General features: G+C 50.3%; 2 protein-coding genes and 1 non-coding gene across 4 annotated transcripts; all 3 read left to right on the top strand.

Annotated features, from left to right (window-relative positions):
* The first annotated feature begins 4563 nt into the window (after positions 1 to 4563).
* On the top strand, positions 4564 to 29295 carry NT5C1A (5'-nucleotidase, cytosolic IA). Of its 2 annotated transcripts, XM_081492077.1 has the most exons (7): positions 4587 to 4793; positions 12752 to 12919; positions 13962 to 14091; positions 15523 to 15645; positions 18015 to 18199; positions 19852 to 20245; positions 21241 to 29295. In XM_081492077.1, exons 1-6 carry the CDS (start codon positions 4677 to 4679, stop codon positions 20215 to 20217), a joined length of 1089 nt encoding a protein of 362 aa, XP_081348203.1. In that variant the 5' UTR covers positions 4587 to 4676; the 3' UTR covers positions 20218 to 20245; positions 21241 to 29295. The 2 variants fall into 2 exon arrangements, with proteins under 2 accessions (XP_081348202.1, XP_081348203.1); XM_081492076.1 differs by having other exon boundaries at positions 4564 to 4793; positions 19852 to 26933.
* A 6161-nt stretch (positions 29296 to 35456) lies between these two features.
* Positions 35457 to 59601, top strand: HEYL (hes related family bHLH transcription factor with YRPW motif like). Its single transcript, XM_081492078.1, has 6 exons — positions 35457 to 35630; positions 43791 to 44350; positions 51600 to 51666; positions 52667 to 52750; positions 53970 to 54051; positions 56628 to 59601. The coding sequence occupies exons 1-6, from the start codon at positions 35520 to 35522 to the stop codon at positions 57299 to 57301; spliced, it is 1578 nt and encodes a 525-aa protein (XP_081348204.1). The 5' UTR covers positions 35457 to 35519; the 3' UTR covers positions 57302 to 59601.
* Positions 42262 to 42334, top strand: TRNAG-UCC (transfer RNA glycine (anticodon UCC)). The gene has a single exon. It is a non-coding gene; the product is annotated as a tRNA-Gly (tRNA).
* Positions 59602 to 70050: the final 10449 nt, after the last annotated feature.

The following is a 70050-nucleotide window of genomic DNA, read 5'->3' on the forward strand; positions in this document are numbered from 1 at the left end:
TTCTCCTTCTGTCCAATGGAAGACATGGGAAGAGCCCACATGAGTTAGTGGGCAGTTAGTGGCTAGAGGGCAGCGGGGAGAAAGGCAGAGAGTCAGGATTACAATTAGTCCACCTGGTGCTCTTTGCACATATTAGGAAAAGGTGCCCCTTTGAATGTAGCAATCCCATAATCATGCAGCTAGGCCAGTAGATGGCACATTTGAGCTAATGAGAACAATCTACCCCTTCCTGAATAAACAGCCTTGTCATGCCCCAGTTCACAGCTTGGCAAGGGGCACAAAGCCTGGATCTCAGCCCCTGCTTGCCCCCCCTAGTCAGGGGTGTTGTGTAGTGCAGACATTGTTCCACCATCTACAGGAGCCCAGAGCCCTGAGACCCACTTACGCTGACCCAAAGGTGGTGGGGTGGGGATGGGAGTTGGTGGCAAAGTGTTTTTCTCGGAACATGCCCCCCTCAATAGCCAGAGAAGCACTGTTCCCTGCAGGGAGTGGGGGCCAGTGAGGGGGGAGCGGTCAGCTGAAGGTGTCTGCTTCCTCCTGAAACGCTCAATTACTTTTACAAGGGTTTTCTCAAGGACGCTTGGAGGGGGCCAGCTCCCTTGACAGGAAGCAATTAGGACAGAGGAAGGAGGCTGACCTGGCCTCAGGGCAACAGAACCTAAGGAGGTCACTCAGAGGCCTGAGAATTGGGGGGGCTGCTGTTTCCAGCTGGAGCCACATCGGAGGGAGGGAGAGTCTTGTTCCTGCCTGGTTTGAGGGCACAGGTCAGTCCACCTCCTGCTTTCACATTTGCCTTCTGCGCCATCTGGCCCTGAAGATCCAGAGTGTTCCTCCTAAAGCATGGATCTGACCATGTCAGCTCTCCACGCCCCGCTTCTTCCTCCAGTATAATAAGCTCCTTCAAAGACCCTCTCCGCCCTGTCACCTGCTGACCTCAGAAGCCTGCTCTGCGACCCGCACCACCACCCCTCCTGCACATGAATCACTGTGAATTGCCTCCATTTCCCTAAGGGATCGCTTAGGCTTCTGCGCTTATGTACAAGCCACTGCTCCTCCCTGGGCCACCCATGCCCCTGTCTCAGTGATCTCCTCTGTGAAGCCCTCCCAGATCTCAACCAACTGGCCCCTCATGTCCACACAGGCCATCATAGTCACCAAACAGCTTTCCATGCGATTCCCTGCCAGCTGAGCTGAACGCACAGTTACGTCTCTGTTTTAAAAATCTTTTTAAAGGAAATGAAGGCTCAGAGAATGGATGGTAAGGCTGGGACTTGAACTCAGATCTCTTAACTTCAAGGCCACTGTTTATCATGCATTTTCATCCGTGGGGAGTGAATCCAAATCTGAATGTGAAAACGGAAGTAACAGACCTCAAGTTCCATGCTTCAGAGGAGGGAGAGTGTTGCCTGGCAGGCCAGGGGGTAGAGGAGGAGTAGGGGAGGAGGACCGGTGAAGGATGAAGCTCCTGTTCATCAAGAGAGCAGGAGGTGGTGTCCACCCCTGGCCTTACTGAAGACCAGCCCACAGCGGGAGCAGTTCAGGTGCTGGAATCCCGAGTCCTCTCTAGATGGGTTTTTCCTGTGCTTTCACCTGCCACAGGGAAAGATGGGTTCTCGGCTCACATTGTCCCAAATTAATAACCCTGGAGAAGACAGAGGCAAATCTCCCAGTGTCCCTATATAAGAGCATAGGAGAAGAGTGAGTGGCACAGCTGAGGTCATGTGCCAATCCTGGCTCAATCACTGGGTCCAGGGAAATAGGGTTCTACCATTGGGCAGGTCTATGTCACAGGCCTATTCCTGTGACCAGGGAGGCAGGGCCTGTTACTAGGAGAAGAGAGTGGGAAAGGATGCTAGTCAGCAAATCCAACAGCCACCAACGTCTGAGGAGCATTTGTAGAAGTGATGTGGAGAATCTCAGGAAATTTAGAGGTGGGCACCATAGCCAGGCTTCAAGCTAGGACTTGGGAAACTGTCAGGACTAGAAGTAGCTCCCGCTCAGGGCAGCATGGCTTCTCTTTCGTGGAGTCTCTGCTGCCTTCTGCACATTGCTTCCAGCTTTATATCCTGATGGGCTCAATCTGCTCATAGAGTTTTTGCCTCCTCTTCGCTTTATGTTGCAAATAACTACAGCTTGCTAAGGCCCATCTAGGCTTCTTAGAAGCCAACTATATTTTGTAGTATTCTTAGCTTCTGTTCCTATGGTTGACTATCCAGCCTCTGTTTCCCAGTTCCCAATTCCTGAGGAAGAGAAATCTTATTGGCCCAGATCTTTCTTTTCAACCCAGGCTGTACAGGTCAAAGGTCAGTAGACAGCAAGGGGATGGTTCACCTTTGCATCAGGTACTCACTGCCAGCCAAATAATGACTATACATTCTCCTCCTCCATGAGGCACCTGAGAATAATGGACCCCTTCCTAGAGTTTAATTATTTATTGCTGTGTAACAAGGCACCTCAAAACTTAATGCTTGAAACAACAAAAATGTATCATTTTTCATGATTCTGTGGGTTGGCTGGGTTCAGCTGGGAGGTTTTGTTGCTTCGCAAGCTGTTGGCTGTTACTCATCCCATGGCTGGGGTCATTCATCCCACGGTATCCCACTAGGAGCTGGGCTGCGACTGGAACAGTTAAGATCTCATTCATATGTCTGCAGCTGCCAGCTGCCAGAGAAACTACTGGCTTCTGATCCTCCAGGACCTCACTGCCTCTCCACGTGACCTTTCCAGATTTCTTTACATTGTAACAGGCTCCCAAGAGGGCATAAAAAAGATCTGCAAGGCCTCTTAAAGCTTAAGCTTAGAAACCACACATCACTGCTACAGCACTCTATTAGTCAAACCAAGACACTGGGTCAACTCAGATTCAGTGCCGCCTTGGAAGGGAGGAATGTTCAAGTTACACTGCCAAAGGGCAAGCAGGATGAGAGAGAGTTTGAGGCCATTTATGGAACCAATCTACCGTGAGTGGAGAAAGACAACGCTAAACATACTTTCCTCAGTCTTAAAGTGTTTTGTTATGATTACAGTAAGTCCCCTACATACAAGCCTTCAAGTTATGAACAAAGATGTGAACGTACAACCTGTCCAATCGTGTCAGTTAGTTCATGTGTCTGGTGTATATTGTCACATGGGTGCCTCCTATACAAGTGGTTGTGCTTTTGTATACTTTACAGCACTGTATAGAGCACAATAGTGCAGTATCTTTATTTCAAGCCCAGAATGTCCGGAAGCAAGCATAAAAACAGTGGTGATGTAGCTGGTACTGCTGTACCTTTCAAAGTACTGTATTGTAAGATTAAAAATATTTCTTTCATTTTTTGTGTTTGTTTTATATGTATTATTTATGTGAAATATGTTATAAACATATTATAGTACAGTGCTATATAGCCGATTGTGTTAGTTGGGTACCTAGGCTAACTTTGTTGGACTTACAAACAGATTGAACTTACAAATGTATTCTTGGAACGGAATTCGTTTGTATGCAGGGGACTTACTGTATTTCTCCCTTCCTTCCATGCAGTTTGATTGGTTCCTCCCAGGTCATGGTGGAGGCTGGGCAGACCCCTGCATTCTGTACCCCATCCCAGTCATACTTCCTCCAAGCTAAGCCAGTGTTTTTCTCCTGCTGCTCCCATCTACCTTTGCACTCCTTTAGACACACGCAGAGATGTCCCCTGCTCGCTTCCTAACCCGTGCCTTGGAATGAGTGGCATCAGCGTCTGCACCTCGGGCTCTGCACCAAGGAGGACAATGCTCTAGAACTCCAGGACAGTGGTCCAAGACTCTTGGATTCCTAGGCTTCTTTTCTATCCTCCTTCCATCTCACCACTTGAAGGCCTGTCACTAACCAAGCTCCGCCGGTGGGAACTGGGAGGGTGCGCCCCCTGCTGGCCACCGATGTGTCAGTAGGAACCAGGAGTGTCTGGTCCGGGTCCCCGGCTCCGCCAAGGGGAGCCCGGTGTTCCCACCGACTTTAAGGGTCCCTCCGCCTTGTTGGGGAGGACCTGACAGGCTGGGCCCTCCACTGTGGCCCCAGCTAGAAGCAGGTTCCTGCTCGTGGATGGAGCTGTCCATCCACCACCTCCTCCCCCTCCGCGAAGTTGACTAGGATCCGAGGAAACATCTCTCAGGGTTCCAGGGTCCGGGCATCAGAGGGGAAAGACGGTGGGGGCGGGGAGGGGGGAGGCGGGAATAGCTTTTTAATTTTTCGGGGGGGGGCTAGAATCTCATTTTCTCCTTTGTGGATCACCACCCTGGGTTTAAAAAAGAAAAAAATAGTAGTCAGGCTTCCCCTTCTTTCGGTGCCGTTGACCGCCTGCGAAGAACAGGATCCCCGCAATCCCGAAACCTCAGTAGCCTGAAGGCCTGGCTTCAGGCCCAGTCCTGCGAGCCGAAGGGTCTCACCCCTCATTAGGCGTGGGGCGGTCGGGGAAGGAGAGCTCAGTGTCCCGAGATATAACTCCACCAGCAACAGCAGCTACACACCGACTGCCTCCTGGTCGGGTTGAGCACCCGGCGCACTGCCCTCCCTCCCGCCGGCCCGCACGCGCACTCTCTCCGCCGCCGCCCGCCCCCTTCTCACGCCCGGGACGCGCCTCCCTCCCTCCCGCAGCCCAGTCCCGCCGGCTCAGCTCTCCGCAGCCGCCTGCTCCGGCCCGGCCGGGTCAGAGCTAAGCATGGAACCCGGGGAGCCCCGCGAGCCCGGGCTGGGAGCAGAGACCGCCGCGGCCCCGCGCTGGGAGGAAGCCAAGACTTTCTATGACAACCTCGCGCCCCAGAAGAAACCCAAGTCGGTAAGACCAGGGCATGGGTATGGGGCAGGGCAGAGTTAGGGTCACTCCCGGAGGGGTCGTCAGCCCTTCGGAGAGGGACCCGTGATGCCCCTCCGAGAAGGGACGCGGGTCCTCATCACCAGCATATGCCAGGCCGTTGGCACAGGCTCCGTTTTATTTTGGGAGCTCTGGTCGGGTGTTTTTTTATCTCGGGGTTCCGGTTCCACGCCAGGATCCTCCTCCCCCATGCTGTCATCAGGGCCCAACTCCGGGCCGCGGCCCAGCCTGGGGCACGGGGGCAGCACTTGTTGGCAAAGCCGGTCAGCGGCGCCTGCAGAAGCGCTGGGGCTCAGGTAACCGGACTCTGTAAACCTGGCTCTTTGCTGTGCGCTCCGGTTTCTGCCATCCTGCGCACAGGGCTCGGGCTCCGGCTCGGGGTGCGGGGCTCCCTGGGTTTTAAGAGAAGGGAGCTGCACTGGAATCTGCGCTCTGAGCTTAGGGCTCTGCGTGCCTGGCTCTGGGGTCCCAGCGCGGGACTGCGCCCCAGCTCCCGGCTCTACTCCCCTCACAGGTCAGCCCCCGCTGGCTGACCTAGGTGGTCGCCTCAGCCCTCTGGGACTCACACAGAGGAGGAGTCTCATCTCCCCATGGTCCTGGGCCTTGCTCACTCCAACTTCCCCGATCTCAGAGCTTGGGAAGGGGATGCAGGATGGAAGCTGGCTCAGAGCATCCTCCAAAGAACTCCAAACTGACCTTAAAGCACCCTGCTGCTTCCCTCCAAACACCCCTCCCATGAGGCCCACCTTGTCAACAGTCATTCCCTGCTGCACCTCCAGTCCTACTCAGCAGTGCGCGTTGAGAGATGAATTAGGCTGAGTCCCTGCCTCAGGAGCTCACAGAGACCCTAGATATGGTGAATGCCCAGGTGAAAACCTTAGCAGTGGGAGCATAAGGGAGGCAGTGACCGCCAACTCAGGAAGTCTTGTAGAGGTGGCTTGGTTTGAGCTTCTCTTAAAGCCTGAGTAGGTGGACCTTCCCAGACAGGGAAACAGGATGAGCAAAAGACGATGGTCGATGTCTTTGAAACTGAGAAAATAAAATGCAGGATCTTCAGGAGAGGAGTTGGGAAGATGCCAGAGATCCACAGAGGGCCTTGAGTGTCACATTAAAAAGTCCAGATCTTATCAGTGGGGTAAGAGGTCTTAAAATTAGGCTCCATGAAGACCCATTGGGAAGATGCCAGAGACCCACAGAGGGCCTTGAGTGCCGCATTAAAAAGTCCAGATCTTATTCAGTGGGGTTAGAGGTCTTAAAATTAGGCTCCATGAAGACCCATGTTTCAGGGTGTCTGCTCATAGGTGAAGTCAATTCATTTTCTTTCTTCCTCAAACTATGTTTTACAAAAGTAAAAATATGTGATAAAACTCAGCTCACTCAAATGTGTTATTGGACATTTTAGCACCTTGGAGACTGCCAGTGTGTTACCTTATGCTACAGGTCGATTATCTTTTTTAGCAAACCTCAGAATAAAGCTTTTATTGTAATCTGTTTTAACAGAAGAGTATCGTGAGATTGCTGACAATTGTGGTTGAGTTTCTTGAGGCTTGTAGTTTAAAATAGAACAAAACAAAAAAGCCTTTTTAGCATTCGCAGCCACTTATTGGTATGAATTAGGACTTTCTCAATGCTGTGCGAAAACCAGCAAATTGAAGCAGAAACAAACTGACTCGATGATGAAGTTTAAATCCTCACTGGTCTCCTGTATTAATTGGTGGACATTAAATATTAATATACTGTGAACATCTGAATACATAATACATTTGAATTCATGTGTGTGAAAGTGAAAGTCGCTCAGTCATGTCCGACTCTTTGTGACCCCATGAACTGTACCATGGAATTCTCCAGGCCAGAACACTGGAGTTGGTAGCCCTTCCCTCCTCCAGGGGATTTTCCCAACCCAGGGATCAAACCCAGGTCTCCAGCATTGCAGGCAGATTTTTTTACCAGCTAAGCCACAAGGGAAGCCCAAGAACACTGGAGTGGGTAGCCTATCCCTTTTCCAGGGGATCTTCTTAACCCAGGAATTGAACCGGGGTCTCCTGCATCGCGAGCGGATTCTTTACCAACTGAGCTATCAGGGAAACCCTATTGGATTCATGGTTTTCCCAGTGGTCATGTATGGATGTGAGAGTTGGACGGTGAAGAAAGCTGAGCGCCGCAGAATTGATGCTTTTGAACTATGGTGTTGGAGAAGACTCTTGAGAGTCCCTTGGACTGCAAGAAGATCCAATCAATCCATCCTAAAGGAGATCAATCCTGGGTGTTCATTGGAAGGACTGATGTTGAAGCTGAAACTCCGATATTTTGGCCACCTCATGCGAAGAGTTGACTCATTGGGAAAGACCCTAATGCTGGGTGGGATTGGGGGCAGGAGGAGAAGGGGACGACAGAGGATGAGATGGTTGGATGGCATCACTGACTCGATGGACATGAGTTTGGGTAAACTCCGGGAGTTGGTGATGGACAGGGAGGCCTGGCGTGCTGCAATTCATGGGGTCGCAAAGAGTCGGACACAACTGAGCGACTGAACTGAACTGAACTGATATGGTTTACATATTGGGGCTCCCCCCAAAAGTTTATTTGCATCAAATGTCAACCTACTTTTTAAACAAGTGTGAAAACCATTATGGAGCTATCACAGGACTTTTCAACAAGGGGATTAACTTGGTGTTTTCATTTTAGCAAGGTCACTTTGCTAAAGTGAGGCTGTGTTTGTGGATGGCTTGGAGAGGGTGTGCCTGGTAATAGACAGAGCAGTGAAGAGGCTGGTTCCTGCCTAGGGAGGAAGCTGGACTAATGTCACAGCCTGAGGGATGGAAAGAAGGGGATGGAGACTAGGGTGGTGAGTGGAGCACGCCAGTCCATTTCCTCCATTTCCTCCAGGAGCTCAGGCCCAGTTGACAGTTATGACCTCTTGTCCGTTATGAGTTCTCAGTCAGTCCCTGGGCCTTGTTGTTCTCTGGGAGGCAAGGAGACTGGCGGATTCCTGACCCCTACTCCTTCCTGTGGGAACCCCTCCCCCCATAGGCTATTTTGGGGGCTTTGGGCCTCCGGGCCCCATGCTGGTCTGGCCTAGGCTTATTCTCATCCCCCAGCTCCTGAGTGAAATAGTTAACCCTGAAGGTCTATATGAGGCCCTCACCTCAAGAGGTCAGAGGACTTCCTCAGTCCAGACCTGTCTTGTTCCCCTCTCCTCCAGCAGTCCTTCTGCCTCTAAGTCCTTCTAGAAACAGCAGCTTGTGGCCGTGTTCCTATCTTGGGCCCAACAGGCAAAATCCCAGGGCCTCAATGCAAGCTCCTCAGGCAGGCAGGTGGGGCCAGGTTGCCCTGCATGATGCCTCCATCCTTGTCCCTGATGCAGGAGTAACCAGGTCCCCCAACACCACTCCAGTGAAAGACAGAGAGAGCCCAGCGCTCCTAGACTGAGACCTTGGTCTGGCATAGAGGGTCTTTCTGACCCACAGTTCAGTCTGGCGTGTGGACTTCTTCCTGATTTCTGGAGGAACTAGGGTTCCTCTAACTAGGGTTAGGGTTAGGTGCACCTGACGGCACGTGACGGGGTGGCCTCCCTCCGCAGTGAGGTCCAAGGACATCTCTAGAGGCTTGGCTTCTCCCTGGCTCTGACCAGCCCCTTTCACCTGTTCTTTCAGCTCTGCCTGGAGCCCGGAGACGCTGTTCCTCTCTCCCAGCTGGGATCTGAATTTCCCACAGCCGCTAAGGCCCTCTAGGCCCTTGGACTCCTCCTCACCTGTACAGAGTCAGAGCAGGCTAAGCAGGAGAGCAGGGTCCCATCCTGGGACTCTCCATTTTGGGGTAAAGAGTCCCACCCTTAGCAACCTCCATCTAAAAGCATGGTGCCCCTCACCAGTTCCCCCAGATCTGAAAAGGGAGGGCAGGGCATCCAGGACACTGCTGAAGTAGCAGGCGTTGGGGGCTTCCAGAAGTGATTGAGGAGGGGAGTAGAGGGGGACGGTGCTGCTGTGTGGACAGAGGCCAGAGGCTTAGGATCTTTCCTGGCTCTGCCTTGTCTTTGCTGGATGACCTCGAGTAATACTCTGCCCATCTCTGGGCCTCTTTCCCCATCTGTCAAAGAAGGAAGTGGAGACTCCTGGGACTGAGGCAGCTGGGATCTTTTTCTTGCAATGGCCAGAGGTGGGATACAATGGGATCCGGGCAGGTCAGCCGGAGAAGACCCAGGACACAGCAGTCTGGCAGGGACTGTGGGACAGAAAGTGAGGAGCGAGACCTTGGCTGGCTGCCTGGGCTGGAGTGGCAGCTTGGGAACCTGCCTGAAGGGGCTGGGAGGGCAGCTGGTTCTCTGTCCTTGAAGGGGTGATGGACCTGTCCCTGAGGCAGTAACCCCAGGGGGCGAGGCAAGCTCAGCTCCTGCCTTGAAGGCCAGCAGACCTCCTGGGTTTATGAGAGGGGGTCTCCCCACTCCCCCAACTGTACCCTTACCATCCCTGGCCATCCCTCTATTAAGCCCTTTTGTTTAATTTTTACCTTCCTTCCTTGAAGGCTCACGGTGGCTGGGGGCGTTGAGAGGTACCCAGCCCAAGGATACACATAATGGAGATGGCTGGCAGCTGACGGAGTTACTGGGCTGAGCCCCAGAGGACGGTCACCTGTCCTGCCAATACCTTAGACTCGTCCTGCTGGCCCCACACACTGTCTTGACTGGGGTAAAAGTCAAATGCAAACTGAGGTCTGCCTCATGAGTCTGGGAACTCTGGTCTTCTGTTCCTACTTTGAAGTTCTAAAGCTTCATTAGCCACTATGGCTACTTAAGTTTAAATTGATTAAAATTACATACAATTAAAAATTCAGTTCCTCCTTCTCACTGGCCGCCATTTCAAGTGGCTCCCTAGCCACATACAGTCACGCAGACAGCACTGGACCTTTCCTTTCCATTTTCACAGAGAGGTCTATTGGACAGTGTTCCTCTAAAGGAGGCATGGACCTCTGCCTTGGGGATAGATCATAAGCTCCATGGGGGCAGGGATCACATCTGTATGGTTTCCTGCCAGGTCCCCCACACAATGCCTGTCACATAGTCATCACTCAGTGTTGTCAACTGATTGGGACCCAGGCTTGACTCCAGAGAGAAAAAAATGGGATTGACTGCGTAGCCAGCAGGGCTGTTAGGAGCAGGCCACAATGCAAGGTCCGTTTAGGAGTCTTGCCCCCAACTTAAGTCCCTGTTTCCTCATCTGTCAAATGGGAACCATGGTCCCAGGATTGCTCAAGTCACAGAGATGTGGTGGGACTCTCTGGATAACTGTGAGTCCCTTGGGGACCTGCATTCTCATCCTCCCCAGGGATTATGCAGGGTCCAGCTGCTGCCTGTGGTGGCATTCCCCTCTCCTTCTTCCGTGGGAGGTGCTGAAGGAGTTCTGAGACCCTCATGGGCCCCTGAAAGAAGACCTTCTGCCGTCTACCATCTGCCTACTCTTCTGGGCTCAGCTACACTCTGCCCCCATGCACAGGGCTCTGCTTACCTTTGTGAAGGCACAGCGTGTGTTCACACCTCCACATGCCTTCCTTCACCCCACTCCTCCTTCAAGGCTCTGCTAAGATGCCACCTCTCCCATAGCAGCTTCCTCTGAAATTTGCTTTCACCTGGTTCTAGCATTCATTTAATGCCCTTTTGCCCCTCTGTTTACCCATCTTTCTCCCCCACCAGCTTCTGACTCTCAGGGCAGGAGCCGAGTCTCTACCAGGACCATCCTCAGGCACAAAGAAACAATAAATGTTTGTCAAATCTGCATCAACTCAAACAGTATTCTCTGAGTACCTACTATATTTCAAGCAATTTGAACAGATAAGGGCACTGTAGTGGAGTTTCTGGTTCTTGTTAAATTTGTTATGGCAAATACTGTCTTTCATTAAAATAAACTGCTTAAAAGTTCAGAGACATTAAATATTTACTGAGCACCTACTGTATGCTAAGCATAGTTTGGAGGACTAGCGATACAATAAATGAACAAGATAACTCTGGTTCCTGCTCCCTCAGAACTTAAGCATGGTTCCTGTTTCTAGAACTCTGCCTAGAAATGGAAATAGTTAAATAAGCAATTGGGCTTCCCTGGTGGCTTAGTGGTAAAGAATCCACCTGCCAACGCAAGAGACTCAGGTTTGATCCCTGGGGTTGGGAAGAGGCCCTCGAGTAGGAAATGGTAACCCACTCTAGTATTCTTGCCTGGGAAATCCCATGGACACAGGAGTCTTGTGGGTTACAGTCCTTGGGGTCATAAAAGAGTCAGACACGACCTAATGACTACACAACAACAACAAATAAGCAATTATGTATATTAATATATATGCATATATATAGGTGCTGTTATCAGAGGTTTATTGAAAATATTACAGCAGGGCAGAAAGATTCCAACAGCTCCACATGGTGTTTTGAAATTCATCCCAACTGTAGGCTGAGTGACCAGCAGATTGGATAGACTACCAAAGTCCAAGAGATTCAGCATTTCCTCAGTGTCAGGATCTACTTCAATGAATTTTACTAAAAGGAAAAAATTTACTAAAAAGGAAATTGGTAGGAAAGGTAGCAAGCCCATTACTAGGGATAAGGAATGGTTTTGTAAAGATGACATGTAGTTTGAGACCTGAGGGTTGAGTAGAAGTTAGCTGGATGGGGAGTCGGGGAAACAGCAAATGAGGCAGAGGAAACATCCAGTGCAAAAGTTCAGAGAAGGGGCGGGGGAAGATGTGCTCAGACGTGAGAAAGGTCAGATAGAGCAAAGCAGGGTAATGAGAAGCTAGGAGGGGAGACAGAGGTAGGGGTCTGTCATGGAGGGCTTCCTACTCCATCCTCAAGGCTGCTGATCAGAGTGTGAGAAGAATTTGATGACAGTGTGTGTATGTATGCTAAGTCACTTCACATGTGTCTGACTCTTTGCAACCCTATGGACTGTAGCCCACCAGGCTTCTCTGTCCATGGGATTCTCCAGGCAAGAATAACTGGAGTGGGTTGCCATGCCCTCCTCCAGGGGACCTTCCCGACCCAGGGATTGAGCCTGCACCTCTTATGTCTCCCGCATTGGCAGGCAGGTTCTTTACCACACAGAGGGCACCACTGAAGGAGGTGGGCATGATCAGATCTGAATCTGAGAAAAACCCCTTGACAACAATATGGACCACGTATTGGAGGGAACAAGAGATGGTGATGGCTGGCCCATGGAAGGGAAGACAGGAAGAAGTGGATGGATTCTAGTAGAGTGGATAGGTTTTGACGACTGATTGATGGGGGAAGGGAGTGGAGGAAGAGGGAAGACTTGAGGTTGACTTCTGGGCTCTGGGCTGGGTGATGAGTGGTTGGTGGTGCAGAGCACTGAGATGAGGAAGACGACAGGGGATGAGGCTTGAGAGTGGACAGATTGCTGTCCTTGGGAATTCAGCCTTGGGCAGGATGAGTTTGAGTGTTTTTTAGTCAACTGGGCAGTTAGAAATAACAGTCTGGAGCTCAGGAGAAAGATCTAGGCTGGAGACAGATTTTCTTCTATAACTGGCATGCTTCTGGGTGCCATTTCTTCCCCAGGGCATGTAGCTCCCATTTTATAATGGAAACCTTCTGAAGACCATCTTGAGCATCATTCGTACTTGGGCTGCTTACCCTGGATTCATTTCTCTGTCATGTCAAGATGGCCAGCTAGCCTGCAAACTCCCCGAGGACATGTGCCTCCCACCAGATTGTCCTCCTCCGTGGGGAGCCATCGTCTCCCCCAGTCCCCAGCTAGATCCTTCATAGAGGGGATCCTGATTTAGGTCTGTCCCTGCCCAAGACTGAGCTCCTTAAGGCAGACGCCAGGCCTGGGGCCTCTCCCTGTCCCCAGTTCCCAGAAGGGCTGGTACATGAGACCTGCCTCAGGGAAGTCTGAGGGTCGACCCCTCCTCCTGCATCCCTGCAGCCCAAGCCTCAGAATGCCGTCACCATTGCTGTGTCCTCCCGAGCCCTGTTCCGCATGGACGAGGAGCAGCGGATCTACACGGAGCAGGGCGTGGAGGAATACGTGCGCTACCAGCTGGAACACGAGAACGAGCCCTTCAGCCCTGGACCAGCCTTCCCCTTCGTGAAGGTGAGGGGCAGTCCCACCACTGGCCATACAAAGCCTTCATGGGCATTAGCTAAAAGCCCTCCCATGGGAGTTTGGGGTTGGTAGATTACATTTAGGATGGATAAACAAGGTCCTACTATATAGCACAGGGAACTATATTCAATATCCTGTGATAAACCATAATAGAAAAAATATGAAAAAAGGAATGTATAAAAAAGTACATTCTGCTGCAAATCTTGTTATAATTACAGACATAATATTCATACAAGGAACACTGTTGTTGTTGTTGTTTTAATCTTTATTTATTTGGATACTCTGGGTCTTAACTGTGGCATGGAACTCTTACTTGTCACATGTGGGATCTAGTTTCCTGTCCAGAGATCAAATCTGGGCCCCCTGCATTGGAAGCCCAGAGTCTTAGCCACTGAACCACCAGGGAAGTCCCCCCAAAGAACACTATCTTTTATTACAGATTAACTACTTAGAGAGGAACATAATAATGTAACTGAAAAATACCTTGATCTAATACATTGAATTATTTTATATTTTGTATTTACTATTATCTACTGAATTTGCTTTCACTTATTTAAGGAAATCTTAATTACTTCTTATTTTTTAAAAAAGAAAAGCACTCCCATAGGGGTTTGAGTAAAGGAAAAGGGTCCCCTCTGGGTAGTGCTACCCCACAGAAGCATGACTTGGCAAGGGGACAGCCATTGTGGGGAGAAGAGTCCTCCCCATCCCCTGAACAAATACAGCCCTACTCCAGGTAACCAGCTTAGTGCGTGGAACCTGAGCTGAATTTCGACTTCCACTCACCCTTTTAGTGAGGCGTCAAAATCTAATAATTTACATTATTGTATGAGCAATAATCAACCCATACAAGGACAGAGATTAGGAGGTGATAGTCCATGTCCACTGATCTGACCTCAAGCCCAGCCCCTGACTTCCCCTCCCCTCCCAGCATTGGATCCCAGCCCACCCCACATCCCCAATCCTGGCTACTAACACTAGGCATCAGTCCCTGGGGGTTCTGAGCCCTAGGACCCATTTTCCCATGCAGGCTCTGGAGGCTGTGAACAGGCGGCTGCGGGAGCTGTACCCTGAGGGTGAGGACCTCTTCGACATCGTCCTGGTGACCAACAACCACGCTCAAGTGGGTGTCCGTCTCATCAACAGCATCAATCACTATGGTAAGCATGACAGCTTTGGCCATGACATGATCCGTAGCAGACACCCAGGGTTGGCATCAAACCTCTGCAGGGTATAGGTATACCCACTGGAATCTTAGGCCCAGTGGGGTTCTGGTAAATAGGCTCTTTCAAAAAACAAAACAATACCCCCACCGAAACTCTGATCATAGCATTGCCATTTTCAGGCTGTTAATACTCCCATCGTGGGTCATGTCAAGCTATCAATAACGGAACAATCTAACTGGCTCCAAAAGTCCCTGAATGTTTAACATTTGGGCCTTGCAAGCTGGTACAAGCCAGCTCCAGCACATCCTTGTACAGGCCCCACTCCCTTCTCGATCCGACAGGATACTTGCTGCCTCCGTGTCTCAGTTTCTCTTTGCAGTGAGGCTGACAGGTCTTACAGGGCTGCTGGGGGAGGCAGGTGCAGTTGTCAGAGTGAAGGGACGTTGTGTCTTAGCCCAAACTCTTGATTGAAAGTAATGGACCCTCTAGAGCCGGCGTTAGCTCAAGAGAATCATTTCTTACCAGGTTATTGGAGTGCCTCTTGGAACCACAGTAAAGGAAGTAAAATTGAGCCCAAAGGGCCTGAATCCAAGTACTGGTAATCTCTCCAAGGCTCTTTTTCTCTCTGGACCACAGGAGCCCTGATTTCTGCTTCTCTCAGAAAATCCATTCTTTTTTTCCTTATTGTCTCTTATTTTTCTTTCTCCAGACTATGTTTCTTTGCTTTTCTTGAATATGGCCCAAATTTACAAGTTTACGAGTCCTTGTTTTCAGCATTCAAGAGAGCCAGTTGGCATTGTTTTAATCCTAATTTCAAATTGTTGGAAGCAGGGGTGATATTCAAATGTTTACCTACTTTGTGACACAAGCACCGAGGAATCAGGACAGACACCACCTGTGGTACTGAGGCAGGGTCCTGAAGGAGCCCTGCTGTGCCCTTCCATGGTGGACCGTCCTGTGTGAGAGGCTGGGGCAATGATGGGGTAACTCCGTGGGTTTGGAGCAGCAGCTGTTGACTGACAAGCAAAGTTTTACAACCGGCACAGACATGGGTGCCAGGTGATTATCAGCACAGGCTGGAAGAGAATCTGACTGGCCCAGCTTAAGGCAGGTGCCCACCCCTATACAATCAACTATGATCAGGAAGGATTGACCACAGATCACATAGCTGGGGACCTGCCTTTGTAGTACTGTGGTTCCTTGAGCCAGGCAGCCCCTTCAGAGGTGTGGTCATCCCCATTTCGTGGACGAAGGATGGGGGGAGCTCAAGGAGGGGGAACGCTGGCGTAAAATTGCTTAGAGAATCACTCTGCTGCCCCACCACCACTCAGAACCAACATGGCGTCCACTGGACACGGAGGGACCATTCTGAGGTGCTGAGGGTTGACCCAGACATCACCTGGCTCCTCTCTACCTCCTCCCCAGACCTGTTCATCGAGAGGTTCTGCATGACAGGCGGCAACAGCCCCATCTGCTACCTCAAGGCCTATCACACCAACCTCTACCTGTCGGCTGATGCAGAAAAAGTGCAGGAAGCCATTGACGAAGGTGAGTCAAGCTGGAGAAGGAGAGTGTGGGGAGTCTGGCAAAGAGGAGTGTGGGGAGCCAGTCTCAGAGATGGGCAGCCTGGTCCTAAAGCTCTGAGCAGGCGCTAGGGGTTGCCATGGTAACTGGAAGGGCAGTACCTCCCTCAATTCCTATGGCCTGTCCTGTAAACCCTGAGAACAAGGCCCCATCTGTTTCACTCATTTCCCATCTAGTTCCCTCTCCCACCTCCTGCCCTACCATGTTAAGGATGCTTTTACTCATCTACATCACCTAGCTGTCAGTTTCTGTGGGAACCCTCTTTACAGCCCAGAAAGTTATTCCCTTCTAAAAAGATCCTCCAGGTCAGTAGGAGTTCTGATTCCTGTGTGACCATGGGCAGCCTCTGTCCCTCTCTGGGCCAGTGAGGAAAGAGATCAGTACTTGCCCAGCAAAGTGTATAACAAAGTGAGTCAGTTATACATATATTCATTCTTTTTTAGATTCTTTTCTCATATAGGTTATCACAGAATATTGAATAGAGTTCCCTGTGCTGTATAGTAGGTCCTGTTGGCTCTCTATCTTATATATAGTAGTGTGTGTATGTTGATCCCAAGCTTCTGATTTACCTCTCCCACCAATATTTCCCTTTGGCTGCTTTGCAGCCAACAGTATGTTCATTTACCTCTTCCTCTCTCATGCTATCTCCTGCCTAGGAGCCTGGTCTCTCTCCCTGCTGAGGCCTACTCACCTGAGCTGCTTGGGGCTCCAAGAGGCTTTCTTTAAGCCCAAAGCAGAACCCATTTTCCTAGACAGATGTCATACCCTCTGGTTGGGACCTTGGCACTGTCCTGCCTGAGTCCCTCTATATGTCTTTAAGTTAAGCCCAGGCTGGGGAGCACGGGCTTAGGCAGGAGGGACGCCCTGCTCAAGATCAGATGATTTTGATTCATCCTGGCTCTAGCACTGGCAAAGCTGAGAAGGAACCTGGCCTGATGTCCACGGCCTGAACTTGCTTATAGCATCCTTGGGCTTAGTGAAGGTGAGGTGAAGCTGGCATTGCTCACTCCTCCCAAAGCTCTGTCTCTGCCCAGGCCTAGGACCCTAGATCCCCAAAGAGCAGGGTTGACGTGGCCTTTGGAGAGGTAAAGAATTGAGGATGGGCTGAGCACACTGCCCAGGTCTCCAGCCTCCTGAAACTGCTCTCTGTCATCCAGTGAGCTCTAGCCTGGAGCTGGGGTTTGCAACAGACATACTGGACCCCATGGAGAAGTCCAGAGTCTCTTCACAGAGTCACATGTCATTAGCGCTGCCTCCCACGGCCACCCAAGTTGCCCCAGGGAAACTTTAAAGACTAGGCAGCCCTGAGTAGGGCATGTGGGGATGGTTTACCTGGTAAGTTGTATCCTATCCTTGGAACCCCATAGATTGTAGCCTGCCAGGCTCCTCTGTCCACGGGATTTCCCAAGCAAGAATACTGGAGTGGGTTGCCATTTGCTTTTCCAAGGGGTCTTCCCGACCCAGGGATCAAACCAAGGTCTTCTGCGTTGCAGGCAGATGGTTTACCATCTGAGCCGCCAGGGAGTAGGGCATGCCTGGCTGCAGACGAGGGGGTGCCCACAGTGCCCCCACACCAGACTGAAGCCTGGGATCCCTGGACAGAGCTGAAACATCCTTAATTTTATCTGGGTCTAGAGAGGGTGAGGGACTTACAGGAACCAACAGTAAGTGAGTAACTGAGGCCCAGCCAGGGTCAGGGATCCTTCCTGTAAATCTACATCAGGGGCCTGTGAGGAGCCCCAGGAAGGACAGTGGTGGCTTGGGGGGCCCTGCCTTCTACTCAGGACTGATGTTCAACTGTCCATACCAGTATGGACTTGCTAAAGTATTGAAATTCCCCCATACTGATTGATAAATATTAATAGCTCCTGCCCTGTGCCTTCCAAGTGCCTTCCTATTCCCCGGGAGCCCCTCTCCCCAGACCTTCCCTCAAAGCAGCAACTAAAGGGGAAACCCTGGCTTAGGCCAGGGTCCTCAGAGCCCTACTCAGAGATAAAGCCGCTGACCATTCTTTTTTCTTTTTGGCCTCACTTCATGCAGCATGTGGGATCTTAGTTCCTCAACTGAGGATCAAACCTGCGTCCCTTACATTGGAAGTGCAGAGTCTTAACCACTGGACTGATAGGAAACTCCCTCCCCTGTCCACTCTTACTGGCCTATTTTGTAATATTCTGAATACTGGCCCTCCTTTGCTGGGCCCTGAGTCCTGGGTGAGGCAGGTGGGGCAAGGATATGGTGAGATAGCCCTCTCCTGGCCCCCCAGGCAGCTGAGGCGGGTGTCGGGGCGCCTATTACCCAGACGAGGGCAGACAGTCTTGCCTCTCTCCATGCAGGGATCGCAGCGGCCACCATCTTCAGCCCCAGCCGGGACGTGGCTGTGTCCCAGAGTCAGCTGCGCGTGGCCTTCGACGGGGACGCTGTGCTTTTCTCGGATGAGTCAGAGCGCATCGTGAAGGCCCATGGGCTGGACAGGTTCTTTGAGCATGAGAAGGCCCACGAGAACAAGCCTTTGGCCCAGGTGCTCCACACACTCCTCGGAACCCCTGGGTGGAGGAAGGAAGCTCCACAGGACCTGCCCTTGGCTGGAACCTCCAGCCCAGAGCCAAACCCCAAGCTCAGCCCAGAATCCAGCCAGGTCCCCTGCCCCGCCCAGGCCTCCAGCGCTCCTTTCTCTCACCTTGACCCCTGACTCCCCTCAGTGAGCTTCTACCTCTTCTCTGAGCCCCCACCCCTCTCATGGCATTCCTACCCTCTCTTTGAAGCCCCCATTCTCTCTTTCAGCTGCTCTCTGAAGCCCCTGCCTCTTCTTTGCAGCTCCTTTATGAGGTCTCCATCCCCTCCCTGGAGCCCCCATCCACCTCCTAAATTCCCATCCTCTCTCTGAAGGCCTCTATCTTCTTCCTGGGTCTCCATCCCTTCTCTGAAGTCTCCATCCCTCCCTGAATGCCTCACCTTCTCTCTCTGAAGCTGCCCTTCCCTCTCTGAGATTCCCCTACTTCTCTGAGCCGGGTCCCGTCCTCTCAAGAAGCCCCGGATTCCCTCACTGGAGGAAAGGAAGAGCCGGACAAGTGCCCCTCCTCGGGGCAGGGAGATCCAGCTGGTGTGGGGTCTGGGGCAGCCCGCCTGACCATACCAGCCCTTCTCACTTTCTGTCTTCCATCTGTTGGTCGGGGGCTCAAGGATCCTCACTCACCCTCAAACTACTCAGAGTCTCCCTGAGAGCAGAACACGACCTAGAGCTGGTGGAAATCCCCTGGGGCTGGAACTACTAGGATTCTCCAGCCCTTGGGGAACGCCTGTCTATGCTTTTAACAAAAATCTTGGTGCTCAATAACCCCAAAGAGCTCAGCTGGCTTTAGCTATGACCTCCAAGTATTCATTTCACTTCCTTTCTTTTTGGTTCCTTCCAAATCCTTGGGAATCTAGAGGAGGACAGTTTTTGGTTATTTTTTTTCACTAAGTGGGAGGCAGAGCCCCAGGAGACCTCTGCTTTCCCCAGGTCACCCAGCAAGTGAGGGGTCTCCAAGATCAGAAGCCTACCTTTCCTGATGTCCAACTGCTGTTACAGTTTTTTTCTTTATCATCCTCTGGTTCTTTATTCACACTTCCTCATGAAGTTTCATTGTTCCAGGCACTGTAGAAAGTAAATCCTTTCCCTGACCCTACGAAAACTGGAGCACGACTCTCTGAGCCACCCATGTGCCCCAGGAGCAGGGTCAATACTGGGCAGTGATACATTGGTCTGTCTGTCCCAGTAGTTTGCAACTAGAATCCATTCTGTTTGAAGGGTGCCCATGCCATCGTTACTAAATATTTTTAATCTCCTCCCTGCTGCTGAGCACAAAAGCCACACTTTCAGAGCTGTAGGACAGACGCCCATATACCTGGTGGGCTGCTATACTAGCAGTGGCCCAGGTATGTTTTTTCTGACACAGGTATGTTTTTTCAATCACAACAGTGTGGACACCTAGAATGCTGTGGGTACCTACAATCCAACTGATGCATGCAGTGGCCCGAGCAGGCAGAGCAAAACCAAGAGATTTAGGGATCCTAAAAAACACTCCAACCACAAACAGCAAGATCTTAGTGCTGTAGGGAGGAGCCCAGCTGGTGAGGGGGCAAGTGTTTGGGAGATGGGTAAGCTCACAACGTTCCTTTGCCTTCTTGTAGGGCCCCTTAAAGGGCTTCCTGGAGGCACTGGGGAGACTGCAGAAGAAGTTCTACTCCAAGGGCCTGCGACTGGAGTGTCCGATTCGCACCTACTTGGTGACAGCGCGCAGTGCAGCCAGCTCGGGGGCCCGGGCTCTCAAGACCCTGCGCAGCTGGGGCCTGGAGACAGATGAGGCCCTGTTCCTTGCAGGAGCACCCAAGGGCCCCCTTCTGGAGAAGATTCGCCCGCATATCTTCTTTGATGACCAGATGTTCCACGTGGCTGGGGCTCAGGAGATGGGCACGGTGGCCGCCCATGTGCCTTATGGCGTGGCTCAGACACCCCGCCAGACCTCACCTATGAAGCAGGCCTCCCCTGCGCAGTAGCTGAGTCACCAACCTCGCTGACCCACAGGCATGGTTCCCTGTCATACACGTCACCCGATGGACCCTTCTGGTTCCTCACCTCTCTGCCCTTCTGCATGTCTGCCCTCATCCCTGGGAGTGAGGTACCTGTAGGAAACTGTGCAGACAGGGCCAGCATCCTCACCAGCCCTCCTTTTAGGCAAATACTGTGCCGTGATCCTGGCTCAGAAAGTAAGACTGTGCAGAGTAGCTGGGTTTCAGGGGGAAGTTGATGAGACTGAGGGTGGGAGAGTCAGAGCACCCAGGATGCCTCAAGGGGGGCTTATGAAACTAACTCAGTGTAGTACAAAAAGATGGAATCTGGCTTCTAAGCTCTGTCTTGGCAAATTAAGTGTATGACTTTAAGTTCCCTTGCAAGGGACTCTAGGATGAGGTGACCTCCCCCTGAGGTGCACTGGTGAACACTCCATCCTTGCAGGAGCCCCTGCAGCCCCTTTGTCACCATTTCCTGGGGGAGAACGCTCCTTGCTTGATGAGTCAGTTTCTCCATCTTCTAGGTGGTCTTCAAACTCTCCTTTAGATAAAGAAGCTTGGTTTTTATAAGATTGACCTCTTTGAAGGAAGCATTGTGTGCCAGGGCTGCTCCAGAATATATGGCGCTTTTGTACAAGTTATAGAACGATGGGGTCTTTGGAATGAATTATGAAAGGAGAACCCTTCCTGTGAACTGACCCAGACCACAATGGGATACACAGCTTGGTTAGCAGGATATAGGCTGGATTTCAGCCCCAGCTGGCTCCTCAGCCCAGAGGCCTTTTTCAAATGGGCAAGACGCACAATCATCCACAGCCACTTCCCTACAGTTTTACAAGTTCGGGAACCACTGGACTAGATGACCTGTCTGCTTCCTGCCATCCCCTGAGCGATCAAGGGTCAGCAGCCAGGTGCAGGAGTTTCTGGAGTTAATTTAACCTGCATGCAAACTCTCCTATGGCCAGAAGGGGGCACTGCCTGATCAGTGATTCCTTTGCTTTTGTTTTTTAGCCAAATTTAATTTGTTCCTCCCTGCCAACTCCCTCATCTCAGCCCTTACTCCGTCAGTGATTGTATCCTGCTCTGCTCCCAAGCAGCCCTGTTGGTGGAGGAAGAAGTGGAGAATTGGTGTTTACCGTTGTGAGCTCAAACGCAGAGAAGAAAGCTCAATGACTGAAGTGGGAGGTCATCCAGGATTAGCCCGAGGGAAGGCCTGCCTGGGGTGATGTAGAAAGTGTGAAGAGGTCTGGTTTGGGCCATGACTGATTAGTGATGAAGGAGTTGAAATGTGCCCTAGCAAGATTCTCCAGCTATGGGATTCTGAGTGGAAGTGGTAAGCTCTTTGTCTCTCAAGATGCTGTGCAAGGGACTCCAGGATGAGGTGACTGGTGAACTTGCAGGAGCCCCTGCAGCACCTTTGTCACCACTTGCAGGGGAGAACTCTCATTGCTTGATGAATCAACCTCTTTCTTTGCTGACCAGCCTGGCTCTCTCTGGAGAGAAGGTGGGAGCTCCAGTGATTAATCCCACAGGAAGACCCAGAGGTGTAAGCAGACATCAGTGGTGGGGTCTGATTGTCTAGCTCCCCAGGGGGAATCCCAGCTGTGAGCAACTACTTTATGAAGAAAGCCAAAGGTGTTATTGGAGATGTGTGCAGGGGAGCTGGAATGCTTCTGGGGACAGGGAAAGGAATGATAGGCAGTTTGGAGCCTGTCCTTTGTCCTTTTTGAGGACTCAGCCCAGGGTCCTAATGGCCCAGGTTCTGGACAGTGTAGGGCTTAGTAGCAGAGTCAGAAAAATAACCCTAGAGGGTGAACAAAGTGAGAAGACTGAGGTGGCTCTGGAAATGAGCAACAGTTTGTGTGAGAAGAGTCCTGCGCTCAGCGTTCCCTCTCACTGCTGGAGCAGCCAGGAGTCTGACTGTGGGGAGGAGGAATAAGGCTGTGCTGGGGCAGCACTGCTGACGCTTTATCAGGGAATGGGCAAGTGATAAGGATGTCCTTGCACGAGGTCATTCCCATCCACAGCCAGGATCCTTCCAGCCAACAGAGGAGGTTGTCCGGTCAGAGGACCTGGTTTGGAGCTCTTTCCTCTGCCGAAGCTCTCAGCCCAGCCAGAGATATTGCAAGACCCAAGGACAGCCTCGAGGAGATGAAAAGGAAGTGAGAGAAGGAACTCAACCCAAGTCACCCTTGATCTTGGCTGAACCACACCAAGGCCTTCTGCCTCGCCTCCCTCTGGGGTCAGAATCACTGCTTGAATGAGCCTCCGGGGCTCTCAGAGCCAGCTGGTAGCCATAAGAAGCCTGAGAGGTTGGGTACAACCGAGGCTCACTGCTTGGACTAGGCTGAGTGACCAGGGTGGACACGTGGGTTTCGAGGGCAGTACCAGATGTCACCTAATTAAGATACATCCAGGGACTCTGAGACCAAGAGGTCCTGCCTCTAGGGCCTCGTGATTACAGGGTTGATTCTTCCAGGGCTCTCGGGAAGCAGGAAGATATGATGTGGAAAGCAGCAAGATAAGGTGCGATAAAAGCTATCTATTTCACTGGAGCACTGATAATAGACTTGGACAGCCCTGGGCAATGAGAGACACGAGGGTCCAAATTCTATAATTGAAACCATAAATGAGCATGTCAGGCCTGGAAAAGAGCTTTCAGTGGCTGGAATAAAAGGCCAGAAGTCCTGGGGGCAGGCTGAGGCAGCTGCCAGACACACCTTCTGATTGTTTCAAGTGGTGAGGAGGTGTGCTGGGGAGAAGATTGTTTATTGTGTCAGCAGGCAAATTAAAAGTGAACGTGAAAGAAGAGAGTGAAAAAAGCTGGCTTAAAATTCAACACTCAAAAAATGAAAATCTGGTCCCATTCCAAAAACAGTCTCTGATCCCATCACTTCATGGCAAATAAATGGGGAAACAATGGAAACAGGGACAGACTTTATTTTCTTGGGCTCCAAAATCACTGCAGATGGTGACTACAGCCATGAAATTAAAAGACGTTTGCTCCTTGGAAGAAAAGCTATGACCAACCTAGACAGCATATTAAAAAGCAGAGACATTACTTTGCCAACAAAGGTCCATCTAGCCAAAGCTATGGTTTTTCCAGTAGTCATGTATGGGTGTGAGAGTTGGACCGTAAAGAAAGCTGAGCGCCGAAGAATTGATGCTTTTGAACTGTGGTGTTGGAGAAGACTCTTGAGAGTCCCTTGGACTACAAGATCAAACCAGCCCATCCTAAAGGAAATCAACCCTGAATATTCATTGGAAGAACTGATACTGAAGCTGAAACTCCAATACTTTGGCCAAGAGCTGACTCATTGAAAAAGACCCTGATGCTGGGCAAAATTGAAGGCAGGAGGAGAAGGGGATGACAGAGGATGAGACGGTTGGTTGGATGGCATCACCGACTCGATGGACATGAATTTGAGCAAGCTCTGGGAGTTGGTGATGGACAGGAAGCCTGGTGTGCTGCAGCCCACGGGGTCGCAAAGAGTCAGACACGACTGAGCGACTGAACTGAACTGAGGCAAATTGAAAAGCCATACAAGCACCAGAGCTCCTGGCCCAGCCAGGGACTGCAGCGATGGAGCAGAGAGGACACAGCTTCTAACCAAAAGCATGGCACTCCGGCAGAACATGTCCCAGGAAATACTTACCAACCAAGTCCCAGACCCAGTGGAAACTGCCACTAAAAAGGAAGCCCTGTTACTACACTGAGATGTCCAAGGTCACTGCAAAACAGTCCTCGCCGCTTTCTGAGAACCCAGTCAGAGCCATGGGGATATAGCAGAAGATGCCAGAGGAAGTTGAAATCGGAAAGAAATCTAAATCCAAGGTGGATTCAGCATTATAATGATATTCAACTGGTGTGCACCAGTCCAACCAAAGTGGTGCTTATAATACTGAAATGCCTCCGTAACAGTTATAAATAGCATTGTCCTGAGCCCCTGAGTGCCCCCTCCCCATCGCCTCAGGTGCCCTGGCCCCTCTATCTTCTCATGTTCCAGCAAAAAGGGGCTGTGTGTGGGAGTCTGTGCCAGCATGATGGATGGCCGGTGTCCACTCTGGTGGTCTCCCCGCTCTGCTGGCTTAGAGAGGTAAAGTGAGTTGTCCAAAGTCACACAGTTGGGAAGTGGCAGCAGGAGAACTCGAGCTCACGTCTGTCTGATGCTGGGAATCTGGCTCTTAACTCTTCTGCCAAATGGCCCATCCACGTGCATAGATGTGAAGCTTCTTAACACCGGACAGTCTGTTGAACATATTGACTCCCTGCCTGGCAAAATGCCACAATAGTACATCTTTGTTGCAGCTTCCTAAACAACGAAGAAGAATTTAAAGTAGAATCAAACATTTGCAGATCTTCTGAAGCACCTCTAGACACCCCTGCGTTCTGTGGAACTCCGTATGTTTGGGCTGATGCTGGGTTTGGCAAACTGTGGCACCTTGGGTCAAATCTAGCCCACCACCTGTTTTTCTTTTCAATGATTTTCTTTATTTTTGGCTGTGCAAGGTCTTCGCTGCTGCGTGGGCTTTTCTCTAGTTGCTGCAAGCAGGGGCTACTCTTTAGTTGTGGTGTGTGGACTTCTCATTGTGGTGGCTTCTCTTGGCGTGGAGCGGAGGCTCTAGGGTGCATGCAGACTTCAGTAGTTGTGGCACGTGGGCTCAGTAGTTGCAGCTCCTGGCTCTCGGGGGGCCTTTGGCACGTGCCTCAAGTTTTCTGGGACTATTTTCTCCCCTCAGTTGCATCCGACTGTTTTTTTTCACCCCATGGACTGTAACCCGCCAGGATCCTCTGTCCATGAGATTTCCCAGGCAAGAACAGTGGAGTGGGTTGCCATTTCCTTCTCCACCTACCACCTGTTTTTGTAAAGAAATTTTATTGGAATATAGCCATGCCCATTTGTTTACATATGTCTTCAGCATTTGAATTGCAGCAAGAAAGTTGAATTGCTTCAACAGAAACCAAGGAGCTGAAAATTTTCCTCTGGCTCTTTGTGGAAAGAGTTTGCTGACCCCTGGGGTAAGGCAAACATCCCTGACCCACTCCTCAGTGGGAGAGACCAGCTACATCCACCTAAGCATTCAGAGGTGGAGGCTGGCTAGGTTGCAGAGGGGGACAGCAGGAGCAGGTTCTGTGCCCATCTGCGGGCATCATCAGGAATTGTAGGCACTGAGAATCCTGAAGCTAAACACAGTAGGCCCTTAGCATCTGAGGACTGAAGATTTCAAGGTCTGTTTTCAAGTGACATGGTGCATTGTAATTTGGAATTTTGATGCACACATATGATTTGAGTGCTGGGTAAGGGGCAGGGAACGGGACCCCTGGCTAAAGCTGAGCCCAGCTGGCTAGCTAGTATCTGCTCAGCCCAGTCGTGTGGTTCTCAGCTCATGATTGCCCCTGAGGAGTCTCTTGAGAAGTGATAAGTGCTGGTAGGTAGATGGGCCTTAGGTAAATATTAGTTTGGGATAAAGTGAAGTGCTCTCTGTTGACTTAAGGACCCGGATCTAACGAGTCATCCACGTGCTGTCTGTGGAAGCAGGAACTAGCTCTTCACAAAGAGGATTCCAGGGAGAATTTCAGCTGGCTCAGAAGTTACTGATCAAGGAAGATAAAACTCAGGTGACAGCTGGAATGACAGTTTTCTTGTGGTTGTGAGGGAGTAACAGACATACATACCCTCATGCTGGAATTGTGGATCAGGAGAAATCTGGAGATTTAGGGAATGGCAAGTGTAGAAGTGGTCCTACTTGCTGCCATGATTATTGGCACTGTTCCATGGTAGAAGCATACCCTTCAATGCTAAGCGCAGACCTGGCTTCAGAATCCTTCTCAACCCAGCATTCTAGGCAGCCACCACTAGTGGGCTGGAGTTGACACGAAAGATGAAAAACCTGTTTTGCCATCCCTATGGGTGGTAGATGTTGCTCTGCAGGGGGGCGTGCAAGGCCCTGGATGTTCGTTCTCTGACGCTGCGCTGCAGCTCTGAGGACGCCAGGATCTCATCTGACTAGGTGAGAGGAGGTAGGTCTTCCTTAGAAGGGGTGCCTGAGGACCTCCCTGCTGGTCCAGTGGTTAAGAATCTGCTTGCCAATGAAGGGGACACAGGTTCGATCCTTGGTCTGGGAAGATTCCACATGCTGTGGGTCACCTAAGCCCATGCGCCGCAACTATCAAGCCTGTGCTCTAAAGCCTGCGGGCTGCAGCTACTGAGCTTGCATGCCCTAGAGCCTGTGCTCTGCAACAAGAGTAGCCACCGCGATAAGAAGCCAGCGCATCACATCTAGAGAGTATCCCCCACTCTCCACAACTAGAGAAGATCTGGTGCACCCAAAATTGAAATAAAATAATTTTTTAAAAATAAGAGAAGAGGTGCCTGAGAAGCAGTGTCGCAGGTTTCACTGTCTTCAAGCAAAGTACAAATGCCCCTCCTACCAGTAGGGGGCACTGCAGGCCAACACTCTGCTGCTGGCCGTAAGTTTCTGGTTTTCTTCACTGATTACTTTTCTCTCCTTCACGTTACTTGGTGCTGTGCTGGACTCCTCCAGGTAGCTTAGTCAAAAAGGACTTTGGGTGCTTTGAAGATGTTTGTTAAACATACCTTTGTGACGAGCTGCTCTTACCAACAACCACTGTGATTGTGTGCATGGAACACTCATGAATATGTGCAACAGGACAAAAATTGCACATGTGCATGCTTTTTGTACATGTTGTGGTTTTGTGGTTTGTATAATGTTGTTTTGTGGGTGTGTATAATGGGGCAGATAACTCTGCTGATGACTGAATTTGTGTGTGTGTGTGTGTACAGAATGGTTATCTCTGTTAACCAAGGGTCCTGGGTATACTGATGGCCAGCCCTGCTTCCTGGGACTAGTCCTGGCTCTTCCTGTCTCATGGGCCTTTGCACGTGTGCAGCGTGGGGCCTTCTGAGGCCAGGCCGCTTATCTATTTCTCCAGCTTCTATCCTCTGGCCAACAAGGTCTTGGCTCCTCACCCTCTGCCTCCCACTCTTCATCCCTGCAGCCTTGGAGGCGAAGTGGTAGAATCACTTCTGACTGCACCTGCCTCACTATCTACATTTATTTCTTCCCTTCCCTTGACAGTCCCGAGGCCAACATGTTCATTCGGGCAGATTGTGCACTGCACAAATGAAGATGGAGCCATTCACACTGAGTGATACCTCCTAGGCATTTATCAAAGCTGTCAACAGTACCCAGCTCTCCTGGTCATCTCATGGCCATAGCTAGGAAAGCTGCCTTCTTCCCTGCCCTCCTGGTCCAGCCCGGCCTAGACTGGGACTGTCCTCCACTTGGGTGTTCTGGTCTGATCCAGAAGGGACTTACCCTTGGTCTTGATCAGAAAGTATCTGATGGGTCATCCCCCAAGAGGGCTTTGGATTCAGTTTATGAAAACGAAACATGGCTGGCAACTTTTCAGTCACAAACCAAAACTCTGCAGACAGGGACCCTGACTTCCACACTCCTGGCCTGCAGGTGAATACAGCTTCATGGGCCAACTGTTAAGATGGGTCTGCTATGGAATTAGGGTAGAAGCCTCAAGGCTGGGCATGTAGCTGCACCAGATAGAAAATGATGAAGTCACCATAGACTGGACGTCTGGGCCAGGCCACAGACTCTGATGCCTCCAAGGGCCAGGCAGGAGACACAAATGAGCAAGAGGATTAGGCAAGGACTGTAGCAAAATGGGGAACACAGATACTGTCGTCTGACACGGTTGCTGCTGTGTGGGAATGTGGGCTGCTGTTGCCGAATATTCCTCCCCATTTTTCCAGGAGAAGCTAGAAATTTGGACTTTCAAACGTTGGCAGCTATTATGAATTTAGAAAACACTGTGCGTGCCAAATAAAACACATCTTACAGGCCAAATCCGGCCTTTGAGTTTCCAGTTTGCACCCCCTGACCCAGGCTTGGTGAATTGGGTTTTTTAGAAACGAGTAATTAATAGTATGAAGATATAATACTCAGACTCACAGAGCTTTGGATCTTTAAGAGACCCTGGAGATAGCCTGGTTCATACCTTTGTGTGTTTTAAACTGTGTACATATAAACTCCTTTATTAACAGTACACATATCTCTGGGCTTCCCAGGTGGTGCTAGTGGTAAAGAACCACCTGCCTAATGCAGGAGACTTAAAAGACTCAGGTTTGATCCCTGGATCAGGAAGATCCCATGGAGGAGGGCATGGCAAACCACTCCAGTATTCTTGCCTGGAGAATCCCATGGACAGAGGAGCCTGGCAGGCTCCACTCCATAGGGTTGCACAGAGTCGGACACAACTGAAGCGACTTAGCTCGCACACACACATATCCTTACGTTCTAGTAGAAGTGTTAGTTACCCAGTGTCTGACTCTGCAACCCTATGGACTGTAGCCTGCTCGGCTCCTCTGTCCATGGAATTCACCAGGCAAGAGTACTGGAATGGGTTGCTATTTCCTACTCCAGGGGATCTTCCCCACACAAGGATCGAACCCAGGTCTCCTACATTGCAGGCAAGTTCTTTACCATTCAAGCCTCCAGGGAAGCCCATATCCTTAAGTTCTAATTTCTACTTACAAGCATCTTGGTACTCCCAATTTAGAAGAAGATTTAAAATGAAACCTCTACACATAGTGGGCTTGTGTCTACCTGTCAGAAGCCCTATTTTATACCATTTGTTTTATGATAGTTCTACTTCAGTCTTTTGCAAATATGGGCTGCCCTGGCCTTCCTTATAACCTAGCTTCTCTCAGTTGCTTTCCATGGTAGACCTACAAGTGCCTCCTTAAACAGGTGGAGCCTGTGTTTCTTCATCTGTGGGACTTCCCTGGCCTGGGGGTGAGACTGCCCCTACTTTTCCCAGCATGACCCCTCCGTGGTCTGCCCTCAGCCCTCTGCAGGCACCAGCCCTGTCTGGCTCTGTAGCATTTACCCAGTCACGGGATAAAGGGTGCTGCATGCTTGTTGGCGGGGGCTCCTCTCCCTGCTCATGCTTGTCCTGCTCCTAGTGTTACAATCTGGCCTTCTGCTTCTTAAAAGCCATTCAAATAAACAGAGGACTTTTAAAATAAACTTATGTTGCCTTCTTGTCGCCCCCTCACAATTGTACCCACCAACTGGCTCAGGGTCCCCTTGAGGAATGCCAATAGAGGGGCTCCCCTAGTGATCCAGTGGTAAAGAACTCACCTTTCAATGTAGGAGATGCGGGTTCGATCCCTGGTCAGGAACTAAGAGTCCATGTGCTGCAACGAAGCCCACACACCACGGCTAGAGAGCCTGCACTCTGCAAGGAAGACCCAGTGCAGCCAATGCTTTTAAAAAATTAAAAAAGAAAAGAAATGCCAGTGAGGACCCATGGAGTGAGCAGGCCTGGATTCAGTTCCATCCTTGAGTATCAGTGCCTTTCCACAGACTCTCCCCACCCACTTGGATACCAACTTGAGGGGAGATTGTGTGAGCCCATCAGAAGGCCAGCTTCCCCCAGCAGTGTTCTTGGCGTGGACTCAATATCCCCATGTGAAACTACCAAGGGGCAGGGAGGGGGACGGAGTGGGAGGAAGAAGAGGAGGTAAGAGACCATGGGAGCTGGAGAAGGAAGGGAGTGGCTCAGATTCCAACCTCAGCCCCCACATCATCTCTCCTCCAGCACCTCAGGCCCCGTCCACAGCCCACCCAACCTAGGGCACCTCTCTTCCGTTCCGTCCACCACCCTCATTTCTCTTGCACTCTCCTTTACCTCTGTCTGCTGAGGCCCTGTCCAGGCTCATCTCAAACACAACTTCCTCAACTAGGCTCCCTCAAAACTCGGTGTATCGAGGGACAGATCACTTCCTCCCTTAAACAGTATTTAGGTCCACAGTTCTTCCCCCCATAGCCCAACAGAGCATCTTCAGCTTCGGTTTTGGTGTCCTCCGGCCTGAGTAGCTGTCAATCAACATACCCATCATCAAATGGCTGAACTCAGGGCTGATGGGACTGGGCCAGCTGTTTGCAGCCGAGGTTGTTTCTGAACTGGTTGTAAAGCATTTTGAATATCTCTTCTCAAAAGGAAACCAAAGGCATGAGAGTCTTATGGTGGATTAGTTTATCTGTTGCTATGTAACAAATTACCCCAGTACTTAGCTGCTCAACACAACAAACATTTGTTATCTCACAGTCTCCATGTGGCAGGAATTCAGGAGCAGCTCAGCTGCATGGTTCTTGCTCAGAGTGTCTCGTGAGGCTGTTATTGAGCTATCAGCCGGGCTGCCATCATCTGAAGACTTGACTGGGGATGGAGGAAATGCTTACAAGATGGCGCACATGTATGGCTATTGGCAGCTGGTCTCAATTCTTTGCCACAGGGGGGCCTGAGTGTCCTCACAACATAGCTGTTTGCTTCTCCTAGAGTAATCCAAGAGAGAGCAAAGCAAACTTGCTTTTTAAAACTGCCTTTTGGGACTTCCCTGATGGTTCAGTGGTTAAAAATCTGTCTTCCAATGTAGGCAGTATGGGTTCAGTCCCTGATTGGGGAACTGAGATCCCAGATGCCACAGACAACTTAGTTAAGGGCTTAGTTAAGGGCTTAGTTAAGCCCACGTGCCCTAGTGCCCATATTCCACAAGTCAGGTACAGCCAAAAATTTAAAAAACTGTTTTTTATGACCTAGCCTCAGAAGGGACATAGTATCACTTCTACCATATTCTACTGATCACAAAGACCAACTTGGTCCATTGTGAGAAAGGACCACACCACAGTGTGAGACACGTAGGCGTGGAGATAATCAGGGGCTGTCTGAAGTTGACTCCCTTGTATTATTATACCCCCTTCAGCCTAGAATAACTAGGGGCCTCTGTGTTTATCATATTTTCTTGCCTCTGGCTAAAACTAGACCCAAATTTTAAAAAAATAATAAAAAAAGAAAACTTAAAAGAATAGACTAGACCCAAATGTGCTTCCTCAATTCTCCAACCTGATGTTACCGCTTCCCACCCAGTCACCAGGGATAAGGTTCTTCTTTATAACTTCTGCCCAGCAGACTCATTCAGGAGCCCTGGGGTAACCTACTTAGGAACTTCATGCAACCTTTGTGTTCTGAGATGTCATGGTCTCACCGTGAAGTTTTTACAATGTCCATAAGGCTAGTGGTACCGGAGCTGCTTATGCTGGTTTGTACCCAATGGACCATATCTAAGGTGAGTGGAAGGGCAGGGATGGGGAGGGGCTGGCCCTTTCCTGCTAGGACCTTGGATGAACAGACTCAACCCTCTGGTGCCAGAACTGAGTCTTCTATTTTCTGACATGATCTTAGACTAGATTTGGGAGCAAAAACCCCTCAACATGGGTGAGATGGAACTGTGGCTTAGAACAGAAAGAGAAGGAGCAATGGGACGGAGAAATCAGAGAAACACTTCTTTCTCCTCCTCTATGCTTTCCCTTTTCCACTTGCAAAGCTCTTCTAAAACCTGAGAGCTATGTGTTTTCTTTCTTTGTCTTTTTTTCTTATTGGTGGTCGGTTTTACTTGCCCATAAATTATTTTTTAAACATTTTATAAACAGATCAGTCAAGAAATAAAATCACAAATTCACGTCTTAACAGTGAACAGAATCGACTCTGTTCTAAACACTTGATCCAGGAACTTTCCTGGTGGTCCAACATTAAGACTCTGTGCTTCCACTGCAGGGGACACAGGTTTGATCCCTGGTCGGGGAACTAAGATTTCACGTGCTGTGTGGTGTGACTGAAAAATTAAACAAACACTTAATCCAAATCAATTCATTTCTTCCTCACAATAATCATATGAAGCAGTTACTATTTTTATCCTCATTTTACAGATGAGGAAACTAGGGCTCAGAGAAGTAAGTTAACTCACTAGAGGTCCACAGTTGGTTGGTGGCAGAACTTGATTTAAATTCAAGTTGTCTGGCCCCAAACTGCATATCTTAAGTGCTATACTATACTGATTCTCGTGTACATTTTAAGATTAAACACACATAAAAAACTTTGAGCTTACACTGTTAGTTTGAGATATGCCTCAGAGGTAGTACAAATAACTTTTGGCCATTTGGATTACTCTAAGAGAAAAGTTTGAGGAGCGGTCTTTCACAGGCACCTCTGTAAGAAGTTGAGCCATCTTTCCAAAGACAAAACTACTGGTTCCCCTTGCCTCATTGTTTTTGGATGTGGCAGGAGAGGCATGGCTGAGCTATTTCCATCCACATCTTGAAAAAAGTGAAAACCCCGTCTTAGGGACAGAAAGCAACTTGTCCGAGGACACATGTCTGTGATGCCAGGCTGTTGCTCCAAATTCAATGCTTTTCTCTCTGAAACCTGTAATTTCACCTGACTTCACCTGAGTTTTCATTCTTTCATTCCATTCATCTGTCTAAATCCCCCTTAGAAGCCTTGTGAAGATCCAAGTGGTTTAAAGCTCACCCCTATGCTACGGTAGCAAAACCATTGCCCAGGTGTGTGAACTTGTCACCTGCTTGTTGGGCTGAGTGATCTTGCAAAGCACCCTCCACTGCCAGGAGGGTACACAACTCGTAGGTGCCTTCAAGAGAACTGGCTGGGAATGCAAACTAGTACAGCCACTGTGGAGAACAGTGTGGAGATTCCTTAGAAAACTGGAACTAGAACTGCCATATGACCCAGCAATCCCACTGCTGGGCATACACACCAAGGAAACCAGAATTGAAAGAGATACATGTACCCCAATGTTCATCGCAGCACTGTTTACAATAGCCACGACATGGAAGCAAACTAGATGTCCATCGGCAGACAAATGGATAAGAAAGCTGTGGTATATATACACAATGGAATATTACTCAGCCATTAAAAAGAATGCATTTGAATCAGTTCTAATGAGGTGGATGAAACTGGAGCCTATTATACAGAGTGAAGTAAGTCAGAAAGAAAAACACCAACACAGTATATTAACACATATATATGGAATTTAGAAAGATGGTAACGATGACCCTATATGCAAGACAGCAAAAGAGACACAGATGTAAAGAACAGTCTTTTGGACTCTGTGGGAGAAGGTGAGGGTGGGATGATTTGAGAGAATAGCATTGAAACGGGTATATTATCATATGTGAAATAGATCGCCAGTCCAGGTTCGATGCATGAGACAGGGTGCTCAGGACTGGTGCACTGGGATGACCCTGAGGGATGGGATGGGGAGGGAGGTGGGAGGGGGGTTCAGCATGGGGAACACATGTACACCCATGGCAGATTCATTCAATGTATGGCAAAAACCACCACAAGGTTGTAAAGTAATTAGCCTCCAATTAAAATAAATAAATTGATTTTAAAAAAGAGAGAGAGAGAACTGGCTGCAAGGAGTATCTTTAACTCCTTCAGCTACTGTCCCTGTAGATATGCCTGGAGGGTGTGTTTCCCAGGCTGCTCTCCGTCAGTTACGGGGCCCAGTGGGAAGACGAGGGCCAGGCTACATGGGGCTCCTCTAATGGATAGTCTTTGCCCTGGGCCTGACCAAGACTTTCTCAAAGCTGCATTGCAGTCTAGGGGTCTTCCTCCCCAACCTTCCTTCTTGCTCTCTCCCCTTCACAGGTGTCAGACCTCCATCATGGTCAGAAGTCTCTTCCTGCTTCCTCATGCTCCCTCCATCTTTCCTTAAGAGTGATTTCCTCAGTAAGTGTCCTGCACCTCCAATTCATCTTAATGTGTGTCTCTTAGGTTCTAGGACCTAGAAGACTTGAATGATATACCCTCTCTGGGCCATAGGCCCTACAACCCATCTGCCCCTCAACATAGCTTGTGTCTGATGGCCTTACAATTCTCCATCATTGCTGAGTGGTGGAATAGAAGTGTAGCTCCCCTGCCACCACCAGGGTACATAGTGGAATTCAGTGGCAGCCGTAACCAGAGGTGAGAAACAGCTGCTTTCCAAGTCTGGGGCTCCTACCTTACCCATACTCTGCCTTGACACCACCATCACTTCCCAGCCTCCAGACCCTCTGTCCAGGAGGAAATTTCAGGGTAGAGAAAAGGGCCTCAGGGCTTTGGACTGGTGTAGAAGCCCTGAGCTCCTTTTTTAAAAAATTTATTTATTTTTTTTTTATGGTGATGCTGCACGGCATGCGGGATGTTAGTTCCCCAACAAGGGATCCTTGCCCCCTGCAATGGAAGCACAGATTCCTAACCACTGAACCACCAGGGAAAGTGAAAGTTGCTCAGTCATGTCTGACTCTTTGTGACCCCCGTGGACTATACGGTCCATGAAATTTTCCAGGCCAGAATACTGGAGTGGGTAGCCAGTATCTCTTCTCCAGGGTATCTTCCCAATCCAGAGATCGAACCCAGGTCTCCCACATTGCAGGTGGATTCTTTACCAGCTGAGCCACCAAGGAAGCCCTAGAATACTGGAATGGGTAGCCTATTCCTTCTCCAGCGGATCTTCCCGACACAGGAATTGAATGGAGGTCTCCTGCATTGCAAGTGCATTCTTTACCAGCTGAGCTACCAGGGAAGCCTGAACCACCAGGGAAATCCTTCTTTTTTTGAAAAAATTACTTTTTATTAGAGTATAGTTGCTTTGAGCTTCCCAGGTGGCGCTAGTGGTAGAGAACCCTGCCTGCCAATGCAGGAGACCTAAGAGACACGAGTTGATCCCTGGGTCAGGAAGATTCCCTAGAGGAGGGCATGGCAACCCACTCCAGTATTTTTGCCAGGAAAATCCCATGGACAAAAGAGCCTGGCAGGCTCTAGTCCATGGGGTCACAAAGAGTGGGACATGACTGCGGCGATAAAGCACGCACAGATAGTTGCTTTACAATGTTGTGTTAGTTTCTGCTGCAAAGCAAGGAGCCGTGAGCTTTAATCCTGTCCCTATTGCTAAGTTTCCTTCTCTGGGCTTCAGTTTTCCCCATCTGTACAGTGTGACTTTGGCGTGACTGGCCTGGGTAGGGGAAGGGGGATATAAGGGGGTCTGGGTTTAAGAAATGCCTTGGCAGCTAGTGATGACTAAGCTAATTCTTCTGCTTGTTCGGACTTCCCAGGTGGCCCAAGTGGTAAAGAATCCACCTGCCAATGCAGGAGATGCAAGAGATGTGGTTTCAATCCCTGGGTTGGAAAGATCCCCTGGAGAAGGGCATGGCAACCCACTCCAGTATTCTTGCCTGGAAAATCCCATGGACAGAGGAGCCTGGTGGGCTACAGCCCATGAGGTCACAAAGAGTCAGACATGACTGTGAGCTTGCACACATACTCACTTCTGCTTGTTAGGACCAGACCAGAGGGTACAGGTGGGAAGCTCTACCTGGCAGCATCAGGAGAGCCCAGGCCTAGAACCATGCCTGACTATGGTCTGATCCCACAGGTTGCCAAGTGCTGTGCCTGGACTCCTGGGAGTGGCCATCCACCCCAGGAAGGACAGCTCCTTGAGGAGCCACGGTCGGGGGAGGTAAGCAGACAGTAGTGAAACGAGGAGGTCAGGCTCCCATAGAGGGAACCATGGAAGTACAAGGAGGCAGTACCAGCGCCCAAAGGAGGCTGGACAGGCCTCTGAAAGAGGGGCTTTTGTGCTGGGTTTTGGAGGCAGAGGACTTCCCTAGTGGCTCAGATGGTAAAGAATCTACTTGTAAGGCAGGAGACCCAGGTTCTATCCCTGAGTCGGGAAGATCCCCTAGAGGAGGAAATGGCAACCCACTCCAGTATTCTTGCCTGGAGAATTCCATGGACAGAGGAACCTGGTGGGCGGTAGCCTATGGGATTGCAAAGAGTCGGACACAACTGACTGACTAAGACAGTTACAGTTGAAGGCAGAGTAGAATTGCCCAGATAGAAAAAGGAAAGCCTTTCAAAATAGACAGAATACAAAGACTCAGAGACATGAACCTGTGTTATTTATGTGTCCTAAAACATTAAGAGATGGAGAAGGAAATAGTAACCCACTCCAGTACGCTTGCCTGGAAAATCCCATGGACGGAGGAGCCTGGTAGGCTACAGTCCATGGGGTTGTGAAGAGTCGGACACGACTGAGCGACTTCACTTTCACTTTTCACTTTCATGCATTGGAGAAGGAAATGGCAACCCAATCCAGTATTCTGGCCTGGAGAATCCCGGGAACAGAGGAGCCTGGTGGGCTGCCATCTATGGGATCACACAGAGTCGGACACGACTGAAGTGACTTAGCAGCAGCAGCAAAACATAAGAGAAATGGCAGGGCTAGGGTGGAGGTCAGGGAAGCAGTGAAAGAGTGAGCTGTGCCCATAAAGGACCTGCAGTAAGGTTGAGGATTTTACAGCCTTTATATTGCCCTTAGATGGCTTAGCTCCATTTTACAGGTGAGGAAACTGAGACCTCCACAGAGATGGTGAGGGGCTCTGACCGGAAGGCTCTGGGCAGTGTCAGGACCAGATCAGGCTTGGGAGCCAGAGGCCAAGTGGTCCTCTCCTTGTTGGGCGGGCAGTACCAGGGACCAGGCTCTCCCCCACCCCTCATGGCCATCTGACTTCAGGGAGCAGGATGTCCTCAGCCCCTCCCCTTCCCCCACTCCCCATGTCCTTGTCCCTCTGACATCATGTACACATGGAAGAGAAATCGGTGGAGATTCCAGAAAGGCCAGAGTGTGGGAACCCGGACAGATGCTGCTGGCGCCGCCCCAGCAGCAGAGCGTCTGGATGCTGCCAAAGGGGCTCTGGGATGCATCCGGGGCCTCCGGGTTCCTCTGTTACAGGGCAACCCCCAGGGCTTGAGAAATCTAGGAAAGCCCTGATCACCTGGCCCCGGGTGGCCTATGTGGAGCTTTGTGCTGCCTGCACACAGGTGCGGCAGTGTGTGGGCGTCAAGACAGTGGGCCAGGCTAGATGCTCTCTAGAGCTGAGCCTGCTCTAGATGGAGCAAGACCCCTGTGAACTCTGCAGCCCAGGGATTGGGAAGGGAACCAAAGCAATACTGTCCATCACTGCCCTGGACAGGGAGCTGGTAGAGAGTGTGTGTGTGTGTGTGTGTGTGTGTGTGTGTGTATTGTAGGCAGACAAATAGACATAGACAGATGGCCCCAGCCCCCACCCTGCTGGCCCCAGGGGTGGCTGTGCACCGCCTGTTCCGCACATGTGGCTCCCAGCAGCTGCACATTCCATCAGTGACCAGCTGTGGCGGCAGCTGGGGAGGTGGGGAGTGAGCACTGATGGGTCCCAGGGGGGCAGGGGAGGAGGGCAAAGGGAGGACAGGAAGGGCCTGGGAGGAGCAGGAGTCAGGGAGGCCGTGAGGCAAGAAGGCTCAGTTTATTCTCAGGATGGAATACCGAGCAGAAAAGCAGTGATGGGGAATGCTTGACATCTGGGCAGGAGGCCTTGGCAGTGTGGACCTTGGTAAAGAGAGCCTGCGGGAGTTCCAGGGTAGGCCCAGCACACCCAGCTAGGTGTTGGCACACAGGTGGACCAACTCGAGGGGAAGGAGAAAGACTGTGCAGTTGGATACATAGGTCTGGGCTCAGAAAACAGGTCTGCATTAGAGATAAAAATTAGGGAACCGGGACTTCCCTGGTGGTCCAGTGGCTAAAACTCCAAGCTCCCAATGCAGGGGGCCAGGGTTTGATTCCCTGGTTAGGGAACTAGATCCCACATGCTGGAACTAAAAGATCCAGCATGTCGCCACTAATACCAGCTGCAGCCAAATAGAAAAAGGATCGGGGAATGATTGGCTTATAAGAGGTAAAGGCATGGGAGTAGATGAATCACCTAGAGAGAAAGTACGTGGAGACAGAGGCTGAGCCCAGATGCTAACATTACCAAGTACTCCTTCTAAACAACAGGCACGGTGCTATGCATCTCACTTCATCTAATCCTCACAACAAGACTATGGAGTGAGTAGCTTTTACAGATGAGAAAACCAAGGCACAGGAAATTCTTTCTTATCCCAGCTCACCTCTTGCCTCACTGTGTGGCCCCTGGGGTGTTCTCTCCCTCTTTGGGTCTCAGTGTCCACAGACACATGGAGAGCGGCAAGGGCCTGCAGAGAGAGGGCTGAGTGGTGCCCGGGTGCTCCAGCCACTCATCCCAGATCCTGGACCAGGACTGTGCCTATTGTAACTCTGCTGTTTTCCAGGAGACCAAGTCCCACCTCCTCCACAGAGAAGGTAGAGGCCTTCGGGAGCCCCCAGCTCCCTCTCCATCGCTTGTCACTCACTAATATTTACCAAACACTTATTAGGTGCCAAACACTGCTTTGTTAGGAGAGGATGAGGAGCAAACAGTTCGGTTTTTGCCTTTATGTCCCAGAGACAGGTATGTTATCACGTGATTAATAACTACCAACGGCTGCCCAGGGGCTTCCCAGGTGGTGCTAGTGGTAAGGAACCACCTGAAAATGCAGGAGACACAGGTTTGATCCCTGGGTCGGGAAGATCTCCTGGAGGAGGGCATGGCAACCCATTCCAGTACTGTTGCCTGGAGAATCCCATAGAAGAGCCTGGCTATAGTCCATAGAGTTGCAGAGTCAGACACGACTGAAGCGACTCAGCACCCCCACACAATGGCTGTCCAGAGCATCTCTATGACAACCATCCTCTCCTCTAGGACTCCCAATACCTCTATCACTCTGCAGTTAGGTGCTCAGTGTCTGGCCCAGCAGAGGGCTCTGAAACCCCATTCCAACATATGGCCCACGTGCAGCCTAACCATTGGCACCAAGCCGTGTCTGTCTAGTTATCTGACTACCAGCCCTAGGAGAAGGGGCTGACCTAATGTGGGCTCAGGGATTGAGAAAGTATCACTAGAGCTGAGACCTGGCCCTGAAAATCTCTCCTGCTCATCCTGTTCTGCGGTGAGGGGACAGGGGAAGTGGAGAGGGTGAAGGTTTCCCCTCTGCCTCCCTCCCTTTGGACTGAGGCTAGTTGCTACTGCCGGGCTCACTCTTCTGCCCCCCTTGACTCCTTTCCATCAGCAAGCAGATTCCTCCTAAGGACCTGCAGCCTCTGGTGTTGCCTGTGGTACCCTCTCTCACTGATGTGCCCCTTCTACAAATCTGTTTCTGCCTTCTCCACAGACACTTCCAGATCCCTGGGGGTATGACCCTTGTCTCTGCTTCCTTCATTCAAGCCAAGGCCTCTGTGACCTTGTGTTTGCACGTATCTTCCTCTTAGAGCCCCTGGACTGGCTGCCGAACCTGTGTTCCCGACCCTCTCTGACCTCAGCCCCAGGTCCTCTATTCTTGTTCAGTTTTCCTCCTCCACCCCCAGAGTTTCTCTGGCTGTAGTTCACAGGGATCTAGGCTAGGTTCTCCTCCTTCTTGCTCTGCACTAGCTCTTTGAGACACCCCATGTATCCTGGAGCTTTAGCTGTGCATCCCCAAATCTCTATTCCAGCCCAGACATCTCCCTGGGTTCTCCTTCGAAGTGTTCTCCATGGGTCACACAAGCAGTATGGCCACAGTGAATTTACCTTCCCCTGTGTTTCTCTTTGGTGCCTGTCACCTTCACCCACTCAGTCATCCGGACAGGAGCCCAGCATCCTGTGGATTTGTTTCATCTTTTTTCCCTTCTAAACCAGAACCTATTGCCTGGACTATTGCAGGAGGCTTCTGATTGGTCCACCACACTCCAGGGCATGAATCTGGTGCCAGCCTACCTGGGTGGAGTCCCAGCTTTACCATTTACTAGCTGTGTGATCTTGGATTAGTTACTCAGCTTCCCTGTGTCTCAGTACAATGGGATTAAAATAGAGTAAAAGTAGTAACTTCTATTATAGGGTTGTTGTGAAGTTTAAATGGGCTTCCCTGGGCTCAGCAGGTAAAGAATCTGCCTGCAATGCAGGAGACATAGGAGACGTGGGTTCGATCCCTGGTTTAGGAAGATCCCCTGGAGAAGGAAATGGCAGCCCACTCCAGTATTCTTGCCTGAAAAATCTCGTGGACAGAAGAGCTTTGTGGGTCCAGAGGGTTGCGAAGAGTTGGACACAACTGAGCGACTAAGCACACGTGTAAGGTTTAAACGAGTTAATACGTGTCAAATAGTACAGTGCTTGATACCTGATGCAGTAAAAGCACAATAAAAACTTATTTTGGTGTTGGTATTATGATCATTTATTTATTTTACAACAAGTTTATTTTATTTTTAATATTTATTTATTTGACTGCATCAGAGCTTTATTTGGCTGCATCAGAGCTCAGCTGTGGCATGCAAGATCTTCACTGTGGCCTGCAGGATCTTTTTGTTTAGTCGGATCTTTTTTTTAGTTGCAGCACTCAAACTCTTAGTTGCAGCACGTGGGATTTAGTTCCCTGAGCTGTGCTGCGCTAAGTCAGTTCAGTCGTGTCTGACTCTTTGCGACCCTGTGGACTGTAGCCTGCCAGGCTCCTCTGTCTACAGATTCCCCAGGCAAGAATACTGGAGTGGATTGCCGCACCCTCCTCCAGGGGATCTTCCCGATCCAGAGATCCAACCCACATCTCTTGTGTCTCTTGCATTGGCAGGCAGGTTCTTTATCACTAGCACCAGGGATCAAACCGGGCCCCTTGCATTGGGAGTGCAGAGTCTTAGCCATTGGACCACCGGGGATGTCCCTCACAACAATTTTAAATGCTTGCTATGCGCTAGACACTTGACTAGGCACTAAGGGACATGATAATGAACAACACAAATGATTTCTACCCCCAAGAACTTCACAGTCAAGGTGGAAGCGTCTTCATAGAATCCCACAGAAGGATGGATTCCTGATGCTAGATCCATGCCCTACTCACTTCCATCTTAAAATAAAACAAAAGCAAAAATAAATAAACCCAGATTCCACGTCTGCCTCCAGTTATTATCCTAGCTTACATTCCCATCATAGTCAAGCATCTCAAATGAGTTTATTCTGCCCTCAAGTATATATCGCACACCTACCTAATGCCTGGCACTGTACTAGGTGCTGGAGAATCAGCAGAGAACAGGAGAGACAAGTGTCTACCCTCAATGAGTTTATCTTGTGCTGGAGGACACAGATGATAAATAAATATCTCAACTATCAGTGGTAAAGAATCTACCTGCCAATGCAGGAGATCGCAGATTTGATTCCTGGGTCAGGAAAATCCCCTGGAGAGGGAAATGGCAACTCACTCCAGTATTCTTGCCTGGGAAATTTCATGGACAAAGGAGCCTGGCGGGCTACAGTCCATGAGATCGCAAAGAGACGGACACAACCGAGTGACTGAACAACAACAATGAGCTTAACAGATGTTGTAAAGTAAAATGGTGTGAGGCGGGGGCACGAAGGGATCCGAGGACGGGTGGCCGTTTTAGACAGGCGGTCAGGAAAGTCTTCTCTAAGGAGGTAACATATGAACAAAGACCCGAATGAAGTGAGACGATGAGTCCGAAACAATCGGGGGAAGAGGATTCTGGGAAGATGGAACAACCAATTTGAAGTCCTGCAGCAACCACAGGCAGGAAATGTCAGCAGAAGGGCACAAAGGCTCTAGTGCCTGAGTGAACAGGAAAGGGGCAGAACCCAGGGCTTGGGGTGGCCTCACGCCCAGTAACACCCTGGCGGTCCCAGCAGAGTTATTAGGGTTGCTTTCTTTCACTCTCAGAGGTGCCCCAGTCTCACATGTCACCCTGTGTATAGGCCACGGGAAGCAGTTGGCATTTTATTCTGGATGTCATGGGAAGCTAGCTTATGGATGGTTTTGAGCAGGAAGTGATGTGATTTGACTGACATTTTAAATGATCATGACCAAGTCCTTGAAGCACTCTCTGGCTCCTGTAACCCCCAGCCTTGGCTCTCCTCCACCTCCCAGCTGTTTCTTCTCAGCCTCCTCTGGCAGCTCTTTTTCTTCTACTCAACCTCTAAATCTTGGGGTTTCTCTAGACCAGCGGTTTTCAGTGTAGGGGTGGGGTGGGGTGCAGGATTTCTCACCCAGGAGACATTTGGTATTATCTAGAGACATTTTTAATTGTTACGACCTGGGCAGGTACTATTGGTATGGAGCGAGTAGAAGCCAGGGATTCTACTAAACATCCTAAAGTGCACAGAACAGCCCTAGGCAATAAAGAATTTTCCAGCCCAAAATGTCAAGTGGGACTGAGGTCAAGAAATCCTGTACTAAGGATTTCCTTGGTGGTCCAGCGGCTAAGACTCTTCACTTCCAATGCAGGGGGCCTAGGTTCAATCCCTGGTCAGGGAACTAGATCCCACATGCCATAACTAAGAGTTTCCATGCCTTTACTAAAGATCCCACGTGCTGCACGAAGACAGAAGATCCTGAGTGCCACAGCTGAGACCCAGTGAAGCCAAATGAATAAATATTTTTTTAAAAGAAAGAAAACCTGTACTAGATTAGCACTGTCCAATGGAAATAGAATGGGGAGCAGCATATACAATTAAAATTTTTCCAGTAGCCACATTAAAAAAAAACAAACTAAAAAGACAAGTTAATTTTTAATGTTTTATTTAATCCAGTATGCTTAAAAGATTATAAAATCTCAGCATGTTATTGCTGCAAACCTTCTCTTTTGGTTGAGGTTTCCATTCCACTAGTGGGTGCCCATGGAAGCTATGTGAGTGCCGAGGACATCTGGAAGAGAGTCCACAGGTGTGGCTGGTGTGACTACCGGGGCCTCCTGAGGCAGCCCAGGCTGTCGGTTCTGACTGCATGCCAGCTGTGTTATCTGTGTATCTGTGTGTTTGGGTCTGTGTACTTGTGCTTAGTCGCTCAGTCACGTGCAGCTCTTTGCAATCCGTTGGACTGTAGCCCACTAGGCTACTCTGGCCATGGGGTTTTTCAGGCAAGAATATTGGAGTGGGTTGCCATTTCCTCCTCCAGGGGATCTTCCTGAGCCAGGGATCCAACCCACGTCTCCTGTGCTCCTGCATCGCGGGTGGATTCTTTACCCGCTGAGCCGTCAGTGAATCCCGTGTTTGTGTACCTGGCCACGAGATAATGTCTGTGGTCGTGTGTGGAAGGGGGCATGGGATTGTTTCGTCCCCCCACCATAATCAAGTGCCCCCAAGCAGGTCTTGCTGTGGGAGTGAAAGTGCAGTTATTCTCAGATGACCAACCCCACTCTCCCAAGTGGGGCAGGGGTGGGAGTGGCTCTCACTGTGTCCTGGTGGGTGAGTCAAAGGGAAGGACTTTGCTGGTGTCTGACCCACCACATGGAGATGGCCTTCCCGTCTCCTCCTCCTCCCTGCTCATGAAGTCCACCTTCCAGGATGCCCCATTCTGTTTCCTTCTGGGCCTTGGGGGTCAATCCTCTGGTCCATGAGGATGGCAGATGAATCTCTCAGACTCTTCCTTGAGTCTCCCTTCGGAGGGGCAGAGCAGTAGGAGCCCCTGCCCAGTGAACAGTTTGGTCTGTTGTAAGGGATCCCAGGAAGGGAGGCTGGAGACTGCCACCCACCCCCTTTTGAGGCATCGCTTCAGGAATGGGCCTCCTCCGAGACTTCTTGGCCTCCCAGGACAGCTCGGCCTCTGGTGAACTGATTCCCAGGGACACCCAGCACCCCCTCCACCAAGGCGGGTCCTCAGGCACCTTGGCCAGAGCCAGTCCTGCTCAGGTGGTGCAGCCACAACTTCGGCCATCCCTTTGGGGGTGACAGCCGCCCCCCACCCTACATTACACTTGTTCTCGATCCTTTAGGGAGAAGCTGCTGGAGGATTCTGGTCGAGGATCGAGGATCAGGCCACAGCCACCCCCACCAGCCTCCCCAAACCGGATGTGTCTGCCGCTCCCAGGACCCCAGCACGACTAGACCTCGGCAGTCTGGGGCATCGCGGAGTCGGCAGCGCCCCGGGGCGAACCAGGGCCAGACCGGGACCCCCTGGACTCCCCGGGGGCCTCCAAGGGCACCTGCCCAAGGCCACCCAGTTCGCGGCGGCCGAGGCGGCGGAGCGGAGCCGGACCTCCCAGCCGTCGGCGGGGGCGGCGACCGCCCTGGGCCTTCCCACGGCTCGGCCAGCGCGTCACGGCGGGGGCGAGGGGGCGCCCGGGGCTGCGGCGCAGGAAAGGGCCCTGGGAAAGGGCGGCGGCGGCGCCCCCGGGGCGGGGCCGGGGCGGGGCCCGACTTCCCGGCTCGCCGCCCGCGCCACCCGGCGGAGACCCGCGCAGCCCGCGTTCATGATGAAGCGGCCCCAGGAGCCGAGCGGCTCCGACAGCGAGTCCGACGGACCCATCGACGTGGGCCGCGAAGGCGAACTGAGGTAAGGCGGGCTGGGGGCGCGGAGCGCGCGGGGGCGAGCCGGCTGGGAAGCCGCCCGACGGGCTGGCGAGCGCTGGGCGAATCCTGGGGCGACGCAGGTGTGGCGCCACTGTTACGCGCACGAGTATCCGAGATGCCGGGATGCCGTGCGCTCTCCGCGGTTTAGGGCTGGGAATGCTTTATGGAGGGAGAGTTCAGCTCGGGGTCTGAGGTCCGGTTGGCGATGTCTTTCCAAGTGTCGGGGTGGGGCTACTGCAAGGTCTTTCCCTGAAGATCTTAGGAACCCTCCCGGGCTGTTGGTATCACACCCCCTGGTTCAGAATGCAGTGGCTATGAAGAGTAACCACACCTTCTTAATTCTAGTCTAGCTTGGATGCACTTTTCATATATTACACACACACAGAAAAACTTCCAAGGGAAGAAAATCCTCCTTGAGCAAACTTGACTTTGGAATTAAGGTTTTAATATTGAAAAAAATACTCCCTGACTCGCCCATGGTTAATGCAAGGGCCTCGACTCCAGTCGATTCCAGTGCCCTTTCTACCACATCAGCCTGTTGCCAATGTCTTTCAACTCTTGGTACATTTTCAGACCCGGTGTCAAACCTGTAGAACAAACGAGACTCGTAAAAGCTCTGCTACGTCCCAGTTCTGTGAACAAGCTAAGTTTCAGTTTCTTCATCTGTAAAATGGGTATAAATAACAGAACTGACCTCATAGGATTATTAGGAAAATCGAATGAGATAACCCATGTCAAAGGCTTCACACAGAGCCCAGCAGGTAGCAAATGGTTAATTAGTATCAGGCACTCAATATGTGATACCCAGAACTTGAAAGAGCAGCGGGGACTGACTGGGAGCCTGCAGGCCTGGGTCCTACCCTCAAATCTGCCACCAACTCACCGTTTGACCTTGGGCCATTGCTTTCCCTTTGTGAGCCTGTTTCCTCATCAGGAAATAAAGGAGAACAAGGAGTAGAAAAGGGAGGCCTATCTGGTCCCTCCTGGCTTATCTAAACCTGAATCTCTAGACTAGATTTGCAAAGGGGATTCCGTTCATTCTTAGGGATGTTTCTGAGAGTATGTCATAATTTCAGTCCAGGGGATCCTTTTCAATCACAAATCCAATAAAGGGCCACCAGCTTCCAATTATTTCTAGCTTATAATAGGAGGTAATTTCCTGTCCATGAGGTTTGGGGGTATATAATACAATTCCCTATGCAACTTACTAGCCTTTAAAAATTGTTTAGCAGAAACTGCTATTTAAAGAATCAGTTCTCTGAGTCTGTGCCTGCTGGGAGCAGGGGAAGGGCCCAACGCCATGTGGTGGGGGGGTGGGATGGGGTGTTGGGGGAGGTGTCTCAAGCTCAGTGTCATTGGGTCTTCATGAATCAGAGGCGTGAAATTGGTGTCAGAGAGCTAGGCCAATGGGAGCTGGCTTCTGTCCTCCCAAGAATTTGTAGCCTGGTCAGTGACCTGCCAGGTCACACAAAGTCCATGGGCAGAATGGAAGATGGAAGGAGAGACAGGTTCTGGGTTGTGAGGGCACCTGAGCAGGGAGAGGACACTCACAACCAAATGTGCAAGGAGGGCTTCCTGAAGGCAGTGGCATTTGGACTATGGCATAAAGGATCGGTATGTAGTTTTTTTTTTTCCTATACAACATTTTGTCCTTTCAACCAGAGCCCGTTTTTTGAGACTGTCTAGATTCTCTGACGAGCAGACCCCCTCAGAGGAGAGAAAGCAGTTGGACATCTGGCAGAGGCGGACTTATAGACCCCTCTTTGTAGCACTCACCAAAAGGCCCTCCCCCCAGCAGACATCAATGCTTCAATTCAGGGAGCGCTGAACGATGCCTGCTGTGGCCCAGACCCGGGGCTGGGCGTGGGGGGGCCAGATGTATCCTGCTCAGCCTCTGCCCTCAGGGAACTCTCAGAGAAGAAGAGCTTCATGGACAAAGAAAGCCAGATAAACAGTGGCAAGGGCCACGGGACTGAAGCAGCCAGCCTCTCCCCAGGGTCAGAGACAGGGCTCAAACCCCTCCCCGCTCAGCGACTTAAGAGCAGGGTGTGTTCCATTGTCCCTGTGGGCATCTACCCGGTGGCCGCCGTGTCCTGCCCCACATGTGAGAATCACCCTCAGAGCTCCTATCTGAACCCAGCCCCCTGACACACGTGGGTCCAAACTGAGAATATACCTCTCCCCTCCCTCTCTGCAAAAATTTAATGAGCACCTGCCACATGTCAGGCACTGGTTCAGGGTCTGTGGGTTGTTTCTACATGATTTGAGGCACATGGTGGCCTTCGAAGTCAGACAGACTTGTGTGTGACTCTCACCACCATTAAGCAAGTGACTACCCCTTTCTGAATCCCAGTTTTCTCCCTTACAATATGGGGATGCTATGCTTACCTCACAGATTGAAGCTTTGATAGGGTAATGGACTTAAGGCATACAACTTCTTGCTTTGACACAAGGCAGCTTCCAAATAAAACTGCTCTCTAGGGACTTCCCTGATGGTCCAGTGGTTAAGAATCCCCCTTGCAATGCACGAGACACGAGTTCAATCCAGGGGCAGGGACCTAAGATCCCACATGCAGTGGAACCACTAAGTCCATGGGCCACAACTACTGAGCCCACATGCCACAACTAGAGAGTCCGTGCACCTCAAGGAAAGATCCCCTGTGATTCAATGAAGAGCCAACGCAGCCTAATTAATTAATTTTTTAAAAACTCTCTAAGGGCTCACTGTTCAGTTGGAGGGTGCCATGTTCATGAAGAAGCATGGTCTAATGAAAAGTCTGGACGTCTGTAGCCTGGACTTTGTGTCTTTGTCCCTTGAGCTATCAAATGATTATTTTTCCTTAGCGTGAAATGGCCCCAATACTTAATTCACAGAGCTATGTATGATAAATGAAAGAAACAAACGCGGAAGTGCTATCTAGAACAGAAAGCACTGGCTATGAAGTATACATGGTGGGATGATGACTACATGGGGAGCAGTGGATGAAAAACTAGTCGACTTGGCTTCAGCTCTGGAATCTCGTTTAATTTGCTGTGTGACCTGGAGCAGATCCCTTGCCCTCTCTGAGTTTCCATATTTTACAAGTGGGCTGAATGCTCTCTGAAAGCCTTTCGCTGGAGACATTGTGAGTCTGCCTCTGATTGATGGAAAATGAACGGGGTCACCTGCAAAGGCTCCTCAGGGTATTTCCCTAAAAGGAACTGAGGCTGACCGCTGAGGGTGGTCATGACTGGTGGCCAGACCACCTGGAAAGCTGCCTCTCCCTCAAGAGACCACCCCAGAATTCTGGCTAGGGATCCCTTGATGCCCATGGAGCCGATCTTGGGACTTAATGTATTTTCTCTGGGTCCCTGAAAATCTGCCTTATTTCCAGGCTCTCAGTCAAGAAGCTCTCACACCCTCTCCCAGTGTCAGGGCCAGATCACAGCCTGGAAAAGAGCTCGCTCTGGCTGGGCTCTTGGGAGCTGTACGGCTAAGGGGACTGGAGGGCTATTCAGACAGACAGGAAGTAGGAATTAGGAGGGAAAACAATGCTGAATTTGGAGCTAGAAGACATGGATTCCCATGAGGGCTTTGCTCCTCAGCAGCTGCATAGGCTGGGCAAGCTGCCGTAGCTCCCCATGCTCAGCATCCTCATCTGTGAAACGGGGCTGTCCCTCAAAGGAGTGAAGTATTAATACCTGTGGTGATGCCCGGGTGAAATGGGGCTCTCCCTCAAAGGAGTGAAGTATTAATACCTGTGGTGATGCCCGGGTGAAATGGGGCTGTCCCTCAAAGGAGAGAAGTGTTAATACCTGTGGTGATGCCCGGGTGAAATGGGGCTGTCCCTCAAAGGAGTGAAGTATTAATATCTGTGGTGATGCCCTGGTGAAATGGGGCTGTCCCTCAAAGGAGAGAAGTGTTAATACCTGTGGTGATGCCTGGAAAGCTGTGATGTGAGGCATGCCTGTGGGATACAAGAGTGGAGGGAGAGGGATAACACTGCAGAGAATCAGGAGGATGGGAAAAGGGATGACTGAGCTCCCCTGAAAGGGGGGTGTCAGCCTCCAACAGACGGTCCCTGAGGAGGGATCAGGCTGAGAGGCAGTGACGCGCGCAGTGCTAACCCAATACCCCTGGAGACACCTTACCCACCCCGGAGGGACAAAGGCCGTGTTTCTTAGTAGACCTTGGCTCTTGTGGCTTGTCCAGAGTGAAGCTTTGTAAACAAGCCTACAGATCTCAGGATCTGGCCCCCTGAGCCCTGGGCCTAGCTTGCTGAGCCATCCCTCCCAGGAGTTTTCACCCGCCTTACATTCTTGTCCAGATGTTTGGATGGAAATAGCCTTTTCCAGATGTAGCTGGACAAAGCCAGGGCCATAGCAGTAGGTTTGGCAAATGTTGATCTGGTCTCCCCTGCAACCTTCTCTCTTTGAGCAGTGATGAAAATGATCCAACCTCCAATGCCAAGAGGGTTGTCAAGTGGGCTGGAACCCTCCGGGCAAGCCACATGTGCCATTTCATAAAGGTCTAAGATGTCGATTTTATGGTGTCACCTCTGTGTCCTTCAGTGATGCCAAAGGCAAGGGCAGGAGGTGGAGCTCAACCATGAGCTCTGTCATGTTCCAGGCTTTGCTGAGTACCAGGTACAACTGTGAATGAGACAGACATGGTTCATGGCCTCATGGAACTTATGGACTTCATGGAGAGATAGACCATCAAACATCAGGTGGGAGGGGTGATGTCAGAAAAGATTGCCCCAGAAAGTTGACATTTGAGTTGAGATCTGAAAGGTGGTAGAAGTTACTAGGCAAAGGAGCTGAGGTTGGGGTGAGGAGAGGGGGTGGACCAGGGAAACGGTATGTGACACCACAAGAAGGGATTAGTGCATTCACAAGCTGGAGCACACAGGACGAAAACAAGCTGCGTATAGGAGGTGACAGGGGCCAGCTGGGCTACCTGAAAGATGGTGGCCTTGATCTTTGGGAAGTCCCCGAGGAGTTTAAGAGAGTGACATGATCTGATTTTTTTTTAAGATTTAAAAAAAATTATTTATTTTTGCCTGTGCTCTGCCTTCGAAGCTGCACATGGGCTCTCTCTAGTTGCGGGGTGGGGGGCACTCTCTGGTTGCAGGACTCGGGTTTCTTATTGTGGTAGCTTCTCTTGTTACTGGCTTCCCAGGTGGCACGGTGGTAAAGAATCTGCCTGCCAATGCAAGGAGATGCAAGAGATGTGGGTTCAATCCCTGTGTCAGGAAGATCCCCTGGAATAGGAGACAGCAACCCATTCCAGTGTTCTTGCCTGGAAAATTCCAGGGACAGAGGAGCCTGGTAGACTACAGTCCATAAGGTCGCAAAGAGCACGGGCTCTAGTGCCCGGGCTCAGTAGTTGTGGTACATAGGAATCTTCTCAGAGCAGGGATTGAACCCGTGTCCCCTGCATTGGCAGGTGGCTTCTTAACCACTGGATCACCAGGGAAATACTAAAGACTTTTTTTTTAACTTCTTTATTGAATTTGTTACAATATTGTTTCTGGGTTTTTTGTTGTTAATTTATTTGGAGGATAAATGCTTTACAATTTTGTGTCGGCTTCTGCCATACAACAGCGCTAATCAGCTGTTAAGTATACATATGTCCCCTCCCTCTTGAACCTAACCCCACCCCACCCCTACCCCACCCCACCCCTCTAGGTTGTCACAGGTTGAGTTCCCTGTGGTATACAGCAACCTCCCATTAGGTATCTATTTTACATACAGTAATGTATATGTAATTCCTCCTGTTTTATATTTTGGTTTTTTGGCCACGGAGTCCTGTGGATCTTAGCTTCCCTGACCAGGGGTCAAACCTACACCCCCTAGGTAAGAAAGCAAAGTCTTAACCACTGGACCACCAAAGAGGTCCCAGCATTTGCATTTAGATGATCACTCTGCCTGCTTGTAGGGGGTAGTGGGATACAATAAACTCCTGCAGACTAGAAAGGTGATGGAGGCTTGGTTCTAAGATTGGCGATGGAGATAAGGGGGACAGGTGTAAACTATATTTTAGACATGAGTGTGCAGGTTTTGATAGGATAGGTGAGGACAGAGAAAGAATCAAAGATGGTGGTCGAGTGCCCACCTTGCAGAAATGGGAGATGGGTGCCTTTGGTGAGATGAGAACCCCAGGCGGGGGTGTGGGGTGTGGGGAGGTTTTAGGTAGAGAGGAGCTCTTGGGCTCCTGTTCAGATGTGTGTCTGAAATAGCAGGGGAGTCCCCTTGTCTGCAGTTATTTGTGGCTGTGATATCTTTAATGGGAGCTGGGCTCTGGGGATCTGGGGCCTGGCCGAGGGCATCCAGTCCAGTCCTAGGTCTGAGTGGGGCCCCTGGCATGTTGGCCAAATGAATGATCCTAAGTGCAGCCCAGCAAATCCCCTTCACTCCAGGAGAGCCTCTGAAGCAGGAGACCCTTAAGACTGCAAGCACTTGGGCTGATGAGAGTATCAGTCTGACGGACAGGAAAAGCCCCAGAGGGCTGAGCCTCCTCCACGTGATGGGAACTCCTGGGGTGCGAGCGAACATCCATCCTTCAGCCAGGCCCGGCAGACTGGAGGCCCGAAGCGATGCGAGGCTAGGGCTTTCTGGGGAGGCCAGGGCCGCGTCCCCAGAGTCCGAGAGGGGCCTGTGACCCAGATGCTGCCTCCCCCTCGGCCTGGCCGCGCAGCGTGGGAGGAGGCGGCAGCTGCAGGCCGGGCGGAGGGCGGGCGGCCGGCGCGCCCGGCCCGTGGGAAGCGGCGGCATCTGTTCTTTCCACGCTCGTTCCCAGCGGCTCCCTCTGAAACCCAACCCGCCGGCCCGGCCCCGCCGCCGCCGCCGCCGCCGCCGCCGCCCGTGCCCTCGCCCGCCCCGCCCGGGGGATCGGGTTGCAGGAGCCGGTTGGCCGGGGTGCGGTTCTCTCGAGGGCGAGGGGCAGGGGCCGAAGCCCAGCGGGTCAGGTCCGGGTGAGAGTCAGGCCCCCCCATCCCATGGCCCCAGCCGCCGGCCACTCTGGGGCAGGAAACTCGGTGCAGGGGAGGACTTGGCCCAAGGAGAAAAGAGCCCCCGGGGAGAAGGGGAGAGAAAGCGTCCCCACCCACGCCTGCCCTGTGCCTCCTCCCCCCGGGCCTGGGAGACCTCGGGCGCTGGGAGGGGGCTGCGCCCGCCCACAGCCGGCTCCGAGGTCAGCCCAGGCCAGGGAGATGGTCCTCTAAAAAGTCAGCCTTTCTCTTCCTCTCCAGCCAGATGGCCCGGCCGCTGTCCACCCCCAGCCCTTCACAAATGCAAGCCAGGAAGAAACGCAGAGGGGTGAGTGTTTTTCTCAGCAGTTGCCGAACAGAGGTTTGCCCTGAGTTCCCAGGGGCCTGGCCCAGAGAACCCTGGTCAGAAACACCGTGGGGGAAGCAATGCTGCCTGGGTTCAAGTCCGAGTTCTGCCAGTAGCAAGCCGAGTGCCCTTGAGCAAGCCGCTTAACCTCTCTGTGCCTCATTTTCTCATCTGTGTAACTGAAATCATGATGGTACCTTCCTCAAAGGGCTGTTTTGAAGTGAATTAATGTAATGTGCTCAGAACAAAAGGTGACACGCGACTAGCCATTGTTATTTATCCCAGTCTTCCTCACTTCTCTCTGAGCCCAGAACTTTCACTCCCTCCCAGTGTGCTGAGGGGTGAGGAAGGGGGACAGAAGAAGGACGTAGCCATGCTTCTGTCCTGGAAGTCCAGAGACCCAGAATCCAGCAGAGACCAGCCCCACCACTCACTAATCAAAAAATCTCGTCCATCCAACCTCATTCTCTTTGTCAGTAAAACGGGTGTCATAATTTCTATCCTGAGATAAGCATTCCACTACCAGTATCATGAGGTGAGAATGAGCTCTTGGGAATGAAAGGCCTTCCCAGCTGGAGAGAGCCATGCCTAGGACTCCTTGACTTCATGACCCAGCAACTGACGGGGGTCTCCCTGGCCCAGCAGAGGTCTCTAGGGTCTGCTCTAGGGCTGTGGCTGTTGTTTGTATTCTGATTGATTGGTGCCCTGTTGTATCAATGGTTAAATGTGTTGAATACCACTCCTCAGATAGAGACAAGAGATCTGAGTTCTATTCCCAGCCTTGAACTTCCTTGCTGTGTGACCTTAAGCAAATTGCTGCCCCTCTCTGAGCCTTATTTTCCTCCTCCATAATGTAAGAATGGATTTATCGCCCTCACGGGAATATTGTGAAGGAAGATATGAGTCAGTGCCCATCAAAACATGTTGGAAACTGTGATGAAGTGCTTACTTAGTTTTTGTTTCTTTCCTCATCGCTTTTTAGATCATAGAGAAACGGCGCCGGGACCGCATCAACAGCAGCCTTTCTGAACTGCGGCGTTTGGTCCCCACTGCCTTTGAGAAGCAGGTATGTGACACTGCTGAATATGCTCAAGGAAGTACAGTGTGGGTTGCAGATAGGATTCACTTCCCACAGCATCTCTTACTGATTGGTGGCAGCTTCCTGAAGTGCTGTGAAGTGCCTGTCGATGGCCAGGAATAAGGGTGATGGAAATTCAGATTGACTGAGGTGTCTTAGGGGCTGTGGCTTTATGTCCATCATCAGGTTGACTTGAATCCTCAGAACGATCCCGAGGGTTGGGACTGTGATGCCCATTGCACAGGTGAGGAAACTGAAACACAGAGAGGTGAAGTAACTTACTCCATACTCCAGATCACACAGCTAGTAAATAGCAGAGTGGAACTGGAACACAGACTGTGTGATCCTAAGTGCCCTATCCCTCGGCACTACTGACATTTCCAGAGCTATGTGAAAGTAGAACAGGCTGCTTGGGGAGTAAGGCTCTGTCATTGAACATGCTGGGGTGGAGGGACTCCAGTGGGAAGTCAGACAGTTGAATCAATCAGACAACCTCAAAGACTCTCACCGTATACACCACGGCACCATCATAGGTCCTGTGACTTCCTTTTGCTGGAGAGAACAAGTCAGTTGTTCCACCGACCTTTACTAAAACCTTCATAAGCCCAGCCATGAACTAGACTTAGTACCTACCTTCAAAGGACTCGCATGGAGAGTCCAGCCCTTAGGTTTCACCTGGGAGACCAGGTGATGCTGGAGTCTCCGGAAACATTCCCCACGAGAGAATGAAGAAAGAGCAGGTGCTTTGGGGTAAGATGACGAGCCAGCTCTTGGGTGTGTGTGCGATGAGTGTGAAGTTAGATTTCTGGTAAAGCTGATCTAGGAGGCAGGTGGGTATGCAGGAGTGACATTCTGGTGATGGTACCTGAAGCCACGGAGGTGGAGGGGACCCTCTGAGGAGAGTGCACAGAGCAAGAAAAGTGGGCCATCACCCACCGGGAACACCACCGTTTTAAGGGTCAGTTAGAGCAAGAAGACAGGAGTGGAGGGCGTTCAGGAACTGATGGTAAAGCAGGCTAAAAAGAGAACTGAAGAGAATCTATTCGATTTGGAAGGCTTGGCCAAAACAGAAGCCCAGTTTCAGGCACTGGTGGAGCTGGAGGAAGAGGAGAAAATTGAGGCAGTGAGTATTGATTACCCTGTGCAGGGGAGGTGAGTTGCAGAGGTCAGCTGAAGACCATCACTCTTCTGTCTGCTGTACACACAGGGCTCCTCCAAGCTGGAGAAAGCCGAGGTCCTGCAGATGACGGTAGATCACTTGAAAATGCTCCATGCCACTGGAGGCACAGGTACTGACACTACACTCTCTCGGAGTCATTCCTACAGCCAATATTTGGGGGCTGGGCTCTGGGGATACAGTGGTGAGCAAAGCAGACACGGTCCCCGCCCTTGTGGAGCTCACAGTTCACAGAGGGGCTGAAGCAAAGCTCGTCTCTCTTCTTCCTTTGGCATCACCCTCTCTGCTTTCATTGTCTCCCTGTGTCCTGCCCTCTCTTCAGTTCCACTCCTGCCAACCTTGAACCTTGGAGGAACTCTTCTATAACAGACTACTGATCCCTCCCTTCCGCCAGGGCCTCGTTAAGCATCAGCCTGAATGAGCTCATTCTCACTGCAATCCCAGTGGGAGATTTTTAGCCACGGCGGTTCATCGGTGTGCCGACACACTGGTCTAGGCTTCTGGACTTTTGTGATCTTGGCGGTGTTGGGGGGGACATGTCACACTCCCAGTTAAAGATCAGCTGTGGGACGGTAGTAAGATGCAAATGTAATTCATTGTGTTATTGTGAGCTAGTCCACTACAAAAAAGTCACGGAACTATGGTTTTTAAAAGACTTCTGGGCAAATGGAAATTTTGAAGCAGCTCTGTGTGTTTTTGTAATTTCACCATTGGGAAACTGTGAAAGCTCCACTGACCTTGGCTCTGAAGACTGAAGCCCTGAAACCTTAACTTGCTACCCGTCAAGGAGACAGTTGCATTTGAAGTGAGCCAGCCTGGTGCCTCTCAAGCCTCGGTGTGCAGCAGTGTCATGTGGGGGCAGGCAGAGTCGTGGGTCACACCCCAGCGATCCCAAGGCAGTAGGTCTGGATTAGAGTTTAGGAATCTGCCTGTTTAGCAAGCATGCCTGATGACCCTGCTGCAAGTAGTCACTTGGAAAACTTCCACCGAAGGAATGCATGGCTGACAGTGGAAACTGTCTCTAATCAACCAAGGGAGGAGATAGTTCAAGCTACATTTATATTTATCCAATTTAAAGAAAAATAATGACTAATATTTTGGCATGATTTTATAGTTTTCAAAATGCTTTCTCTAATGTTATCTCATTTGATTCTCGTAAGAATCTCAAGGGTGGGTGGTGGTGTCCTCTCTATTTTCTGGCTAAAGCCTGATGGAAAGACAGAGAATTGTGGCTTAGAGCACTGGCTTTGGATCTGAACCCTGACTTTATTGCTTACTAGTATTAGGACCTTAGATGAATGATTTAAGCCCTTTATTCCTCAGTTTCCTCATCTCTGGAATGGGAATAATGATAGGGTTTTATGAGGTTCAAATTAGCTAGTGCAAATTAAGTACTTAGGAAGAACCCAGCAAATGTTAGTGAAAAAAGAACAGTGAACAGAGAGAGGTGATGGGATTTGCTCAAAGTTGCACAACTAAGCAGACACCAGAGCCAGGTCTTGCCTCCAGGGAGGCCTGGCTCCAAACATCGACTCCTGCCAAGCTGTCCCTCTGTGGGGGCCTCAGCCATGAACCAGGGAACTGATATTTGCTGCCATGATCATGAGGCCAGTGCTCACTGGGGCTGTTCCATCCTTGCTCAGAGGTGACTGAGAGAGGGGCAGAAGTGGAGAGGCAGTGAGAATGTGAATACTGTTGTTGGCAGTCCCCCTGGTCACCCCAAATTGATTATCAGGTCCCCCAAACAGGGTCCCTGGCTTGAGGGCAGCAGCTGAGGTCCAGGGTGGGATCCTGCTTTCTAGACTGTACTTTGTGCTGGGAAACAAACTCGAATACCTATGGGGGCCAAACCAGTCATATAAATGATAGTTCACTTTTCATTTGTTAGGTATTTCTGCACCATTTCATTTTGTCCTCCCTTCTGTATGTAGCAAGTGCTGTTATGTGCCCATTTCACAGCTCAGGAAATTGAGGCATGAAAGATTAAGAATCTTGTCCATAGTCAGAGCGCTGGTTAAGTCCATGGTCAAGCAACTGGCCTCCAAAGACTTCATGCTTCATTGCTACTGTCTGCTTCCCTCTCCAAGGACTCTCCCAGTTCTGATGGCTCTTACCACCACCTCCCAGCATCCACCCCCTTCCTCAGGGCTGTTCCACACCTCCATGTGCACAACCCTTTCACACCTGGCAAGCATCTGCTTAAATGAAGTTATCTTGGCCACAGAGTTTCTTCTTCGGGTTAATCATGAGTTAGGATGAAAACAATATATTTTATAATGCGCTGTGCTTAGTGAATTTCTTTGGTCCTCAGACCTCACCTCCTCAACCCCAGGTGTGTGTGCGTGTGTTCATTTGTATCCAACTGTTACAAGCCCATGGACTGTAGTCCACCAGGCTCCTCTGTCCATGGGATTCTCCAGGCAAGAATACTGGAATGGGTTGCCATTTCCTCCTCCAGGGGATCTTCCTGACCCAGGGATCAAACCCGTGTCTCCTGCATTGGCAGGCGGGTTCTTTACCACTCCCCCTTTACAGATGGGGAGACTGGGTCTCAGAGAGGTGAGGTGACATGCCCAAGCTCACACAGGGGGTGAGTGAGGAAAGCAGGTTCAGAACTCAGGACAGTCTGATCTCAGGCGCCGTGCTTGTCCCCTGCCCAGCATGCTCTCATCGTGCCTCACTTTGCAGGATTCTTTGATGCTCGAGCCCTGGCGGTCGACTTCCGGAGCATCGGTTTTCGGGAGTGCCTTACCGAGGTCATCAGGTACCTGGGGGTCCTGGAAGGGCCCAGCAGCCGTGCAGACCCAGTGCGGATCCGCCTTCTCTCCCACCTGAACAGCTATGCAGCCGAGATGGAGCCTTCACCCATGCCTGCCAGCCCCCTGGCCTTCCCTGCCTGGCCCTGGTCCTTTTTCCACAGCTGTCCTGGGCTCTCTGCCCCGAGCAACCAGCTCGCCATCCTAGGAAGAGTGCCCGGCCCCATGCTTCCCAATGCTTCCTCTCTGGCTTACCCTATCCCGGCCCTCCGAGCAGCCCCCTTGCGCAGAGCTGCTGGCACCATCCTGCCAGCCCGGAGGAATTTGCTGCCCAGTCGAGGGGCATCTTCTACCCGGAGGGGCCGCGCCCTGGAGAGGCCAGCTGCCCCCCTGCCTGCGGCCCCCAGTGGCAGGGCCGCCAGGAGCAGCCACATGGCACCCCTCCTTCGGTCTCCTTCCCCTGTCCCCCCTGGCGTGGTGGGGTCTCCTGCTTATGTGGCTGTTCCTGCCCCCAGGCCCTCTTCCCCAGGGCCAGCTGGGAGGCCAGCAGGAGCTATGCTCTGCCGCTCCTGGGTCTCTGAGATCACTGAAGTCGGGGCTTTCTGAGCTGGCTTTGCCCCCAGGAGGAGGCGAGTTCTTTTTCCAGGAGCTCTAAAAATGGCGTTGCCTTTTCTGCTCTGCTTCCTGGACTGATTATGTATGAAGGTGTCTTCTTCACCCATCCAAGGAACCCTCCTCCTTTCGCCCATCTCCCCACCTCACTGCTTGTCCCAGCTTCTCCTGGAGCTGTTGTGATCTCAGAGTCTGGGTCTCATTTCTTCCCTGGACAGAGGAGTCCCAGGAGAGTCCTCCAAGAACTGTGCCCAGACCCCTTTCCTGCCTGAGAACACATGGGGCAGTAGGCATTAATCTCAGGTCTGGGAACAACGCTTTAAAAGGCACAATGACCTAAGGCGTGCTGCTTCCCTAGAGATCAGACCCCAGCCAGGCGCAGTGACTGCCTGGTTGCAGCCTTCCCAGGCCCCTGGGCCGGAACATAGTGTCTGTTTCACTTCCTGAGATAGTAACGGCGCAGGGGCCACAAAGAGGTCTCCTGGGAACCTTGTCTGCCCCAGCCCACCTATCTCCTCCCCCATCCCAGTGAACCCCAGAACAGACCTGCTGTCCACCACGGCCAAGACTGGGGACTGGGAGCCCAGCAGGGCCGGCGCCTACGCTCTTCCCAGCTGCCGACACCCACCCTCCAGGTGACCACAGTTCCCTGCACACAGCTGGGAGGTCTTTGGGCTCCGTGACTGGGTGTCCTCACCCCCAGGCCTTGGATGGTGCCCTCAGACAGGAGCCAGGCTTGTGCAGCAGAGAACCCGGCTCCCTGCCTCCTGCATGGTCACCATCCTCCAGGCCTGTGGTCCCGTCGGATACACAGCACAGAAGCCGCATTCCCACGTGACGGCGCCCAGAGAGGAATCCTCTTGGGATTCAGCACCAGACGTTTGTGCTGCCTGGTTTGCATCCGGCTCATGGAGCCCAGACGGCTGGGATCGCCAAGGGCTGTCAGGCTGGACAAAAATAGCTGTGAGGAGGGGCGAGAGGAAGGACAGTCAGAGGCGGCTTGGCCCTTCAAGGTCATGCAGTGGGTCGAGGGCCTGGGATCCTCTTCACCTGGGATTCCACGCGGTTGGCTTTGCCCAAAGGCCACTGCGTTCCCCATTTCCCGCCCAGGCCACTTTCCCTCTAACGGAACAAATGGCCCAGAGACCTTTCCCAGTGGGACAGCAGAAACGGAACAAAATGGGGAAGACCAGAGCTGACACAGCCCGCCCAGCGCTGCCAGATGGTTGTTAAAATGAAGAAACACTTCTGTGCCTGTTGACAAATACCTGCTTCCCCGACTGCCTCTGGCTGCCCCCACCACGTGGCTTTCCCCAGGACCCCGTGCTGGTTACCACCTGGCCAACCCGAGGCCTCGGGGCCCTCCTGCTGGCAAGTCGTTGGTGCTGACTGCACAGTTACCAAATACTTCTGTCACCCCTGGAAGAGTCTCCCACCCCTACCCTTTGATGGAACTACCCTCCCCAGAGGTTGAGTTTGAGGAGACTGCATGGGCTTAAAAAGTAGAGTCTGCAAAAGCCCTGGGGAGAAAGGGCCCTTTCAGACAAGTGGGTAAGGAGAGCAGAGATCATTTAAATGACCCAGAAAGCTCTTTTGAGAAGGTAAATTCCTCAAGGAGGGATAAAGAGCTAAAGGCATTCTTTTACGCCTCAGTGTGAGGTGGTTGGATCAGATTCTGCTGTCTTCCACCTCCTGCGTGTAGAGAGGCGTCATTTCAGGGAGCGGGTCCCTGGCCGGGGTTGCTGCTGAGGGACACAGAGACGGAGGGAGGGCTGCCAGCAGGTTCCCGGGCGTTGGGAGGGGGCACAGAGGGTGGTGGTGGAAGGCAAAGACCGACGTCCCCTTTCTTAGACGGGGCAGGCCCCTCCTCCCCTCTTCGCTGGCACCGTCCCTCTCCCCGGCCACTGCAGGTGGTGGTTTACTGCTCCCCGGACATCAGGTCAGTGCTCCAGTCCTGCAGTTTGACCACCTCCTAACCCAAGAATCCAACATCTGATGGCAGGACAGTGGGAAACACATTTTCACATTTCAGATACCGTGTTTCAAAAGAATCACTTGACACCGTTGAATGAGGTAGGAATGACCCAGAACTTTGGGCGTCTTAGTTGCTCTTGGGTTCATTCTCCCTGAGAGATCGTGGGGGAAACGGTGACTATGTGTATTGGTTTCCGTGGCTGAGGGCACGTGTATCTTTGTTTATATTCCCAAAACTTTCTGGTGCCCCTGACTCCCACCCCATCGTTGGGGTTGTCATACATATTCAATAAAGTTTTTTTTTTTAGCTTTTCTGGAAACCTCTGCAAAGTTCTGTTTCTTAAATATGTCTGGAGTCCATCCACTTCTCTCTGAGCCCTCAGCCCCGACCCTGGTCTGGCCACAGCACCTCTCCCCAGATCTCTGCCCTCTGAAAGGTCACTCTGCTTCCTTCTTGCTTTGCCAGTCAGTTCTCAGCACAGCCAGAGAGAGCTCTAAACATGCAAACCATAGCATATCAACCCTGGTTTCACATCCTTACTCCACTTCCCTATTATTCTGAGGATAAAAGCTAAGCTCTTCTGGTCCTAAGCTCACGTTCAGCCTTTTTCTTGCCAATCTCGAGCTTGTTGCCCGTGCTTCTCCCACTCTGGCCTTCCTTCATTTCTTCCTTACTCCAGCCTCATTCCCAACTCTAGGACTTCGCATCTGCTGTTCCCTTTGCCAAGGATGCTCTTCCTCTACCCTTTGCAGGCTGAAAGCTCTTCATACCCTGAGGCCTTGGCTGAAATGTCACCTCCTCAGAGAATCCTTCCTTGACTACTGGGCTTGACTCTATCTCAAAGTCCTCTATTCTTTGTTTCTCATATGGAATTTACCCTTGCACATCCATTTGTGTGTTTACTTGCTGGTGAACTGTCTCCCGCACCGGCACATAAGCTCCATGAGGCCAGGGACCTTGCCTGGTTTGCACTCCACCCTGTATCCAGTGCCAAGCACGGGGCTGGGCTCAAAGTCAAGGTTCAATCAATATTTGTTGAAATAATGAACTGGGGGAAGTGAGGAATCTTCTAGACTCACGTTACTGGATGATTCAGGCTCTTCTGGGGTGAACCCCGTGCTGGTCAACTTCAGGGGGTGGCTGGAGAGCACATTGAGAGCCAGGGCCAGGGGACTGGAAGTTCTGGCCAATGGTGAGGGGACTCTGGCCAAAGAAAAGCACGAGCGTGCTTGCTCTGGAGTGCACTCTGACAGCTGGGAACAGGCAGGCCATTTCTGCCAGAAGGTCTTGTTCTCCACTCTTGGCCCGGTTCTCTTCAATGGTTTTGGCTTGTGGTGAATCCAGGCAACATTCGCAGAGGTCTGCTCCATGCCAGGCCAGGCACGGCAGAGCCAGAGGTGACGAGGACAATGTCCCCCTGAGGGGGTGCACCCTCTGTCTAAGTGACAGTTGGGTGGGATGAGAGTGGAGAGGGAGGTCTGTTGAGAAGGCTCAGGAGTATCAGCCTCTGCTTAGCGGGGGTCCTAAGGGAAGGAAGTGCAGGAAGGAAGCCTTCCTGGAGGAGGATGAAGGGAGGTGTTCTAACCATGAAGGGAACATCCTCTGGGGCAGCTCTGGAAGATGGCCTGAGACAAGCACTGCTTTCAGCAGCAGAGTGAAAGATAGGTAGTCTGGGCACTGAAGCCAGACTTCTCAGGTTCAGGCCCCATTTCTGTTCACTTATCAGGACTGTGGTTAGGCAAGTTACTCAACACCCCTGAACATTCTCATCTTTAGAACAGGGATGATATCTGTCATAGCTACTGTTAACTGAGCAGTAAACTACATACCACTGTGCTAAATGCTTCTCTTGGAACGTCCCCTTCTTATTACAATATGGAAGCTGGGCAAGACATAGTCTACTAAGGTTAGGTGACAAGTGAATGGATAACACACAGAAAGTCCTTGGTACAATACCAAGGGGTATGTATGAAACGTATGAAATGCCCAGTCCATTTTAGCCATTAATGTTATTAATGGAAAGGGGCTGAATCCAAATTGTGAATGTCATGCAGAGTTTGGACTTCAGCCTATAGGCAGTGGAAGCCTTGGAAGGTTTTGCCAGGTGAATGCCAAGCTCAGACCTTGTTTAAGAAACTTCTGTTTGATGTGGTGTGGAAAACTGGGAGGAGCAGTATTCAGACTCAGTGCCACCTATTCACTGGAGACACCTCAATGCTTTTGAAACATCAGCGTGCAGGCTCCAGAGATGATGGTTTAACTTACCTGCAGTGGGATTTGGGCATCCCATAAGGCGATGTGAAGAATCAGGATTTCTTTCTTGGTCAAGGTAAATTTCAACTCAGTAGGTGATCTGGACTCCAGTTTATGAGCCTGAAAAGGCTGCTGCCTTAATTTCCACAAGGGCATCTCTGTTCTCCAGCACCATCCTAGTCCCTGGCCCATAGTAGATACTTAAGAAACTTTATTTGTTGAAAACTTTAGGGACTTGTACAGTTGCCCTCCATATCTGTGGCTTCCACATCCACAGATTCAACCAACCATGGATCAAAAAAAAATTTTTTTTTTAATTGCAGAGGGACTTCCCCAATGGTCCAGCGGTTAAGACTCCACGCTCCCATTGCAGCAAGCCCAGGGTTCAATCCCTGGTCAGGGAACTAGATCCCACAAGCCACAGCTAAAAGGCCCCACATGCTGCAACTAAGACCCAGAGCAGCCAAATAAAGAAAAATAAATAAATATGTTTAAAAAGACATTAGCTTCCTTCTCTCTTTCCCTCCTTCCTAGAGAACGAGGGTGGGAAAAATCACATCTGGATATCACCTGATCCCATTAATAGCAGCAAACATTTTCAAGCCCTTAAGCTATATTATCTCATATAATCATATAGATGATATTTCATATAGTAGTAGGTTCTATTATCCTCATTTTACAGAAGAAATTGAGACTTAATTTGTTAGTGAAAGTATCCAAGGTTCAAAACACTAATGAATGTTCTAACCAAAATTAGACTTCCCTGGTGGCTCAGATCGTAAAGCATCTGCCTACAATGCAGAAGACCCGGGTTCAATCCCTGGGTCGGGAAGATCTCTTGGAGAAGGACATGGCAACGCACTCCAGTATTCTTGCCTGGAAAATCCCATGGACAGAGGAGCCTGGTAGGCTAAAGTCCATGGGGTCACAAAGAGTCAGGCAAGACTAAGCGACTTCACTTTCACTTTCAACCAAAATTAAAACCTAGATCTGTCTGATTCCATCTTAAAAAAAAAAAATTATTTCACCGCACTGAGTCTTAGTTGTAGCATATGGGATCTAGTCCCCTGACCAGGGATCGAACCCAAGTTCTCTGAGTTGGGAGCTCAGAGTCTTAGCCACTGGACCACCAGGAAAGTCCCTGTCTGAGTCCATTTTAATCAATACGGAACACGGCTTCCTTCCCCAGCAGCCTCTTGTAACACAAGCCCAAACCATTCAATGGCAGGTCATATAGGGCTGGTGGATTGGGCTGCCATGTTAGCCTGGGAAGCCTTCAGCTTGGCCATGCTCTTTACCCCTGTGCTGGTCAGAGTAAAGCTCAGCAGCTGTAACAAAGAGGCCCGACAATAACTCCGTGGACAAAAAAAGATAGGAGTTTATCTCTCACCTAACTACCTAGTGACCATTCCAGAGCAGCCAGAAGCTATATCCATTGCAGACATTGTAGAGTCCAGATTCCTTCCATCATGATTCCCTGCCATTCTGCAGAGCATTGTCCCTGCATTGTTAAGCTAGGTCTCCCTGAATTCAAGCCAGCAGGAAGGGAAAGAGAATTTGGCAGAGATGTGGCCACAGACTTAAAGCCTGGGCCCCGAAGTAGCACATAGGTGTCCAGTCCATCCACATTTCCCTGGTGAGAACGTTAATGAATAGCCACATTGAACTGTGAAGGAGGTTGGGAAAAGAATTTTTGCCCTATTCTCTGAAATAAGTGTGAATAAATATTGGTAGACAGTTTCTATCATTTCACTCTTACCTCCTATTCTGGGAAGCTGAGAAGAACGTAGGAATCAGGGTCATCAGTAGCTACCACCTGGCTGGTTGTGTGTGTGTGTGTGTGTGTGTGTGTGTGTGTGTGTGTGTGTGTGTGTGTGTGTGTGTGCACTTGATCTGGAAGCCAATTCACTTTGAGTTGGAGGAACCAAGTATAGGGGCTCCACAGGGGTAGGTTGGATACACCTGAATGGCACTGTGTCTACTGGACCCAGATCCCTGGAGAAATCGCCTAGGAAATACAGTGTAAGAAAGGAGCATTTGTTGCTCTAGGATGCCCAGTGGGTGCCAAGCTGACTGATGATCAGCACCTGGAGGGATTGTGTGCCATATGGAACCCTAAGGGCCTTTCTGCATCCTGGCTCCCACTTGGGGAGGAGGCATGGATGAATGCTTACACCTTCCCTGACCTAGATGGCTGTTGTGCTTTTTTTTGTCTTCCCAGCTGCCAGGGACACAGCCAGCTCAGGAGCTCTGGGTTTCACAGGGCTGTGGGTTCTGTTTATCTAAGTTGAGCCTCTCATGAATAAAGCCTCTGAGATGCCTTCATTAGTTACTTGACAGTGGCAGGTGAAAAGGGGCCAGGTGTTGAGTCTCCAAAGACAGACATCCAGGTTCTGGATTCTTCTTTTTTGCTTCATGTATGAGTTAAAAAAGGGCTTCCCAGGTGGCTCGGTGGGAAAGAATCCACCTGCCAAAATGCAGGAGACACAAAAGACGCAGATTCGATCCCTGGGTCAGGAAGATCTCCTGGAGTAGGAAATGGCAACCCACTCCACTATTCTTGCCTGGAAAATTCCATGGATAGAGGAGGCTGGCCGGCTACAGTCCACGGGGTCACAAACAGGAGGACACGACTGAGCGACTGAGCATGTGTTAGGAGTTAAGAGAAGCTAGACTGTTGTTCAGTCCATGAGTCTCAGAAAGCTGGTTGCCCTCAGCCCAAGGGACATGTTTTTAAATTGGAGGACAATTGCTTTTCAATGTTGTGTTGGTTTCTGCTGTACATTGATATGAATCAGTTATAAGTATACATATATCCCCTCCCTCTGGAACCTCCCTCCCATCCCACCTCTCTAGGTTGTCACAGGGCATTGAGCTGAGCTCCCTGTGCTATACAGCTGCTTCCCGCTAGCTATCTTACACATGGTAATGTATATATGTCAATGATACTCTCAACTTGTTCCACCCTCTCCTTCCCCTGCTGTGTCCACGAGTCTATTCTCTATTTCTGCCAGTGTTAGTCCCTCAGTCGTGTCTGACTCTTTGAGACCCCATGGACTGTAGCCCTCCAGGCTCCTCTGTCCATGGAATTTGCCAGGCAAGAATACTAGAGTGGGTAGCCATTCCCTTCTCCAGGGGATCTTCCTGACTCAGGGATAGAACCTGGGTCTCCCACATTGTAGGCAGATTCTTTACCATCCTAGCCATCAGGGAAGCCCTAAGACTACTCAAGTGGGTTGTCATGCCCTTCTCCAGGGGATCGTCTCGACCCAGGGCTCAAATCTGAGTGGTCTCTTATGTGTCCTTTATTGGCAGGTGGATTCTTTACCACTAGCTCTTGTCTGGGAAGCCCAAGGGCCATTTAAATTCATTCCTGCTGAGCTCAGCTCAGGTGGTAAAGAATCTGCCTACAATGCAGGAGACCTGGGCTCGATTCTTCTGTCGGGAAGATCCCCTGGAGAAGGACATGGCAACCCACTCCAGTATTCTTGCCTGGAGAATTCCATGGACAGAGGAGCCTAGTGGGCCCCAGTCCATGGGGTCACAAAGAGTTGAACATGACTGAGCAACTAACACACACACACACACACATACACACACACAAGGGCCATTTAAATTCAGGCGTTGGGCAAAATCTGGATTCCATTCCTCTGCTTAAGAAAGTCCACTGTGGCAACACCCTGTCCCGGGCACCCCAGGTATTCTGTTGGAGCTTCTGAAAATTACCAACCACTCATTGCCTACAACTCCAGAAACCCTGAAGGGAACCAGTCAGCAAGCATGAAAAGCAATGATCCTTTACGTCACACATCAACAAAACATTTCAAAGTGCTTTCCTATGCATCACTTCACTTACAGCTCTCAACAGTTTGGTCAAGGGAGTCAGGGCAGGAATTATTATCTCCATGATGCAAACAAGAAACTGAATCTCATTTCAGGTAAAATGATCTGCCTCAGATTGGAATAATAGTAAATGGCAAAGCTTGTTTGGACAGCAGAGGAAAGTCTCAGATTGTAAGCAGGCACAGAGAAGTAATATAACATTATCCAGTTACTACCAAGTATGTATCATATGCAGGCCCTGAACCAGGTACCTCCCATGCAGAGTGCGTGTTTATCTGCATAACTCCATGATTTTGACTTTGGTTCTATCATTGTCTCCATTTTACAGATGAGGAAACAAAGGCTCAGAGATATTAAGTAACTTTCTCAGGTAACACAGCTATTAAGTGGCAGAGCTCTTAACTTCCAAGTCCCACAGTCTATCAAGTGCTGCATCTTCTGTGTTCACCCCTTCGAGATATCAGAAGTGGTGCTCAGGCCTCCAAAACAGCTCCTGGTTTACACCTCAACGCTTTGGCCTCAGACCCACTGGTATAAACTCAGCCACCCCTCAGGACACCCCTCAGCTCTGTCTGCCCTCATAACAACACTCCATGTGCCAGGCATCCATCTAGGTTCTGGGATTCAGCAGTGAATAAAACAAACCCCTAGATTCCTGGAGCCGACATTCTTGTTAAGGGAGACAGATGATAACACCTGGACAAACACATACACGCGGAACTTCCCTGGTGGTCCAGCGGCTGGGACTCTGCGCTTCCAGTGCAGGGGGTCCAGGTTCGATCCCTAGTCGGGGAACTAGATCCTGCATGCCACAACAAAGATTTCATGTGCCACAGCTAAGACCCAGGGCAGCAAATAAATAACAAAAAAATATCTTTTTTGAAACAGAAGACATACATGAAATGCTTGATAGGCAAGAAGGATAAGGTGGCTAAGGGGGCAGAGAGTGATTGGGAAGAGGTACTGTTTTATATAGGATGGACAGGCAAGGCCAGAGGCAGCCATTTGAACAGACACTTAGAGGGAGGGAGGAAGCCATGAGTGAGCAGGGCCTTCCAGGCCAGGAACATCAAGGGCTAGTCCCACAGGCCAGTGTAGCTGGAGTGTAGATAGCGAGGGGAGGAGGGTAGCTGAGGATGGTGGGAGGCAGGTCATGGAAGGGTGTTAGATTTTACTCTGAATGAGGTGGGAAGGCCTGGCAGGGTTAAGCCTAGAGAAGACTCATGATCTGATGAGCATATCAGGAGTCATGTAGTGAGGAACAGACTCAGAGGGGGCCAGGTTAGGAGCAGGGAGGCCATCTGGACCTCCCCAATTCCATGACCTCCTTCACACTACCTACCTGCCTGCTCCCCAAGAACTCACCCTTCCCCCGGAATGGCTCCTTTGGGAAATCCTGACTTCACACACACAAGCCCTTCTCCAGCCACTGAATCTCTCCTCAAGCTCCCTCTGCTCAACCTTCCCGTGGTGAAAACTTTCAAACTTAAAAAGGTCTTCGGGAATTCCCTGGCGGTCCATGGGTTAAGACACGGGCTTTCCCTGCTAAGGGCCCAGGTTTGATCATGCTCGGGGAGCTAGGATCCCACACTCAGTGTGGCCAAAACACATAAATAAGTGAAACTTTTAAAAAAAGTCTTCAAATCACTGACCCCACCACCCCCTCTCCAGTCTTTGGTCATTTCCTACTTGGACTTCACTTCCTACCTAGCTAAGGGCCCAAGGACCCTCATGTCTGAAATCCCCTCTTTGAACTACCTCACTCCTTGTTCATCCCTCTCTTCCACTGCCGTCACCAGGTATGGAGCAGACTTGATAGTGGACCCCATGACCCTCGTCTCCTGGTGTCCAGACTCTTGCATAATCCCCTCCCCTTGAGAGTGGGCAGAAACTGAAACTTGCTTCTAATCAATAACATATGGCAAATGTGATAGTTGTCAGCCCTTGTTTAAGCTACATCCTATGGCAAAAGTGGTGGGTGTCACTCCCATGATTACCTTACCTTATATAACTCTTTTTTTTTCATTTCTTTTAAACTGAAGTATAGTTGATTGACAGTGTTGTGTTGGTTTTTGGTGTATAGTCAAGTGATTCAGTTTTATATGTATATATTTTCATATTCTTTTCCATTATGATTTATTACAGGATATTGAATATAGTTCCCTGTACTATATAGTAGGACCTTATTGTTTATTTTATATATAGTAGCTTGTATCTGCTAATCTCAAACTCCTAATTTATCCCTCCTTCCCCTCCTTCTTTGGCAACCATAAGTTTGTTTTTCTGTCTGTGAGGTTGTTTCTGTTTTGTAAATAAATTTATCTGCGTCATTTCTTTAGATTCCATATTTAAGTGATATTGAATGAAATTTGTCTTTCTCTGTCTGACTTACTTCACTTAATATGATAATCTCTTCCCTGGTGGTCCAGTGATTAAGACTCCAAGCTTCCAAGGCAGAGGGTGTGGGTTCTGTATCTGGTTGGGAAACTAAGATCCTGCATGCTGTGTGACGCAGCCAAAAAAAAAGTAATATGATAATCTCCGGATCCATCCATGTTGCTGCAAATGGTATTGTTTCATTCCCACTCCAGTACTCTTGCCTGAAAAATCCCATGGACGGAGGAGCATGGTAGGGTACAGTTCATGGGGTCGCAAAGAGTTGGACACGACTGAGTGACTTCACTTTCACTTTTTATGGCTGAGTAATATTCCATTGTATGTGTATATATGTATATATATATATATAAAGGAATATATGTATATATATATACATATATATACATGTATATACACATCACATCTTCCCTATCTATTCATCTGTATTATACTGTGTTTTATGTGAAGATCAGTGAAGATTCTATAGGCCCAGCAAGTAGAAGACACTCACTATTATTACTGGTATTGTTTTGCCAATGTTGGCTGATATTCTGGAAAATGGGAGAATATTGATCAATATTAAGGAGAACATTTGTTCAAATATTATGAATAGTATGTATTGACTGATTGCCGTTCTCATTTAAACAATGAAGCAAATATAGGAAGTAACTTGGTATGGTTAAAAAGATCTCTGGACTAGGACTCAATTAATTTAAATTCTAGTTTCACCTTTGCTACATGGTTAAATCTGTTAACTTTTGTGGACCTCAGTTTCCTTGAGCTTAAACTGGATGATTAGTAGGGCTTTCCAGCTGTGAAGTGATGCTCATGCTCAGATACAACGTATTGAAAAAAAAAAAGGAGTCTGTCTTAACCGACTGGAGAGAGATACTCTCCCCGCAGGCTTGATGAAGTAAGTAAGTGGCCACTTTGGAGCTGTGAGTGGTCTCTAGGGCCTCTGGGGTGGCCTTCAGCAGACTGCCAGCAAACAGCCAGGGCTCCGTCATCCATCACAGGATGAATTCTGCCAACAACCTCAATGAGGGTGAAAGTGCATTTTCCCCCAGGAGGCTTCCAGATGAGCCTGGCCAACATCATGATTTCAGCTTCCTAAGACACTGAGCAGAGGACCCAGCTAAGTCATGCCAGGACTTCCCACTTACAGAACCATGAGATAAGAAGTGTGTATTGTTTAATGCACTAAGTTTGTGGTCACTGTTACACAACAATCGATAATTAACACACCTGGCAAGACGTGAATCTTGGTTACAACCAACGTCCTGCCTGTCTTACACTTGCTAAAAAAGAATCATTCAACCAACTAGAAAAGTCATTGGTTTGATTTTTTCATAATCAGAAACCTCAGTTTGTTTCATAATCAGCTCTTCCACCAGGCTTTTCAAGATAACTACAGTATTACTTGGTCTCTCGCCTCACAACCTCATTGCCCTACCTGAACCATCATCAGAAGATGATCCCCTCGAAACAAAACAAAAAGAACCAAAAAAAGATATGATGGTCCTGTGTCATCCCTCACGTTGAATATGGAGGTTTTAGGCGACCTTGAGAATCATGTTATTTTCTAAAGTCAACAGTATGGAGGTATAATTTACATATGATAAAATTAAAAATGTACAGTTCAGTAAATCTTGACAATGTATACCTGCAAGTAATCACCACAATCACAACATAGAACATTTCTGTCACCCAAAAATTTCGCTTCTACTTACTGCTGTGAAGTCAATCACCTCCTCCTACTCGAGCCCCTGGCCATCATTGATATGCTTTTCATCACTACATTTGTGCCTTTTAAATAATTTTCATATGAATGGAATCATACAGTATATAACCTTTTGAGTCTGGTTTCCCTCTCTTCGCATCATGCTTTAGAGATTCATCAAGTTCTGTCAGTCAGCTGTTCCTTCCTCTTTAGGGCTGTAGTATTCCACTGCATGTGTGGATCACAGTTTGTTGATTCGTTCATCTGTTGATGATCATTTGGGTTGTTTCCTGAGAATACAAAAAGACTGTTTAAAAGTTCATTTTGGGAGTACACAATTTGTTTCTATTCATTAACGTTACTAATTCAAAACACTAGTTCTTTCTTAACCTTTAAAACTCAGCCCACAAACCATGTTTGTGAATCTAGCAGATTTTAGCAAGTGTTATTAAGGGACTTCTTACAAACTTGCCTCTTCAAACATTTAAAGTACATTTATAAATGAATAACTTTGAATTCCTTTTTGAGTATCTCGTTTGTCTGATATACACAAAACCTTCCAAAAGTTTCATTCTT

This window comes from Giraffa tippelskirchi, chromosome 5 (assembly GCF_054371585.1).
Source record: "Giraffa tippelskirchi isolate mGirTip1 chromosome 5, T2T-mGirTip1v1.2.pri, whole genome shotgun sequence".
Classification (NCBI taxonomy): Eukaryota; Metazoa; Chordata; class Mammalia; order Artiodactyla; family Giraffidae; genus Giraffa; species Giraffa tippelskirchi.

Bases quoted from the DNA above. Each gene is read 5' to 3' on its own strand.
- NT5C1A (XM_081492076.1), top strand. From the start codon at position 4,677: ATGGAACCCGGGGAGCCCCGCGAGCCCGGGCTGGGAGCAGAGACCGCC. The intron at 12,920-13,961 runs GTGAGGGGCAGT...TTTCCCATGCAG, and splicing joins CAGCCTTCCCCTTCGTGAAG to GCTCTGGAGGCTGTGAACAG. The intron at 18,200-19,851 runs GTGCTCCACACA...GCCTTCTTGTAG, and splicing joins AGAACAAGCCTTTGGCCCAG to GGCCCCTTAAAGGGCTTCCT.
- HEYL (XM_081492078.1), top strand. From the start codon at position 35,520: ATGCCTGACTATGGTCTGATCCCACAGGTTGCCAAGTGCTGTGCCTGG. The intron at 35,631-43,790 runs GTAAGCAGACAG...TCGATCCTTTAG, and splicing joins AGGAGCCACGGTCGGGGGAG to GGAGAAGCTGCTGGAGGATT. The intron at 51,667-52,666 runs GTGAGTGTTTTT...ATCGCTTTTTAG, and splicing joins CCAGGAAGAAACGCAGAGGG to ATCATAGAGAAACGGCGCCG.